Source organism: Heloderma suspectum, chromosome W (genome assembly GCF_057233095.1).
Source record: "Heloderma suspectum isolate Gila_16-S chromosome W, 16-S_ref, whole genome shotgun sequence".
Taxonomy (NCBI): domain Eukaryota; kingdom Metazoa; phylum Chordata; class Lepidosauria; order Squamata; family Helodermatidae; genus Heloderma; species Heloderma suspectum.
The window spans coordinates 63,522,364-63,593,353 of NC_139475.1; the positions used below are offsets into that span (position 1 = coordinate 63,522,364).

General features: G+C 48.7%; 1 protein-coding gene across 2 annotated transcripts; it reads left to right on the top strand.

Moving 5' to 3' along the window:
• Positions 1-18,392: 18,392 nt before the first annotated feature.
• LOC146334081 (pyroglutamyl-peptidase 1-like) lies at positions 18,393-54,657 on the top strand. 2 transcript variants are annotated; one of them, XM_084825400.1, is made up of 5 exons: positions 18,393-18,577; positions 27,484-27,536; positions 48,360-48,476; positions 50,687-50,919; positions 52,677-54,657. In XM_084825400.1, exons 1-5 carry the CDS (start codon positions 18,544-18,546, stop codon positions 52,867-52,869), a joined length of 630 nt encoding a protein of 209 aa, XP_084681526.1. In that variant the 5' UTR covers positions 18,393-18,543; the 3' UTR covers positions 52,870-54,657. The 2 variants fall into 2 exon arrangements, with proteins under 2 accessions (XP_084681526.1, XP_084681527.1); XM_084825401.1 differs by lacking the exon at positions 27,484-27,536.
• Positions 54,658-70,990: the final 16,333 nt, after the last annotated feature.

The following is a 70,990-nucleotide window of genomic DNA, read 5'->3' on the forward strand; positions in this document are numbered from 1 at the left end:
GTGATCAGCTCAGTGTACAGTTTGATTTGTGATTTCAAACACTCAGATAAAAAGCTGCATTTGACTGAAAGAACTGGGTATATTTAGCCTTGAAAAGAAAAGACTGAGAGGAGATCTGATAGCACTCTTCAAGTACTTAAAAGGTTGTCCCAGAGAGGAAGGCCAGGATCTCTTCTCGATCATCCCAGAGTGCAGGACACGGAATAATGGGCTCAAGTGACAGGAAGCTGGATTCCAGCTGAACATCAGGAGAAACGTCCTAACTGTTAGAGCAATACGACAATGGAACCCATTACCTGGGGAGGTGGTGGGCTCTCCCACCCTGGAGGCATTCAAGACGAGGCTGGACAGCCATCTGTCAGGGATGCTCTGATTTAGATTCCTGCACTGGGCAAGGGGTTGGACTCGATGGCCTTGTAAGCCCCTTCCAACCCTACTATTCTATGATTCTATGATTTCCAAGGCTTTGATTTCATTTACCCTAATGAAGCATACAGATACAAATTTCTAGAGATTCATAGACTACAAAGGAAACAGCCTTCAAAAAGTTCAAAGAGAAACTACGAAAGTTGGTTTCCCTTTAAAAAGGGGGCAGCAAATTCTCTTAACTTAAGAGGTGAGAGAGAGAGAGTCCCCCACTCTCCCGTGATACTTCTAAGCCCAGCTGTGTTTCTGAAGCCTAAGAAAGTTCCTGCCCCATGTGTTCCAGCTCTTTCTCAAAATCTGAACTGTTCTGACGTTCCATTTGCTCAGAGGCAAACCTGACACTCTGCCAAAACTCATGCAGTGTGGAGTTGCCGATGCAAAAATGGTGGCTTGGAACTCTTTCCACATATGAGAACGCCCTTCCCTTGATTTTGATGGGCCCTGACCATGCAGTCAGAGGAGCAGTATAATGGGTAGATCTGCTCCACCATGCCCTACTATACAAAACAAATGTTTTCCAGTCATGGTGTTAGATTTTAATGATATGAAAAAGGTATAAAAGAAGGCAGAAGAAAGTAGCAGACAAAAAGGCTTAAAAAAAAAAAAGAAAGCTTATCCCAAATGTGTGTCGTTGAAGATCTAAGCAAGCGAGTCTCTGTCGAAGCAATGGCAAACAGCCTAACTTGCAGAGAAAACAAAGAGTTAAAACTGGTGCATGGCACAGAGAATTTGAAACATGATCTGCAGAACAGGCAAGCCAAAAGATAAGTGTGCCTGTTACAAGAGGGAGGCTACAGTAGCCATAAAAAGGGGCGAAGCCCCCGTATGAAGCTTTAACAAAAATATTACCCACTAGAAGTGGACAATTAAAATAAAAAAGGCTTTTCTTAAATTGAAGCAAGCCTTAATATCACCGCCTGCTTTAGCCTTATCAGACCCCAGATCATGAAGTTTTTAGAGCTATGGTGCACATGAGAGCACATAAAAAAGTGCCATTCCTGGAAAAAGGAAAAGGCAATGCTGGCAGCCACCATGGGCGGAGATATAAACCGCGGCTTGAGAGCACAGAAGCGACCGGGGGGGGGCGGGGGGGGCAGAAAAGGAAAGGGCCGACCGGGGCTCAATAAATGTGCGTATTGCCGAGAGAAGAGACATTGGAAGAAAGGTTGTCCAGAGCTGAAAGAAAAGGGAGACTCACCCTGAAGGCTGCCAAATGCTGGCAGGGTCCTCCAGTGGGGGGGAGTCTAGCTGAAGGGCCACCACCCTACGAACAAACACTCGGGAGAATCCCAAGGTAAAAGTAAGGGTTGGTGGCGAGGACTGTAAAGCCCTAGTAGATACTGGAGCCACATTTTCTATGATCCCTGTGAAGCCTCCCGGCGAGAGAAAGTGGAAAGCATGTAACTATAAAAGAAATTAAAGGAAAAAAAAAAACAAAACTAAATTGCCCCTGTGTAAGCCCCTCCTCACGAAGACTGGAAATAACATACTGGAACATGCCTTTGTAGTTTCATCTGCATACCTGGTTGCCCTCATGGAGCGGGACTTGTTAACAAAACTGCAAGCTAAAATCTTCTTCCGTGATAATCAGATTGTAGTACAGCTGCCAGCAATGCAGGGCTCAAATTATCGAATGGCCCTTCAAGCAATCAAGATTGTGTCAGCGGCCAAAGGGACTGAGATTTTAGAGAATGTTGATCCATGTGTGTGGGCAGACAGAACCCCTGCCAGACCAAATGCATGACACAAATTAAAATCTTCTTTAAAAAGGGAGAGCCCTGTGTGCGTAAGGCAGTATCCTCTGAAAAAAGCCACCTGTGCAGGCTTGAAGCCGCTCATTGAGAAGTTCAAAAATTATGGTTAGCTAATAAAGGGATCATCCCCCTTTAGCACCCCGATTTTGAGTGCGCCCGAGGCAAATAGCACCTCCTTCAGGTTGGACCAAGACCTGAGAACAGTGGCTGACTGCCCTTTGTGCCTCAAAAATGATGCAAAGATGCTTGAGCCCCCAGCTCAAATGAGAAGTCGCCCATGCGCTTACTATCCTTTTCAGAGATTTCAAATTGACTTTTCAGAGTTGCCCCAGACTCATGGCTATCGGTACCTGCTAGTAATGATAAAAGCAATTGACTGCACCGCTCAGACAGTAGCCAAGATCCTGTTAAAAAGTAATCCCTAAGCTCTTGTTACCTAAAGAGAGTGAATCAAATCGGGGGGCCCCATTTTGTTGGACAAGTGACGCAAGCAGTGGCCCAGGCATAACAAACTAACTAGAAGCTACACCCCCCTTGGAAACCTCAATCTACAAGTCAAGTTGAGAAGATGAACCGCACCTTAAAGACAATGCTCATTAGAATTTGTTGAAAGATTAAGTTGAAAGGCCACAGGCCTTGCCAATCACCTTGACTCGAGTACGGTGCGCCCCCAAGGGAAGTATTAAATTGACACCCTTTAAACGTTCCATAAGCGCCCACCTCGGATATTACCTATGGCTGATAGCTTAAATGTGAATTTAAAAGTAAAAGTTTTAAGATTCAAGGTTATGTTACTGCTTTGCAGTCTGTTTTGTTTTCACAGGTTTGCGACACCGCACCAATCCTGGCCTTTAGATGCTCCAGTGCATAATCTCAATCCCAGCGATTGGGTGCTAATCCAGTCCTAGAAAGATGAACCACCTACCAAGAAGCAGAAGGGTCTGTTTCAGATCCTACTTACCACTCCCATTGCTATGAAAGTCGCCAAAGAAAAGAAGTGGATTCATCACACTGAATAAAGGCATCACCCGCACCAGAGAGGGTCACACCGGAAGCTGACCCACCTGAAGGGCACCGTTGGAATAATGAACCCCTGAAAGGACTCAAGTAGCTCTACAGAAAGAGGGTGCTCTCGTTTCAAGGGTTCCTGATGAACGGAACAAAACTGAGTTCCAAAAGTTCAAAAAAAAAGTGTTTTTGTTGTCAGCATTCTAGTAGCTAGAACAAGGGCGTCCCAGGCCTCACTTGCTGTTTAGAGAAAACCGTCAATGCCACAGCGATAATAGTTTGCGCCTTTAAGTGCATAGTCCACCGCGAGACCAAAGAGAGTATAAATTTGAGAAAAGCCTTTTGAGGGGGGAATTGTAGTAAAAATGTAACCTAAAAGCCATTGTATGTGTCTCAAGCAGCACATAGTACTGTAAGAGCTGCGCATGCCTGGAATGAGCAGACAGTAACCCTAAGATAAGGTTGCTAAGCAAACCGCTGGCAACCAATCAAAAATAACACGCTGGCTGAGGAATGCAAGCTAAGTGATAAAACTGTAGCGCGGAGGTCGCCCAGGGTCGACTCTGCTTTGAGCGTGAGCTCCTTTGTCGAACTGTTTGCAAACAATAAAATCGAGTTGGACCCAGCCTGAAGTTGACTCTCCTCTTTGGGGCAAATTGGACTAGCCTCCAGGGGGCGAAACTAGCATTTTGTGCAACATTACGGTGCAGCCAAAGAGTTTGTCCTGAACTTCCAGCCAAATCTTGGCCTCGAGGCAAGCTGGGCTGGCATCTTCAGGAAGAAGCCCGGTAGCCCCATCTAGTGAGCAGCAGGCAACCAGCAACCAAGCAAGCAAGCAAGGCCAGATGGACGGCAGCAAAGTTGGGCTTGTTTACAAGGCCGAACATCAGAGGTTATGACCACCCTGGGTTACACAATCCAAGCAGTTCCAGGTTGCAACAGGAGGGCGCTTTGGGCTACTTTTCCAGCACAGCTTCCTTTCAGAAGTACGCTTGCTGCAGTCTTGTTGTGTCAACACTGGAAAGCACCCACAGTGCCCAAGAAGGATGGGCAGCCCTTACCCTAGATGTACAAATGACTTCTCGGAGGTTGATGTTCATCCAGTTGTCACAGCTCACCAGGTGACCATTGTGAGTTTCACCATTTTTGAGCTCCACCAGCTGGAAAGACAAGACAGACATTTCTCATGAAGGAATCAGTGGCTAGATAGCTAGTCCAGTAACACCTTGGAAGAGAAGGATGGAGGCCTAGCCCTCAAAGAGCAGGGCATTTGCTTTCCTCTTCCCTCCTTGTTCCTTTTTCCTTTTGTGTTGTGGCTATTAGATTGTGAGCCTGCCTTACCTTTTAATATCTGTACAGTGCTTAGAAATGTTGAGGCACTTTTTGGACTAGCCTTCCCCTGAGAAGCTAGTTTTCTGTGTGCAGGGAATTTTTATTTTTTGGAATGGGGGAGCCTTCCCTCATGTGAGCCCCCACCTACAGCATGAAATGGTACAGCACTGACACAGGGTGCTGTTTTCTGAGGACCAGGCCTGACTCAATGGCATTTCAGTGATCGAGAGAGACAGATATAAACATACACAGTGATGTCTGGTGCCCAAAACAAGGCCTGCCACTTCAGTTATGTTGACCACATAACAACATTTGCTACCACAATGTAAAGCAGGGACTATGCACCTGGTCCTCTTTCAGTCTGAGGGGGCTGCATTCCAGTGGTGTGTGGAGCCGAAGGCATAAGAAGAGCCCTGCTGGATCAGACCAAGGGTCCATCTAGTCCAGCATCCTGTTCACTCAAATGGGCCAAAAATACCATTTTGGCTTCAAGCTCCTACTGCCAATAGCTCAGCCTTAGGAGAGGCATTTCAACTTTTTAGAACAGGGGAAAGACTGCACAGAAGCCAGGAGACTATCAAAGGATGGGTCTGAGCTTCAACACCCCAATGTAAATACAGAATTTTAATTCTCTGGAAGCCTCGTTCTTTATGCTGTCGCACGAGAGCGAGCATGAGAGGCAGGGCCTTCTCAGTACTTCCCCATCTATGTCTGTCACGCTCCCTCTCTGCCCTTCTTTTCATTGTAAGCTGAAAACTTTTCTTTTTAGAAAGGCTTTTGATGTTTAAAGTTTGACTAATGCTGGTTTTGCATTATATTTTAAGACTACCCTAAATCGCAGGTCAGCAACCTGGTGCCCTCCAGATGTTTGGGGCTATAGCTCCCATAATTCTTGACTGTCAGTCATTATGGATGGGCCTTAGGGGAATTGTAGTCCAAAACTTCTGCAGGGCCCCAGATTGCTTATCTCTGCCCTAAATAAACTTTAAAGACAAGCAGGGCTTTAAAAAAAACTATTTGGTGTTGAAGCTCACTGGGTGACTGTGGGCCAGTCACTGACTCGCAGCCTAACTTATCTCACAGTGTTGTTGTGAGGATAAAATGGAGAGGGGCAAAGGAGGATTGTGTAGGCTGCCTTGGGTTCTTCGCAAGAGGGAAAACAGTCGGGATATAAATTCAGTTGGGTATATCTTCCCCTTTCTCCCTTGCTTTTCGCTTCCCTTCTTTCGTGAGCTACTTGTAAAGCCTCATCAGACAGCCACTTGGCTTTCTTGCATTTCTTTTTCTTTGGGATGGATTTCGTTGCTGCCTCCTGAACAATGTTACGGACCTCCGTCCATAGTTCCTCAGGCACTCTGTCTATCAGGTCTAATCTCTGAAATCTATTCCTCACCTCCACTGTATATTCATCAGGGATATGATTTAGGTCATACCTGAACGGTTTAGTGGTTTTCCCGACGTTCTTCAATTTAAGCCGAAATTTTGCAAGAAGCAGCTCATGATCTGAGCCACAGTCAGCTCCAGGTCTTGTTTTTACTGACTGTATGGAGCTTCTCCATCTTTGGCTGCAAAGGACATAATCAATCTGATTTCGATATTGACCATCTGGTGACGTCCATGTGTAGAGTCGCCTCTTGTGCTGTTGGAAAAGAGTGTTTGCTATGATCAGCGTGTTCTCTTGGCAAAACTCGATTAGCTTTTGTCCTGCTTCATTGTGTACACCAAGGCCATGCCTGCCTGTTATCCCGGTGATTTCTTGACTTCCTACTTTAGCATTCCAATCCCCTATGATGAAGAGGACATCTTTTTTTGGTGTTAGTTCTAGAAGGTGTTGTAGGTCTTCATAGAACCGATCAACCTCAGCTTCTTCGGCCTCAGTGGTTGGGGCACAGACTTGAATTACTGTGATGTTGAATGGTTTGCCTTGGATTCGTACTGAGATCATTCTGTCGTTTTTAAGATTGTACCCCAGTACTGCTTTTCCCACCCTTTTGTTGACTATGAGTCTCCATTTCTTCTAAGGGATTCTTGCCCACAATAGTAGATATGATGGTCACCTGAATTAAATTCGCCCATGCCTGTCCATTTTAGTTCGCTGATTCCCAAGATGTCGATGTTCAATCTTGCCATCTCATGTTTGACCACCTCCAGCTTACCTTGATTCATTGATCTGACATTCCAGGTTCCGAAACAATATTGTTCTTTACAGCATTGGATTTTCTTTTCACCACCGGACACATCCACAGCTGAGTGTCCTTTCGGGTTTGGCCCAGCCGCTTCACTCTTTCTGGCGCTACTTGGAAATACCCTCTGCTCTTCCCCAGTAGCATATTGGACACCTTCCGACCTGAGGGGCTCATCTTCCGGCGTCATCTCTTTTAGCCTTGTGATACGTTCCATGGGGTTTTCTTGGCAAGAATACTGGAGTGGGTTGCCATTTCCTTCTCCAGTGGACCACATTTTGTCAGAACTCTCTGCCATGACCTGTCCGTCTTGGGTGGCCCTGCACGGCATAGCTTATGGCTTCACTGAGTTACGCAAGCCCCTTCGCCACAACAAGGCAGTGATCCATGAAGGGGAATATAACAATACAACCAGAATAAAACCTAGCAGCAATGCAGAGATTTAAAATATGGATTTAAAACACCAGAGCTAAAAGATTAGGAAGCTAAAATACTAGAATGCTGAGAGAATAAAATGGTCTTCACCTGGTGCTGGAAGGAGTACAACATAGGTGCCAGGCAAACATCTCTAGGGAGCTCATTCCACAGCTGGGGTGCCACAGCAGAAAAGGCCCTCCTCCTGGTAGCCACCCCCTTCACTTCCTTTGGCAGGGGCTCCTGGAGAAGGACCACTCATGTGGGCAGGGAGGGGATTAGGGAGGCCGGCTTTGGAGGAATCTTTGGATCCCAGTTGAAGGCTGTATATCTCACAAGGTTGTATAATCTTAGAAGGGGGTGTGACTGTGAGGGGCGTGGCTGTGACTTTCTGGAAGGGACCCTGCACTCCTGAATTTGCCACTACACTACTGCCTGTGTAGTAAAAATGTAACCTAAAAGCCATTGTATGTGTCTTAAGCAGCACATACTACTGTAAGAGCTGCGCATGCCTGGAATGAGCAGACAGTAACCCTAAGATAAGGTTGCTAAGCAAACCGCTGGCAACCAATCAAAAGTAACACGCTGGCTGAGGAATGCAAGCTAAGTGATAAAACTGTAGCGCGGAGGTCGCCCAGGGTCGACTCTGCTTTGAGCGTGAGCTCCTTTGTCGAACTGTTTGCAAACAATAAAATCGAGTTGGACCCAGCCTGAAGTTGACTCTCCTCTTTGGGGCAAATTGGACTAGCCTCCAGGGGGCGAAACTAGCATTTTGTGCAACAAACTGGCGAGCAGTCAGGAGTCCCTTGGACCACCCTGGGGTCAAACGACAGAACCGGCAAAGGTGCCTGTGGGGCGCGCCGGACCGCCTTTGAGGTCTGCCACGGCACCAGAGAACGGGGGTCGGGACACCCAGGAGGTTAAAGGCGTGGACTCCATTGATTGAGTCAACCAGGCTGAACGGGTCTGAAGAGACGGCACTAGGGTGCTGGGCAGAGTAAGTACTTGATTTCCCTTCTGTCTTTCTGTTTGAGTTGCCTTCGCAACTAGTTTTCTCCAGGGGGCGAAACTAGCATTTTGTGCAACACCTGCGACTATCCCATAAGAACGTGCCCTAAATAAATATATTTGAAAACTCAGAGCAGTGGTTAGCGGCCTCCATTTCAGCACTGATCCAGTGGAAACCCATGAACTGGAGCATCAAAAGCTCCCAGACAATTCCCTGGCACCAGCTTGGAATATTTTGGTGTGCGCATATGTACTGGGAACCTACTGGAAGGTGAATTGTGCCTCGAGGAGTTAGGTGTGACCTGTCACAGCCTCCCTTCATGCCTTTACTCCCACGGGAAAAAGCTTGGACACGGCAGCTCCTAGAAGCTGCCAAGCTATAGGGCTGCTTGCTATGAGCAGCCATGGCAATATCCCTTTCAGCAGAGACTGCTAGGACTGGGTGGTGATGCTGTATTTCCCACACGTGTAGGCAATTGGCACAGGTGGGATGGACTAAGCCTACAGGACAGCCTGCTGAAAGGCCCTGCTAATGGACTACAAAAGACAGCTGGAGAAACAGGAAGGGAGGTGGTCAGCAGAGGCCTGGTGTGAGAGTCCATCACCAAAAGTTGCTGATCTCACTGCTGCCTTGCTCCTTCTTGCCTCTGGGATTCCAGACCACTGAAGCCAGAGAGGTGCTGTGACTACAACCTCGAAAGAGACCCAGTCCGCCAAGGGAAAGAAGGTATCATGCCTTTGCCCAGGGGACACACCATAATTTGGGACCAGTTGAGTGAATTGCTGGTGTTCACATATGCCATGGATAGAACCTAGTGGGTCTATTTTGTAATATTTATGTTGGCCAATAAAGCCTTAGGACAGCTGCCTGCCTTGATCTGCCTTATGTTGGGTAAAATCAAGAACCAAATCACTCTGGCAATACAGCATAGAACTGGTTTCCCCAACCTGGTGCCCCCCAGACATGATGGGCTGCCACACAACTGCAGGGTGCCAGGTTGTGGAAACTGATAGAGAAAAGAACAAACTGAGGGGCAGAGTAAAGGCAAAGAGCAGGGGGTTCCATCTTCCCAGCTCCCCAAGATTTGTTACCTCGGAGCACAAAGCCACAAAAGGTGTTGGGAAGACAAAGATGTGGCAGGCATTTTTGAGGCTGGGCCTTGCAGAAATTTGGGAGAAGGGGGAAATAGGTTCACTCACATGAACCTCCCCCTGCTTGCCAATTTTGGTGTTCCAGAGATCTAGCCCCAGTACTCACCGTAGGGTGGTTCTGTGCTGTCTTCAGCAAGGACAGAGGAAGCTGTAAGGGGAGGGGGGAATAGAAGAGATCGAGAAACACGTCAGATGTGCGTAAAGACGCCTGAGAGAGTCCCACCCAAATGATCACTTTCAATAGATACAAATAAAAGAAAGCTTCCACAGCCAAAGCAATGCTCACTGTTAGCGTGCTTCCTCCAGCGTGGGACAGGAGCCAGTGTCACTGTTGCCAGGATCCCACCTGAAACCCCAGCAAGTCTCAACTCAATGCCCACTACTCGAAGGTGGAAAGCTACCAGCACCTGGCCCCCAGCCCCATGCTCATAAAGCAAGCGCCCTGCTGAATCAGACCAAGGGCCCGTCAAGCCCAGCACCCCTGTTTCCCATCATTGCTGTGCTTTTAGAATTAGGTCTTGTTTTAGAATTTGCTATAAACTGCTTTACTTAGTGGCTTAGTGGTTAAGATGCTGAACTGCAGACTGGAAGGTCGGCAGGTCAGCAGTTCGAGACCCAAGTGCTGCGTGACGGAGTGAGCTCCCGTCTTCAGTCCCAGCTTCTGCCAACCTAGCAGTTCGAAAGCAAGAAATTGCAAGTCGATAAATAGGTACCGCCTCGGCGGGAAAGGCAACCGCGTTCCATGCACCTCGGTGTTCAGTCATGCCGGCCACATGACCACGGAAGCGTCTTCGGACAGCGCTGGCTCTTCGGCTTAGAAATGGGGATGAGCACCACACCCTAGAGTCGGACACGACTGGTTGGGGACACCTTTTATAAACTGCTTTGGGGGGTTTTAGAATGGGAAGTGGCATATAAATAGGCTGAAATAAGTAATGGTGGCCCATGAGATGGCTCCAAAGGGAGAGGGAAGGCAAGGTATTGTGGTACCCAAGTGGCTGGCATGCAGGAGTACCTCTGAATTTGAAGACTCTTCATGGGCAGGTAGCCACCAGCAGGCTGATGCTCATAATGCCAAACTTATTACCCGGGAGGCCACAGCACCTGAAACTCCAGCCGGGCCTCAATATATTGTGCTGGCTTCTGGAAGCATCCTTCCACCTCCTCCCTTTGTAAGCAGAGAGCCTGAGGAAGAACTCTGTGCAACCCAGAAGCTTGCACTTTGCATAACAAACCTTAGTCCCAATGATTAAAAAAGGGGGTTCTCTGAATATCCCTTCTTGCATTTTGTTTTTAATCATTCCAGTAGCCTCATCCCTCAAACGATGGGTTTCCCTGACCTGGTGCCCCCCAAACGTGTGGGAGTGCAACTTCTCTCACCCCTTTTCACCCATCCTCTGTACCAGCCTCAAACGTCACCCGTCTTCTCCACCCATGAGGACTAGAAACTCCTTTTTGGTTCTAAATGAAATGATGCTCACTGGGGATGATGGGAGCTGGAGTCCATTGACCCTGCTGGCTGGGGACGATGGAAACTGCAGTCCAGCACATCTGGAAGGTCACCAGAGTGGGGGAGGCAGCTCCAGTTGCTCTCTTGCCTAGGCGTGCGCCCCACCGGGCTCAACTGGGCTTACTTCCTAGCGAAGGGGCCGCCCTGTCCATGCCTCACTATTTTCCCATCCAGGCGCTGCTAGGGTAACATCGCCTTCCGCTTCTGCCCGCAGGAGGCGCTCGCTGCAGCCAATCAGCACCCACCCCAGCGCGCCCAATGGGAAGGGGCCGTAAACCAGAACACGGGTGGGGGCGCCACCATAAACGCCCGCGCAGGGAGAGGCCCTTTACCCATCGTGCCTTGCGGGGAAACAGCATCCCTGGCCCACAATGCAGCGCGGCAGAGGGCCCAGTTGACTCAGGCCAAGCTGGGGAAGAATTAGCCGCCTCCTCGTGGCTGCCTTATTTTCCCCTGAGCTGGGCCGGGCCTTTGATCCCCCAGCAAAATCTGGGATGCCTTTTAAAATAACAATGAGCAAAATTAAAATGTATTAATTTAAATTATTTAAAATTATTTAAAATAAAATAAACACAATTTCACGTAATTCTTAGTGTATGGAAAATAAATAATATGGTAGACTCCAACCTGGCCATAGGTCCATGAGGAACCAACCAGGAGCAAGCCCTCCGATGATGTCAGTGACCGGGCAGGTTGGTAAGGGAGAAGGCGCTCTCTTGAGTATCCTGGTCCCAAGTTGTTTAGGGTTTCCTACCCTAGTACTAATACCTTAAACCTGGGCCTGTAGCGAATAGGCAGCCAGTGCAGTTCCCTCAGCAAAGGAGTTGCATGCTGGAAAGGGGCAACTCCCGGCAACAGCGGAGCTGCTGCATTCTGCACTCACTCCAGCTTCCGGAGCAGCCTCGAGGGCAGCCCCACAGAGAGTGCATTGCAGTAATCCAGCCTTGAGGTTACCAGCACCTGGACCACCATGGCCAAGCTCTCCCTATCCAGGAGAGGCCGTAGCTGGCGAGCCAGCCGAAACTGGTAAAAAGTATACTCAGTACATTTGTGAGTATGGTGAGTACTTTAAAAGAGAAAAGGGTAACTTAGGGTAGATATTTTTCCCTCTCTCTTAAATGATCTCTACATTTCTCCCTTTAGCAATAAACACCCAGTTCTGCTCTACTCATCAGAATAACCTGAATAAACAAAGCTGTTGCGCTCATGCTCTGCTTGTGGGTTCCTGCTTGACAGCTGGTTGGTCACTGTGGCTTTCTTCACATGGAGCTTTTATCCTGCCATTGAGATGGCTCCTTCACGGATGTTTGCAGGCTCTTTACATGACGCCATGAACCTCCAGGGCATCTCCTGCACCAAATGCCCTTTGTCCCGTTTTTAAATAGATCGCAGATAATGAGTTGTCAAATTACCCCGTTGTGCCCCACCCGAGTTCCCTCTGTGAAAAGAGGAAAAGCGGCAAGGAGAGGAGTGAGATCAATGAAAGAAAATGGAAGATTCAGGCCCCATCTACATGGCACTGCTTTCACCCCTCACCCCGTTGCAACTGCACAGCATTTCAGCTTAGAATTAGCTTCTGCTGGATACACTCACGATTTACTGTGCACTTCGCTAATAGACTCCGCCATGCTCTTTTTTGCCATTATACTTTAATGTGTAGCTGTGTAGCTCTGTGAGTGTGGGGGTGTGACACTGCAGTGTCTGTTTTGTATTTTAGGGGTTTCCTCTTCCTTCCCTCTCCTCCTTTCCTTTTGTGTCATGTCTTTTTAGATTGTAAGCCTGCAGTCCGGGACTGCCTATTTTACCGATTGCATGTAAGCCACTCGAGGCACCTTTTGGGCTGAGGATAAAAATACTTCAAATAAATAAATAAATACATAAATCAGTTTAGACACTCTGAGGTTCCCAGGCTGCATCTACACAAGCCTTTTACTCCAGGGTGGCTGCAAGTTGAGGTCCCTCGGGACAGATGACATAGTCGCCACTTCGCAGCCATCCGTGGTTTTCTCCTGGAAACTGCAGATTTGCGAGGAGGCATTTTGCGGCGGTGTTTTTCATTTACTGCGGGTTTCCACGCGGTTGCGAGCCATCTGCCCCTTCCCCAAACAGACTTCGCATTTTGCGGTGGACGTGTTGTAGGCGTGCGTAGTGTGCGCATTGCTCTGTGATGCCCCTTCACTCCCCCTGTTCCTTTTGCAGCTGTGCAGTTACCAAGGCATGGAGAGGCGTTTTCATTTCTTTACTCACGCTTCTGCACATTTTTGCAGCTTCGTATCTTTGCAGCGGTTGTTTTGGACTCAGTTCCCAAAGGCCGGGGGGGTCTTGGGGGAGGACCAACTTTGCTCCGGCCACCATTTTGGAGTGATAAGTAGGCACGTACCGCTCACGTGAACCATTGAGAGAGTCTCAGGCTGGGGAACTGACAAACAGATGGCGTGGAAATGAAGAGACACAGAACATGCACTTTTTACCTAAGGAGGGACAGAAAGATGCAACAGAACCCCTAAAATACAAAACAGACACTGACGTAGTGCACCCCCACACTCATGGGACTGCACAGCTGCGCATCAAAGTATAATGGCAAAAAAAGGGCACAGTGGAGTCTGTTAGGGGAGAGCGCAATAAATCATGAGTGTATGCCACCAGAACCAGAAAAGGTGCAGGGAATGCTTATCAGATTTGCAAATGTCACAAAATTGGGCAGGATAGCTAATACTTTGGAAGACAGAAACAAAATTCAAAGTGATTTTGATAGAATGGAGTGCTGGGCAGAAAACAACAGAATGACATTTAATAGGGATCAATGCCAAGTTCTGCACCTAAGGAAAAAGAAACCAAATGCACAGTTACAAGGTGGGGAATCCTTGGCTCGACAATACTACAAGCGAGAAGGATCTCGGAATTGTGGTAGATCGCAAGCTGAATATGAGCCAACAATGTGATGTGGCCACCAAAAAGGAAAATGCTATTTGGGGCTGCATTAATAGAAGCATAGCTTCCAAATCATGGGAAGTCCTAGTTACCCTCTACCCAGCACTGGTTTGGCCTCATCTGGAGTACTGTGCCCAGTTCTGGGCACCACACTTTAAAAAGGATGCAGGCAAATTGGAGAGGAGGAGGGCAACGAAGATGATCGGGGAGTGGAAACAAAGCCCTATGAAGAGAGACTGAAAGAACTGGGCATGTTTGGCCTTGAGAAGAGAAGACTGAAGGGAGATAGGATAGCACTCTTCAAGGACTTGAAAGGTTGTCACAGAGAGGAAGGCCAGGATCTCTTCTCGATCATCCCAGAGTGCAGGACACGGAATCATGGGCTCAAGTGATAGGAAGCCAGTTTCTGGCTGAACATCAGGAAAAACGTCCTGACTGTTAGAGCAATATGACAATGGAACCCATGAGCTAGGGGGGTGGGGGGCTCCCCCACACTGGAGGCATTCAAGATGAGGATGGATGGCCACCTGTCAGGGATGCTCTGACTTGGATTCCTGCATTGAGCAGGGGGTTGGACTCGATGACCTTGTAGGCCTCTCCCAACCTCACTGTTCTATTATTGTAACCTAACTCGAAGCTGCAATGCTGCACAGTTGCGACAGGGTGGGGAATGGAAGTGGTGCCATGTAGATGGGGCCCTGGAAAAAGGGGCCGGCTTGCTCAGCTGTGTCTGGCCGTCATTTCCATTTCAACCTTTGCTCATGCTATTAGTAGCAAGAAGGTGAGTTTTTTGTTTAGGTTTTTTTTTTTTTTTTTAACAAAGATGACTCAGGCCTAGTTATGGCTAGTCAGAAGTATGCAACTTTTGTTCTGTGTGCCATACCACCTGCTGGGTTTCATCTGCCCGGCTGACTCAGCTGCTGCAGCTAAGACAGAACACAGGCAGTGGCGGTCAGCTTTGGTTCCCAGCGCTCTGACTCATGCGCAAAATGGAGCAGAATGCCACAGCTCTCCGAATTTGGCTTGGGAATCGCTGAAGCTCAGTGGTAGAGAACCTCCTTGGCATGGCAAAGTTCTCAGGTTCAGTTGCTGGCATCTCCAAGTAAGGCTGGGAAAGACCTTTGTCTGAAACCCCAGAGAGCTGCTGCCAATCAGAGCAGAAGATACTGATGCATCAGATATTCCTGTTTCAAACAGCCCTTTATTCAGAACCATGAGGACTGGAACCTTACTTCCTTGGGGAAGGCTGCCTTACCGCGTCGTTGTAACGATTGCTGATCGAAGTGCTGCATTTGGGAAACTTGAAATGCGCATCTAAGCATGTATATGCATACATGCTTAGATCCCCTTAATCCACAGATCTTTCTAGCTAGCACATACTAAAACTCTCTGGATTGGAGGGGAGTTTTCGCGACAAGGGGACCCTGTCTTCCAATCCTCCGCATGTTGACTCCAGAGTAGACCTTGCTCATTTGAATGGGGCTCTTACCCCCATGTAAGTAGGAATGCAGCCTGAGGATACCTCTTAAGCACCAATCCACCAAAGTGTTAATCCTATTGAAACCTCATTTTCTGTGGGGTGGGAGGGATGGGATGGAGAAGACATCATTTTTACTCAGTGTGGTGGCCCAGTGCCCTACTTTACAGAGGATGTTCCTCTGTTTGAAGGGCTGCCCAGGTTAAAGAGGAAGAGCCATGTCTCAACGGGAGAGCAGTGCTGCCGCCTTGGAGACACACATCCACCATTGGTATCTGGACAGCAGATTGACTAGGCACACCAGTCACCTGGTCATGTTCTTCCCGCTATGGTGAGATGTATTGTTTGGTTTCTACGTCATTTCTGTGAAGACTTTCTAAAATTGCTTGTGTATAGCCGAATTAGCACATGCAGATTTTATGCACATCTCTCTCTTTTGGTGATTTCCGTTTTTAAAGTTGATATTTAAGGAGCTACTGTACTGCTGAGCCTGGGGCCTGCCACGAACTTTCTGCCTCACTACCTCACCGGGTTGTTGTGAATATAACACAGGGACCCTCCCTTACAGGAAAGGCAGGACGCAGTAGTAGCTGTAGCAGTAATACTTACTGTGGAGCAATGCATTTAACACAGCATCGCAGCACCCACAATGTGGAATGGTCTTCTCTCTGGGATGAGACATGTGTGAACACTTTATTTTTATGCACCTGTTGAAGGCATGTCTGTTTATGCCTCCCCTGTGTAGTTCAGCCTACCAACTTGTGAATCAGTAGATAGGATGTATTCTATGTAGTGCTTTATATTTTTTTTATGATTTGGGTCTGTAGATGTAAGCCGTTTAGAAATACTTGCAAATAATAAATTATACTAATCATATCATATCATCCCATTTCTATGGGTAGGAATACCGCACAACCTATGCCACAGGTGAGGAGTGTACGGCATTCCAGATGGTGATGGGAGTTGGAGTCTAACAAAAACTCCAACTCCCATCACCTCAGCCAATGTGCCCAATGGTCAGCCTTCCCAACATAGTACCCTCCAGGTGTTTTGGACTACAGCTCCCAGCATTCCTCACAACTGGCTGGGGGCTGATGGGAGCTGGAGTCCAACAACATCTGGTTGGGGGAAGTAAACTACGACTCCCAGAGGTCCTTGGGGTTGAGGGCCATGACAGGGAGGGAGACGCAGCTCAATCCATCCCAAAGAAAAAGAAATGCAAGAAAGCAAAGTGGCTGTCTGATGAGGCTTTAGAAGTAGCTGAGGAAAGAAGGGAAGCGAAAAGCGAGGGAGAAAGGGGAAGATATATCCAACTGAATGCAGATTTCCAGAGAATAGCAAGGAGAGACAAGAAGGCCTTCTTAAACGAACAATGCAAAGAAATCGAGGAAAACAACGGAATGGGAAAGACTAGAGAACTCTTCAAGAAAATCGCAGATCTCAAGGGAATGTTTTGTGCAAAGACGGGTATGATAAAGGACAAAGAAGGCAGGGACCTAACAGTAGCAGATGAGATTAAGAAGAGGTGGAAAGAATACACAGAAGAACTATCCAGGAAAGATCTGAATGTCCCTGACAGCCATGATAGCGTGGTCACTGAACTTGAGCCGGACATCCTAGAGAGTGAAGTCAAGTGGGCCTTAGGAAGCATTACTAACAACAAAGCTAGCGGAGATGACAGTATTCCAGCTGAGCTCTTTAAGATCCTAAAAGATGATGCTGTTGAAGTGCTGCACTCAATATGCCAACAAATTTGGAACACTCAACAGTGGCCACAAGACAGGAAAAGGTCAGTTTACATTCCAATTCCAAAGAAGGGCAATGCCAAAGAGTGTTCAAACTACCGTACAATTGCGCTCAAGCTAGGCTTCAGCAGTATGCGAACTGAGAACTACCGGAAGTACAAGCTGGGTTTCGAAGAGGCAGAGGAACTAGAGATCAAATCGCCAACATTCGCTGCATCATGGAGAAAGCAAGAGAATTCCAGAAAAACGTCTATTTCTGCTTCATTGACTACACTAAAGCCTTTGATTGTGTGGATCACAACAAACTGTGGCAAATTCTGAAAGAGATGGGAGTACCAGACCACCTTACCTGTCTCCTGAGAAACCTGTACGAGCATCAAGAAGCACCAGTAAGAACCAGACATGGAACAACCGAGTGGTTCAAAATTGGGAAAGGAGTACGACAAGGCTGCATATTGTCACCCTGCTTATTTAACTTATATGCAGAGTACATCATGAGAAATGCCGGGTTGGATGAATCAGAGGTCGGAATTAAGATTGCCGGGAGAATTATCAACAACCTCAGATACGCAGACTATACCACCCTAATGGCCGAAAGCGAAGAGGATCTAAAGAGCCTCTTGTTGAGGGTGAAAGTGGAGAGTGCAAAAGCTGGTTTGAAACTCAACATTAAAAAAACTAAGATCATGGCATCTGGCCCCATCACTTCCTGGCATATGGAAGGGGAAGAAATGGAAGCAGTGACAGATTTTATTTTCTTGGGCTCCAAGATCACCGCAGGCGGTGACTGTAGCCATGAAATAAAAAGACGCTTGCTCCTGGGGAGGAAAGCTATGGCAAACCTAGGCAGCATAGTAAGAAGTAGAGACATCACCTTGCCGACAAAGGTCCGTCTAATCAAAGCTATGGTTTTCCCAGTAGTAATGTATGGCTGTGAGAGCTGGACTATAAGGAAGGCTGAGCGCCGAAGAATTGATGCTTTCGAAGTGTGGTGCTGGAGAAGACTCTTACGCGTCCCCTGGACTGCAAGGAGGTCCAATCAGTCCATCCTAAAGGAAATCAACCCTGACTGCTCATTGGAAGGAGAGATAATGAAGCTGAAGCTCCAATATTTTGGCCACCTAATGCGAAGAGAAAACTCCCTGGAAAAGACCCTGATGCTGGGAAAGACTGAAGGCAAAAGGAGAAGGGGACGGCAGAGGATGAGATGGCTGGATAGCATCCCCGATGCAATGAATATGAACTTGAGCACGCTCCGGGAGAGAGCGGAGGACAGGAAGGCCTGGCGTGCTCTGGTCCGTGGGGTCACGAAGAGTCGGACACACGACTGAACAACAACTCTGTGGTAGCGGAGGAGCGTGTGGGAGAGGGAGCCCTTAGAGGGGGCGTTGCGCCGCTCTAGCCCTCCGGGCTCCCTTTCTGTGGCTCATCCCTCCCGCTCCCAAAGCGGGCGGGGCTGGGGCGCAGTCACGGGGTCTCCCTCGGCCCGCCTAGTGGGCGGTGCTGGGGCCCTGAGGGGGCGTGCGTGCTGCTCGCTCCCTCGCTCAGTCAGTTGCTTCAAGTTGGTCGGGCAGGAGGGAGGCGAGGTTGGGGAAGTAGCGCCATGGAGAAGACTCGGCGGTCCGTGGTGGTGACGGGTAAGGGCGGAGGAGGAGGAGAGGAAGGCCATGGGGGGGGCGCAGAGTGGGGAGGATTTAAGGGCGGAACCTCGTCTCTTCTCAAAACTCTCCCCCGGGTCCGGCACCCCCCCTAGCAATAGTTCCCCCCTCCTTTTGGTCCTCCCGTCCAAAATAAAGCGCTCGCTCGTCATTTTTTTATTTTTTGTTGTTGTTCAGTCATTCAGTCGTGTCCGACTCTTCGTGACCCCATGGACCATAGCACGCCATTAGGGTGGTATCGTCTGCATATCGGAGGTTGTTGATAATTCTCCCAGCAATCTTAATTCCGACCTCTGATTCATCCAACCCGGCGTTTCTCATGATGTGCTCTGCATATAAGTTAAATAAGCAGGGTGACAATATGCAGCCTTGTCGTACTCCTTTCCCAATTTGGAACCACTCGGATGTTCCATGTCTGGTTCTTCCTGTTGCTTCTTGACCCTCGTACAGGTTTCTCAGGAGACAGGTAAGGTGGTCTGGTACTCCCATCTCTTTCAGAATTTGCCACAGTTTGCTGTGATCCACACAATCAAAGGCTTTAGCGTAGTCAGTGAAGCAGAAATAGACATTTTTCTGGAATTCTCTTGCTTTCTCCATGATGCAGCGAATGTTGGCGATTTGATCTCTAGTTCCTCTGCCTCTTCGAAACCCAGCTTGTACTTCCGGTAGTTCTCGGTTCGCATACTGCTGAAGCCTAGCTTGTAGGATTTTATTTTTTAGTTATGAGCATAAAAAGGTCAGATAGCCCCTCCCACCGATAATATCCTCCTATTCCACCCATAAAACTTTCAGTTGATGAATACTAGTTAACGCCCCCATCAATTCGTCCTTTAACACCCCCCCTTCGAACCTTTCCACTTTTGAGTATGTTCCGCTACCCAGTTTTCCCCTCCACATATACACCTATCTCTTCTTCATTATTTTAATGAATAGGAACTAAGTGTTCATTAGCCCCACCCAGCAGAGTCCTGCTTGTACGCTGCACTCTGTTTGACCCACCTCTACGTTCTGATAACTTCCCATTCCTTAATGTGCTCCACCCATGAGTTGTTTCCCAGAATATTCCTCCCACACACACCTTTCTTTCCTTCTCTTTTAATTTGTCTTGCCTTTGCTCATTTGCCTTGTTCTCGTTATCACTTTATTATTTATTGACTGTACTAACGGCCCAGTAACCTGTTCCAGCCAGTGGATGGCCCCTCTGTCTGGTTTGCCCTGAATAACCGCCCCACCCTTCATGCTTTTTCTTAATCCTTGTTTTGTTTCCTACTAGAACTTCTTGGAAGAGTTTATGGGAAAGTGGAGTGTGTCTTCTGTGTGTGTGTGGGGGGGGCAGTGGCGCTTCATCAAAGTTACCCTGGGTGGGTTTAAACTACTGTGCATATCGTGTGGATGTGTGTGAGAGAGTCTTTTGGTGAGGGGTGTGGTTGGTGGTAGCTCTTGTGTAAAGTTACTTGTAAGTGGGTGACGTCAAAGGTGTGTGCTTGCCACCATTTTAGCATGGTGCTGTTGATGTCAGTAGCACATCAGGGTGTGGGTTTTTTCATTTCCAAATTCAGTTAGAGTTTGCTTTGTTTTGTAAAGGGAAGGTGACTCGTCTTCCTGGAAAAGTCCCATTGAATTTGGAGCGTGGCATCTGTGTTGGAGATGCAGGATCTCCATAGAGGGTGTGTTTTTTTGTGGGGGAGGCTTGCTTCGCCGCCGCAGCCCCCCTCCCTTAGTTTCTGCGGCCTCCTTCTGTTCTCTGTAGAAAGTCTGACAGCAGCTGGAAAACCTGAAGTCAGACAAGAGGCCCTAAAGTCACATTTCCCTCTGTTGTATGTGCTAACATTTTCAAATACCCCAAATCGGTGCGGCCCTGGGAACTGTGGCACTTGCCTTGCAAGGAAATGGTCATTGCTCTTCGACGTTTGTTCAAGTTGTGCCCGAGAGGAAGGGGTGCCGGGAAGTTGTGGGAATGAGAGGCTCTTCTCTAAAAGGCTTGCCAGGACACAGAAGGGGGCAACGGATGGCGGCGGGGGAGGGTGGGACAGGACTGTACGGGAACAATCTCTGGATTGAGGGATGGGGGACTCAGAAGCGACACCGTTCTCACCTGCCCTGCCCCATCAATGGCTGGAGCTGTAGCAGTCGAAAGCCATCCTCTGGATCTACTGGTGTTGCTTAACTGGCACCAGCAGAACGCTGTTAGCTGTTGGCAGGGGAAGAGGTGCCAGGCATGGGTGCCCTGCTGCCCAGGCTGAAACAGGAGATCTCTGCAAGCTGTGGGAGGCACCCTCTGTAATAGTTCCTGCACACCTGTGGTGTGTAGCTCCGTGACTCCTTAAACACATCTGTGTACTTGTTAACAACCAAGTATTCTGAAGGTAAGTTCATCCTCTTTGGACCAACATTGCTGGCATGGGCCCATGCGTAGGAGGCGCACCAAGTATGACATGTAACGTGCGCTTGTGCGCATAACTGCTCTCAGTGTCAAGCTAATCCCATAAAAATCAGGCAGCTGGGAGCAGCTGGCTTCCTGCTAATTAGCCTTGGAGGCTGCTGGTGAGAGAGCGCCCAGAAAGACTCCAAAATGCTCTATTGAATTCTTATCTGATGGCAACAGCTCTGGTCGTGCAAGAAAAAGAAGGGAGCACAAAGGACTCCGCTGCTTTATTCCACCACCACCACCACCACCACCCTTTCTTGGGTGTCTCAGCTATATAGCAGCACCTGTAGGATTTAATCTCCTGAAATTCTGCCCTGGGAATTATTCATCGCTTTTACAGACTGTCTTTTTTTGTTTTAAGTGAAGGCAAAGACTTGTGAAATGTCCTTTAGGTGAAAAAGAAATTAAAATCTTGGATCTGTTGGAACAAATACCCCTGGTTTATACATCTCTGGTTGCCTGTGGTGAAGCAACAAGTGGTGAAGCTCAGAAAGCTTGACAAAGTGGGTTGTATTTTTCTTCTAGCCAACAGAGGATGACAAGAAATACCTGTGGACAAGCTAGCAAAAGATTTGCCACTTTTGTGGACTTATTTACAGGGCTGAAGTTCTGTGTTGATGCCATTTGTCCTGCAGGCCTATGTTCATTTTGTCTCTTCACCCATGTCTAAATGTTTCTTGCTTTTACCTGGAAGTTCCAGTCTTGGAAATCTGTACTCTTCCTACCAGCTGGCATCCCTTTTCGCTAAAGGTGGCAAAATCCAGATAAACGCCTCTTGCAAGTATGCAGGCTGGTTTTCCTTAAATATGGTTAGGCACAAAGGAGCTTAGCAAGGTTTTCCATGTAAGTAGAACCCTGCTGCCCTGTTTGTGCAAGTAAGCCAACCTTGTAAATAGCTGGTCACCTATGGTGGGTAAGAACACACCTCTAGGCGACCAAGTGCTTGTTTCTGTCTTTTGTCAACTGGAGAAATGCTGGATATTTTCTTGCTCTCAGGCCATCTAACAGAGGCATTTATGAGATCAAATGCTCTAATAATAATTTCTTCTTGTTCAGTCATGTCCGACTCTTCGTGACCCCATGGACCAACAGAGGACAGACTTCTGCCAGCCCTCCAAATATTGGACACCTGGCCACTCTATATTATGATCCGTTATCTTTAAACCAAACTCAAGCTGGACACCCCCTCGAAGAGAGAAAGCCTTCAAAGAGAGGAGCCCCCTCTGTAAGATGGGACACCTTGGCTACACTATCTTATGACTCCTTATCTTTAAAGCAGGGGATGGCTCTCGGTAAAGTAGGCCACCTGGCTACCCAATCCCTCCGCTGCTGCCAGGTCTCTTTGTCTCTGTCTGTCTTAGTGCCGTGCCAGAAATTGTTGTTGTTCAGTCGTACAGTCGTGTCCGACTCTTCGTGACCCCATGGACCATAGCACGCCAGGCCTTCCTGTCCTCCGCTCTCCTCCGGAGTGTGCTCAAGTCCATATTCATTGCATCGGTGATGCTATCCAGCCATCTCATCCTCTGCCGTCCCCTTCTCCTTTTGCCTTCAGTCTTTCCCAGCATCAGGGTCTTTTCCAGGGAGTTTTCTCTTTGCATTAGGTGGCCAAAATATTTGAGCTTCAGCTTCAGTATCTGTCTTTCCAATGAGCACTCAGGGTTGATTTCCTTTAGGATGGACTGATTGGACCTCCTTGCAGTCCAGGGGACGCGTAAGAGTCTTCTCCAGCACCACAGTGCGAAAGCATCAATTCTTAGGCACTCAGCCTTCCTTATAGTCCAGCTGTCACAGTCATACGTTACTACTGGGAACACCATAGCTTTGATCATACGAACCTTTGTCGGCAAGGTGATGTCTCTGCTTCTTACTATGCCGTCTAGGTTTGCCATAGCTTTCCTCCCAAGGAGCAAGCGTCTTTTAATTTCATGGCTGCAGTCACCGTCTGCGGTGATCTTGGAGCCCAAGAAAATAAAATCTGATGATGTACATCTCATGATGTACTCTGCATATAAGTTAAATAAGCAGGGCGACAATATGCAGCCTTGGCGTACTCCTTTCCCAATTTTGAACCAATCGGTTGTTCCATGTGTGGTTCTTACTGTTGCTTCTTGGCCCTCGTACAGGTTTCTCAGGAGACAGGTAAGGTGGTCTGGTACTCCCATCTCTTTAACAGTTTGCCACAGTTTGTTGTGATCCACACAATCAAAGGCTTTAGCGTAGTCAATGAAGCAGAAATAGACGTTTTTCTGGAATTCTCTTGCTTTCTCCATGATGCAGCGAATGTTGGCGATTTGATCTCTAGTTCCTCTGCCTCTTTGAAACCCAGCTTGTATTTCCAGCAGTTCTCGGTTCACGTACTGCTGAAGCCAAGCTTGTAGGATTTGGAGCATAACCTTGCTGGCGTGTGAAATGAGCGCAATTGTACAGTAGTTTGAACACTCTTTGGCATTGCCCTTCTTTGGAATTGGAATGTAAACTGACCTTTTCCTGTCTTGTGGCCACTGTTGAGCGTTCCAACTGTGTTGGCATATTGAGTGCAGCACTTCAACAGCATCATCTTTTAGGATCTTAAAGAACTCAGCTGGAATACTGTCATCTCCACTAGCTTTGTTGTTAGTAATGCTTCCTAAGGCCCACTTGACTTCACTCTCGAGGATGTCTGGCTCAAGTTCAGTGACCGCGCTATCATGGCCGTCAGGGACATTCAGATCTTTCCTGTATAGTTCTTCTGTGTATTCTTTCCACCTCTTCTTAATCTCATCTGCTTCTGTTAGGTCCCTGCCTTCTTTGTCCTTTATTATGCCCGTCTTTGCACAAAACGTTCCCTTGAGATCTCCGATTTTCTTGAAGAGTTCTCTAGTCTTTCCCATTCCGTTGTTTTCCTTGATTTCTTTGCATTGTTCGTTTAAGAAGGCCTTCTTGTCTCTCCTTGCTATTCTCTGGAAATCTGCATTCAGTTGGATATATCTTCCCCTTTCTCCCTCGCTTTTCGCTTCCCTTCTTTCCTCAGCTACTTGTAAAGCCTCATCAGACAGCCACTTTGCTTTCTTGCATTTCTTTTTCTTTGGGATGGATTGAGCTGCTGCTTCCTGAACAGTGTTACGGACCTCCGTCCATAGTTCCTCAGGCACTCTGTCTATCAGGTCTAATCCCTTAGTGGTTTTCCCTACGTTCTTCAATTTAAGCCGAAATTTTGCGATAAGAAGCTCATGGTCTGAGCTACAATTTTGAGATTGTACCCCAGTACTGCTTTTCCCACCCTTTTGTTGACTATGAGTTCTACTCCATTTCTTCTAAGGGATTCTTGCCCACAGTAGTAGATATGATGGTCGCCTGAATTAAATTTGCCCATGCTTGTCCGTTTTAGTTCGCTGATTCCCAAGATGTCGATGTTCAATCTTGCCATCTCATGTTTGACCACCTCCAGCTTACCTTGATTCATTGATCTGACATTCCAGGTTCCTAAACAATATTGTTCCTTACAGCATCGGACTTTCTGTTCACCACCAGACACATCCACAGCTGAGTGTCCTGTCGGGTTTGGCCCAGCCGCTTCACTCTTTGTGGCACTACTTGGAAATTCCCTCTGCTCTTCCCCAGTAGTATATTGGACACCTTCCGACCTGAGGGGCTCATCTTCCGGCATCATCTATTTTAGCCTTGGGATACGTTCCATGGGGTTTTCTTGGCAAGAATACTGGAGTGGGTTGCCATTTCCTTCTCCAGTGGACCACGTTTTGTCAGAACTCTCCGCCATGACGTGTCCGTCTTGGGTGGCCCTGCACGGCATAGCTTATGGCTTCACTGAGTTGCGCAAGCCCCTTTGCCACAACAAGGCAGTGATCCATGAAGGGGAATTTCTTGTAGGCCGAGTTAAATGGTTCTTGGTTTGCTCCACACCCCTTGGAACAATAGGGCAACCAGTGTAGCGCATTAATGAAAAATCTGGTATCTCACGTGCTTTGAACTGCTTAACCTCCAGTCAGGGTACAAAACCTGAGATGTCCTTATTCAGTCATAGCAACTATGGCTTGCTAGTTAAGAGAAAGTTGTTCATTAGAGAACCAAAGCCCTAATGTGAGTGTTTTTGTTGGGATGCTGTCGTAACCTTTGTGTCTTAGGCATGTTCTTTTGTAATTCTTTGTCTGAGCAAATGTTTGCTGAGTAAAACCTGGTATCAAGGAAATAGTGGCGGACTCGGGATCAGGTAGTTTTGGGTTCAGGCTTCTTATTTATTTTCTTCATTCACGATGTAAGGGGTACTGAACCTCTTTTGGCCCGAAGGCAAATTCCGTTTCATAGAATCTCCTCGGGGCGCATTCCAGTGGTGGGTGGGGTCAAAGGCAAAAGGGGCATGACCAGAAATACAAAAAATAGCCTATTTTAACTTAAATCTCTTAGTACCAGTACCTAAGCCTTAAGTGAGGCATTTTAACCTTTAAGACTGGGTGCAGAAAAACCAGCAATCCACCAAACGATCGGTGGTTGGCGGAAAGGGGGCGTGGCCAGGGAAAGGGGGCGTGGTCATCTGGTGGACCCCAGGAGGGCTGAATCTGCACCCCGGGCCTCGGCTTCTGCACCCCTGTGCAATATGTACAGGCTGCCCTATAATGACAGCCCTTTGGACGGCTAATTGTCAGAGCCAAACAGCTGCACAAGAAGTTAAGATAGTGACACCTATTGGAGCGTAAAACAGCAGCAGAAAATCGGACGGATGAAGCCAAGCAAATGGCAGCAAGAAGCATTTCCACAGCTTTTAAAACTCCGGAAATATTGAAAGCTCTCTAGGTCCCTGGGAAGTATTAAAATAAAGGAGGCTGGGAAATAAAAAGGTTTTCAGCTGGTGCCAAAAAGATCGAGGCGTAGATGCCCCAGGTGAGCCTCTCTGGGGAGGGTGACCCACAGCTCGGTGTGCCATCACCGAGAAGACCCTGTCTTTAGCAATCACCCGGTGGAGGGCATCCAAAGAATATCTTAAGGTCTGGGTAGGTGTGTGGGAGAAGTGTTCCTTTAGGATACATGGCCCCAAGCCATGAAGCTTGCAGGGCATGTATCTCTGTATTGGATTTTTCTACCCCGCAGAGTTGTTGTGAAGCCGAAAGGGGATTACCCCCACCACCCCCTCCCCAAACCAAACGGGAGGGATACATATAAATACACACTCCCTTCTCGGGTGGGGAATGATGCTTTGTTATGGGGAGACCCAAGAAGGAAAGGCTGGAAGGCGCCAGATGTGGACAGGAGACCTCGAAGGTGCACCAGGGCGGCCCCAATCCGTGCGCTTACTTTGGCGTATGTCCCACCGAACCCGGTGGTGCGCTGAGTCAAAACTGTGCAGAGCGGTCGCTCATTGGTCCAGCTCCTTTTCAAGGCTGTTGCGTCTTCCTCGGCGGGGGGTGGGGGACTGAGCTCTTTCACCCAAATAAGGGATCCAAATACCTTCCACGTCGGCCCTCCCCAACCTGGTGCCCCCCAGTTGTTTTATATTTCAACTCCAATCAGCTCTGGTTTACATGGCCAATGGCCAGGAAAGCTGGGCCCTTCCAATCCTACTATTCTATGATTTGCAGGCAGGACGTCCCTGGTTCAATCCCCAGCTTCTTCAGGTAGGACTAGGAAGAAACGCTGCCTGAAACCTTGGAGAGCCACTGCTGCCAGTCAGTGTCAACAGTACAGGGCCAGATGGATATAAGAGCACCAGCTTCTGGAAGGCTTGTTTCCCCACCATCTCACATCACTTTGAGCTGACTTACTTTGGAAGCTGCCTGATACCGGGCCAGACCCTGGGTCCATCTCGGCCAGTATCGCCTGCTCTGACTGGCAGCAGATCCCCATAGTCTCAGGCTGAGAGAGAGGTTGCTTTTCCCCCCATCTCTGCCTGCTACGCAAAAGCTTTCCTTCGGTGGAACTGCCCAGCATTGATTCCGGGACCTTCTGTGTGGGCTGTTGTTTTTTCCTAGCCATTCTTTAATTCGAATAATTGACCATTGGCTAAATAGGTTAATGGATGGTGCAAAATCGGGGGGCTCAAGTTCTTCTTAGCTACATCTGCGGCCCCCAAGGAAGCAACAACTGTCTAGGAAAAGCCTTGGGCTGATAACGACCCCCCCCCCCTTTCTTAGGAGGAGACCTCTGTGTGTGTTCTTGAGGATGGATTTGAACGGGACTCTTCTCGCATTAGGGGCAAAGATCTTTTAGCGCAGGCTTTTCTGGCCTGGTGCCTTCCAGATGTTTTGGACTGCCACTCCCACAGTCCCTGACAATCGGCCACACTGGCTTGGGCAGATGGGAGTTGTAGTCCAAAACATCTAGAGGGCACCAGGTTAAGGAAGGCTGGTCTATTTTATTGTTAGCTGCTTGGAGAAATATTTCAGCTCAACAAATGCATGAGCATTTCAGATCAACATATCCATGAGTGCAGCGCCACCCCTGTGAAATTCTGCTTCTGTCGTTCTAGGGTTTGGTCCATTTGGGGAACATTCCGTCAACGCCAGTTGGAAAGCAGTTCAGGTAAAAGACATAGACTTTTGAGCATTTTGTGCTAAACACTGCTGTTTTGTGATAACTACCACCTCCCCCTCTCCGCACGACTTACTTTGGCCCACCTCCGCAGCCACGATTGGTCACATTTTAATATAGGACTTGTTAATTGCTACTTGGCTTGGTCTCCTGGGGTGAATCGGGATCAGCTCCTGGCGACCAGGGCAAAAAGTTGGATTTTCTTCCCCTTTTGGGGCCACAAATATGAACGCTGCTATTTTCAGACATGAAGATTCTTACCTGGTAAAGATTCTTCTGGGCTAATAGGGCTTTTGCAACCAGTTCTAGCAATCTTAGTCAGTTGGTCATATCAGTATCTTCACATAACAAAACAGCAGTTCTGAAGGGGAGAAACACACTTCCTCTGTTTAGATCAGGCACAGATCTCGCTGTAGGCACCATCTTAGAAAGGCATCCCCTTTGTGTAAGATGGTGTCTGCCCTGCACAATTTTTCCATAAGTCTTTGTATTAAAATAAATTTACAGAGAAATAATCTGCTGGCCGGTCAATTGATGCCAGTGCTTCAGCTCAACAAAAAAGTGTTTAGTATGGCCCTTCTGGGCTTTCTGGAAATTGTAAGACTTTTTTTCTGGGTAAACATGAATAGGATTTCACCCTTCAACATTGTCCCAGGCTGTGGGGTTGAGGGAAACAGTCTGCCTCGAGCAAGTAAAACCAGGCGAGTTTCCAGACAGGACAAAATTACTAGCACGTGGTGGTGGTCATCGGCAACTGGGTTTGCTCATGGGCCAAGGATCGATTTAGGGGCCGAGGACATCTGTCTCCTCCCCGCACCCCCATTGCTCTTTGCAGTTAACGTACTTGTTGGTCAGGAGCTGTTGAACCTGTTTCCACCCAAGGGCGGAATTCCATTTTGGGGAAGCTTTCGGGGGCCACCTTCCAGTGCTGGGCAAGGCCCCAAATGCCAACCTATTTTAACTTCAACCTCTTCCTGTCAGTAACTTCGGAGAAGCATTTCAGCCTTTCAGAATAGGGGAAAAACAGACAAAAACAGCTCCCAAGCCAGGAAACCACCAAATGATTTGGCAGGGGAAAGGGTGGGGAAGGGTCAGGGGTTCAGACTTCTGGGGAAGTCCAGAGAGCCAGATTGTGACCCCAACCCTGCAGTTCTGCTCCCTGTTGAAGCTCATTGGCAACTGCTCTTTAGCAATCATTGTATTGCAAGGAGCAAGGGGCCAGCAAGCAATCTCTCTTCCTGCCAACTTTCTCCCACCCCTAATATGACCTGTGAAATGGGCAACCGTCTCCCCTTAACCCCTTCCTGCCTCATCGAGGTGACCACGCTGAAGGAACTGGCTTGTGGAACTCACCTCCGCAAGACACGGTGGCTGCTAGCTTAGCCAGAAGCGGATCAGGCCTCCTTCCTTCTTTTGTCACCGGCTGTCAAACGGGATAGTTCCGTAGAACCTCCAGCCATGGGGCCAGTCTGTCTTTGATTACAAAATGCTGGTGGCCAAACAGCATTGGGCATGTGGGGGGGGGGGGGGTTGTTGACTGTATGGGCTGTATTTGGAAGGAGAAAAATCAGCCAGAACAGACCAAGATATTTTTGTGGCAGGGCTCTATCAGAGTTGTTAGTGTGGGGACATCTTAAAAGTCGTTTATTGGGAGGCAGGAACGTCCAGTTGGAACTGATGTCACTCTGGCAGCTTCCCATGGGTTCTCCCGTGGGAGCTTTCTCAAACAGCTTTTTAAAAGGTTGGAAAACCTTTTCATCTCCCCCCTAGAATTAAAGGGGGGGCAAGGCGGAATCTGGACAACATCTTGGAGAAAAGTACCCCCCTCGAGATAGTGGGGGGGGAGGGCTGGATTTCAGGATTATCTCCCCAGAGCTTTACCAATGGAAAAAGCTGTGATGAGACTCCTATTTCATAGGAGAGAACAGGGCTGACGTGTTCCATAATAATATATGCTTCAAGAAATATCAACAACTCCTGTGGGATGATTTAAGAAATATTAACAACATCTGAGAACATCTGAGGACCTGTAAGATTTGTTTGAGAGAAACATGAATGCACCGAGGAGAAGAAAGGCTTCACCGCCAACTCCCCCCGTACCTCCTGTGTCAAAAGTTTCGAAAACAGAAGATATAGGGGAATAAGTTACTCTGATAAAGACTTTATCTTCGCAATTTACGGAGCAAGCCAGAAGGTTGGATTTAATCCAAAATTCTATCACCGCCTTGCAAGGAGCCGTCCATTTAATTAATGCGTCATGGCAAAAAATGGAGATGGGAATTAACGAGCTAGAAGACTTAGTAGCAGCGAATGAAACTTCGACACAAATTTGTTTTAAAAATACCTCTGACAGAATTTCTCAACTGGAGGCCTTCACGAGAAGATCCAATGTACGTATTATTGGGGTTAAAAATCTGTCTAATGATGTAAAATTGCCTATTTTTGTGGATAAACTTTTGCATGAGATACTCCCTATCCCATCTGATTATTTACTGGATATTGAGCAAGCATTTCGTGTGCCAAATGCAAAAGGGACAATACCATCAGAGTCCAGTTTGCAATAGTCACCACAAAGAATTATATTCTGCGTTTTGCAAGAGGGGGTGGAAGCCTTTCCTGGAAACAACGTAACTTTATCTTATTTCCAGATTACATCAAAGAGGTGGTGAATAAAAGAAGGCAATTATCAAAGCAAAAAATATGGCAAAACAAATTAACTTACAATATTACTTAAAATATCCTGCTACACTTTGTATCGTGTCTGAAGGTCAGATGAAGAAGTGTATAAATCATGAAACGGCGGAGGCATGGTTGAAGGTAAAAATGTGTGAGATTCCTGTTACAATCCAATGAACTGGAATCTTTAAACAAGCTTTGTTAACTGTTTGTGTTTAGTCTACATGATCCAGGCTAGGTCAGAAGATAAATGATTATATATATATTCATTTAGTCTTTCAGCTTTTGTTTTTTCTTGCTTTTCTTTATATTTATTTCAAAATAGATATGGTATGCTGTATTTAAATTAATTGTTTGTGGATCACAACAAACTGTGGCAAATTCTGAAAGTGATGGGAGTACCAGACCACCTTACCTGTCTCCTGAGAAACCTGTACGAGGGTCAAGAAGCAACAGGAAGAACCAGACATGGAACATCCGAGTGGTTCAAAATTTGGAAAGGAGTACGACAAGGCTGCATATTGTCACCCTGCTTATTTAACTTATATGCAGAGTACATCATGAGAAATGCCGGATTGGATGAATCAGAGGTCGGAATTAAGATTGCTGGGAGAATTATCAACAACCTCCGATATGCAGACGATACCACCCTAATGGCAGAAAGCGAAGAGGATCTCAAGAGCCTCTTGTTGAGGGTGAAAGAGGAGAGTGCAAAAGCTGGTTTGAAACTCAACATTAAAAAAACGAAGATCATGTCATCTGGCCCCATCACTTCCTGGCATATAGAAGGGGAAGAAATGGAAGCAGTGACAGATTTTACTTTCTTGGGCTCCAAGATCACCGCAGACGGTGACTGTAGCCATGAAATTAAAAGACGCTTGCTCCTTGGGAGGAAAGCTATGGCAAACCTAGACAGCATAGTAAGAAGCAGAGACATCACCTTGCCGACAAAGGTCCGTCTAATCAAAGCTATGGTTTTCCCAGTAGTAATGTATGGCTGTGAGAGCTGGACTATAAGGAAGGCTGAGCGCCGAAGAATTGATGCTTTCGAAGTGTGGTGCTGGAGAAGACTCTTACGCGTCCCCTGGACTGCAAGGAGGTCCAATCAGTCCATCCTAAAGGAAATCAACCCTGACTGCTCATTGGAAGGAGAGATAATGAAGCTGAAGCTCCAATATTTTGGCCACCTAATGCGAAGAGAAAACTCCCTGGAAAAGACCCTGATGCTGGGAAAGACTGAAGGCAAAAGGAGAAGGGGACGGCAGAGGATGAGATGGCTGGATAGCATCCCCGATGCAATGAATATGAACTTGAGCACGCTCCGGGAGAGAGCGGAGGACAGGAAGGCCTGGCGTGCTCTGGTCCGTGGGGTCACGAAGAGTTGGACACGACTGAACAACACAATGTGTACTTATATATCTAATATATAATATAAAATATATTACTGACTGTTGAAGGTTTATTTTAAGTTTTATTGTTATACTAGCTGATATACCTGGCGTTGCCCAGGATGTACAGTCAGGGCCAGAAATATTGGAACAAGGATAACTGTTTTGGCAGTTGGCCTCTACACCACCACATTGAAGTTGAAAGGAAACACACCCAGATGGGAGCGAAGTCAGGACTTTCAACTGTAATTCAAGGGGCTCGACAAAAGTGGGGCACTAGCCATTCAGGAAGGACAGCCAGTGGCATGCACACTCCCCCATCGTTGGTGGCTCATAAGTAATGGAACGAATGGCTGACAAGCAAGTGAAGGAGGCCATCATTAGGCTGAGGAAACAAAATAAACCCATCAGAGAGATAGCAGAAACAGTGGAGTGGCCAACACAACAGTGTGGAACATCCTGAAAAAGAAGGGATTAACTGGCAAGCTCAGCAACAGCAAAAGGGGTGGGTTAGGGTATTTTAGAAAATGTTTTTATTGTGGAATTTTATTGTTTTAAACTGTTTTATTGTATGTTGTACATCGCCCAGAGTGGCTGGGTGACCAGCCAGATGGGCGATTAATAAATTTAATAATAAAATAATAAATACATAATAAATACATAATAAATACATAATAAATACATAAATAAAAAGGCCTGGCAGACCACGGAAGACAACTAAAGCGGATGACCGCAGAATGCTGCTCATGGTGAAGAGGAAACCTGTCACAACATCTAGCCAGGTCAAGAACGCTCTTGCGGAGGTAGGCATGTCATTGTCAACACCTACAGTCAAGAGACGGCTTTATGAATGTAAATACAGAGGCTTCACAACAAGGTGCAAACCGCTGGTAATGCTCAAGAACAGACAGGCCAGATTAGCCTTTGCCAGCAAACACCTAAAAAAGCCTGCCCAGTTCTGGAATAAGATTCTTCGGACTGCTGAGACCAAGATTAACTTGTACCAGAATGATGGGAAGAGAAAAGTATGGAGAAGGAAAGGAACAGCTCATGATCCAAGCATAGCACATCATCTGTCAACCATGGTGGAGGCAGCGTTATGGCCTGGGCATGTATGGCTGCCAATGGAACCGGGTCACTGGTGTTTATTAAGGACCTGACTGCTGATACAAGCAGCAGGATGAATTCTGTAGCGTATAGGGCTATACTTGCTGCTCAGATTCAGCCAAATGCTGCCAAACTGATAGGATGCCGCTTCATATTGAGATGGATGATGACCCAGAACATACAGCAAAAGCTACCCAAGAGTTTCTGAAGGCAAAGAAGTGGGATGTTCTTCAGTGGCCAAGTCAGTCACCTGATCTCCACCCAGTAGAGCATGCTTTTCACTTACTGAAGGCAAGACTGAAGGCAGAAAGACCCACAAACAAGCAGCAGCTGAAGGCAGCTGCAGTGAAGGCCTGGCAAAGCGTCTTGAGGGAGGAAACTCAGCATTTGGCCATGTCCATGGGTTCCAGACTTCAGGCACTCATTGACTGCAAAGGATTTTCCTCCAGGTATTAAAAGGCGATCCTTAAGTTTGAAATGATGTTGGCTTGTTCCATTACTTATGAGCCACCAACGATGGGGGTGTGTGCATGCCACTGGCTGTACTTCCTGAATGGTTAGTGCCCCACTTTTGTCAAACCCTTTGAATTACAGCTGAAAGTCTTGACTTCGCTCCCTCCTGGGTGTGTCTCCTTTCAGCTTCGATGTGGTGGTGTACAGAGGCCAACTGCCAAAACAGTTATCCTTGTTCCAGTATTTCTGGCCCTAACTGTAATTTTGTCATAGGCACTATTTGTTAGAAACACATTAAGGTAGGTTTACGCTTCTCGGAAAGGCCCCATGAGAAGGTGAAAAGTTGAATCCACCAGACTTGATTAAAAAAGCACAACAATTATAATGAGCAGATTGAATAAAAAACACTACTACAAATGCAAGAGACTGAATCTGTAAGCACTACTACAATATAATCCACACTGAATCTCATACCACTATTAAAATGTTCAACAGAGGCTCCCTTGCTGGATATTGCAGGAACAGGGGAGAGAAACTAAACGCTCTCCACAGTCAGAAAAGAAACCACGAGTAAAGGGGAGGGAGCAAACGGCAGCCAGCCAATCCAAGGTGAAGGAAGTCAGAGTGAATGGGAGAGAGACCAATAGAAAGAAAGATGGCCAATAGGGTGACTGGTAGCTGAAATCAGAAACCTGGCCTGCACCAGGACTGAGAGGGCGTACTTTTTAGCAAGGGGAAGTATACACAGAGCAATAATGCAGCCCAGTGACTCCTGTCATAGACTCCGGCAAGTGAGAATGTGAACTAAAAGCAGCAGCAACTCTAGCGCCCAGATGGCAGGCTCAGTGGCCCCTGCAGTGTGATTAGGCCCAGGGCAGCTCCCCTTTATGCCCTGCGTTACAGACGGCCCTGCAGCCAGCCACAAACCCACACACAATTTTTGACTTCTTTTATATATATATATATATAAAAACACTATATTCCTTTAAAAAATAGTAGTAGTAGTAGTAGAAGTAATAATCTAGATATAGTTATAGATATCTAGTTATAGATATAGGTTGTAAAATAGAATGGCATCGGAGGCTGGGGGGTATTGGAGTTTAAATTTAATTCTTTGAGGGAGGGGGGAAGGGTAAAGAATCTTCTTTTTCTTCATCTCCTTTCCTCCTCCCTTTGCCTTTTTTCTTTCTTTTTCCTTCTCTTTTTGTTATCATGGTGTCCTCATCAGAATATTGTGTTGTTGGGAAATTCTAGTATTGATCAGGTTGTTGGTATGTTTGGTATCGTATATTTCTTTTATGAAGGTAAAATAAAAAAATATTTTTTAAAAAAGTCATTTATTGGCTGGCTGGGAGTGCTCCAGAGGGAAGTGGTGGCCTCCAGCCTTCCTGCCGTCTTCCTTCTCATGAAGGGACCCGGAGATGTTGTTAGGAAGCAAAGATGGTGGGTGGTTGGAGGCTTCCGGCCACCCAGAAAAAGAAGGAAAGGACAGACAGACCCCTTTACTGTGGCTTGGTGAAGGGGGAGGCTTGGGGATTGCAGGAAAGCAGGAGCCTAGAACCTAGTCCAGCCTGCCCAGGTCCCCCAGAGTTCTCCGCCCCCTTTCCCACACCCTGGTCCCATTTGGGGATGTCCTGGCATTGCGCCTGCAGGCGGAAAGAGGTTCAGTTACCCGGGTGGAGAAAGGTGGGGAAGGCCGTGCATGAAAGCGCAAGGGCGTTTGGGGGTGTTCCTGAGAGAGAGAAATGTGTGACTGTGGGGGTGGGGGGAATGGAGAGGGAGAGACTGACATGGGTGGGTGGGGGCTGATGAGAGGGAACTATGGGTTTCCAAGGGGCGTGTTTGCATTTTGGGGCTCAGAGCACATCCCTGCCTTGTGTTCTGGTTCTCGGGTGAGCTCTTTCCAACCTTGCCAGTTTGCCTTCTGTGAAATGGATGTATCAGGACCGGCTGCCCCTCCTGGCGCAGGCATTTTGGGCGTGCCCCCCATCAGCCGCCCCCATGGCAGCCATTTTGTGACAGCACTTCATGGAAATGTTTTATAGGCTAGGCACCCCTGCCTTGGCGGAACCTCCGTGCTCAGGCGCAGTCTACCGCAGTAGTGCCAGTTGCTTTGGGGGAAGCAGCTGGAGGGGCCTTTTGCCCTCTTGTAGGTCTCGTAGAGGTCCCTGTTGATCACACAGACTTGATTAGAATATGCTCTGATCCAGCTGGCCTCCTCCTCCCCAGTTTGCTTCCAGTTTGTCTTGTATGGGGAGGGGACCAAGTGCCTGGAGAGCCCCCCCAATTTCATTATCCAACCCCCTTGTAGGCTCCAGACAAGTGCTGAGCTCCTCTTGCCAGGGCTGGCAGGAAGCGCGTCTGTCAGTTAAGCTGTGGTTGGGGCCGATCTGTGAGAGTCACTGTGCGTGTGGCGAGATGAGTGGGGTGGGAATTGAGGGTTCTGTTCCCATGTGACTGGTCAATTCAGGAGCCATCTGCGGATGTGTTGGACTGCACCCTCCATTGTCCCCGGCCAGTGTGGCCAACAGCAGTTTGACTCATCTGGAGAGTGCCCAGTTGGCAGAGCCTGCTTTGCTGTGTCGTGAGCATTGGCAGCCCCTGCGAACCTTGTTCTTACCAAGATTCATGCTCGGCACTCCCAGGTCTCGGCCTTCCTGGGGCGCCCGGGAGGGCCGCTTCAGTGTGCTCAGGTGAGCCCGGTGTGCATTCTCCCTCTGGTTGGGCCTTGCTTTGAGGCAGGCAACCTCTGGCTTTCTGCAAGTTGCAGCCCCAGGTTACCTTCCGTGCAGGATCAGAATGACCAGGTGCTTGCCAAGGGCCCCCTGACCAAGGCCCCCTGGATTCGCCACTCCTCTTCCCCATGGCAGCCTGCTTGTTCCCCTGCCTCAGGCTCTGGCCCAGACAACGGTGGCAGTGAGAAGGAGGAGCAGGAGACGTCAGGGCCTGCTCGTTCCCTGGATCTCTGCCTGTCCAGGAGCCAAGTGGGAGCAATGAGGAAGTAAAGCAGCCCATGACAAGGGCACTGAGAAGGGACTCCGTGAGGGAGGGAGCCCCTCTGGGGGTGTCTTCCCCATGGGCCCTACAAAACCTGGAGCTGGTACTGCTTTCAGGGCAATTCTCCATGTTTGGGTCTCGCCTGACCTGAAGTTTCCCGGTATGCTATGTCGTCAACCCCCAAACTCACACGGTAATGTTTCTTTCTTGATGACCAGTGAAATCTTTTCACAACATGTGACCCTACAAGCACGTTGCCTGCATTCTAACCTTGTCCCTGTCCTTTTAGAGTTGGGGATCTTTTTCCTGGTCTTCTCTTCTGTTCCCTTCCAGCTGATGTGCTCAAGAGGGTGTGTGTATTTTTGTGCATCGCCCTCCCTGCCCCGTGAAATCCTGTGCCAAAGTACCAGAATAAACTGCAACCTATGTACCATTTTTCCAATTCGCCAAATCTACTTGATTCTGCCCTTTATTTTATGATATACATGAATCGCTGACATTAAAGACATTTCGAAGTGAGCAACTGTTGCCCCAGCCGTGGGCGTTGAACTCTTGGGTTAAAGGTGCCAAGATAGTGATAAATCAGATTCAAAGGTTTACTTACAAGGAGTACTTTATTGGGTAACTTCCAGCACACCGGCATACCCAATGGCTGGATCAAACAGCTTCTCTCAACCCAGAGCCGTGGGCTGAAATGGGTCTGATACCATACATGTTAGCAATAGGCAGCATAACAGCAGCACAGCCCCTAGCGTTCATTCTCAGCATAGGCTGGAAGTGTTTGGTTCTCAGCACGGCCACCTGTAAACAGACTTTGCTTCCCCCAGGCACATCAGAGATGAAGACTCTCCTCATTAGCAAGGAATGCACCAAGAAGGCTGTTATCGGCCTTTTGACTCATCTGCACATGCTCAGAGGCTTACCAGCATGGGAATTGCACCAATAATGAACTTAAGCAAGCATTATGGATCTCTAGGCCCCTCCAACACTACAAATGACTTGGCTATGCTCCTGGGGCCAATACAGAAACAAAAACTATTCTTCCTAGAGAGGACAAGATTACCCGATTACCTTTTGCTGTTCTTCCAGCTGCTACGATTCCAAGCAGACGTTTCCTGAACGTGTCCACTGCCATGAGGACTGGGAGCTTACGGGCTCCTTCACACTGAGCTTTTATCCTGCAATTGAGATGGCTCCTTTACCACAGAAGTTTGTAGGCTCTTTACATCATTCAAGGCATCTTCTGCGCTAAATGCCCTTTGTTCCATTTTTAAATAGATTGCAGATAATGAGCTATCAAATTACCCAGTTGTGTTCTGCTTCAGTTTCTTCTGTGAAAAGAGGGAAAGCGAGGCAAGAAGAGGAGCGAGATCAACGAAAGATAATGGAAGACTCAGATACAGGGAGAAGGGGGGGGAAGGACGCACATGAAAAAGGGAGTCATTGTGATCCTGCATTTAAAACAGAAGCAGAAAGCCCCATTTTAAATGCAGGATTTTAGACTGGTGTAGAGATGCCCTATGTCTGTCTTGTCACGAAAGCAGAGAAGCTTCAGGGTCTGAATTCTCTGCCCATCACACCCTCTGCCCCCATTCAGACTTTTTTTTTTTGTATCCGTAAGGGCTAGGAACTTGGATGTTGTGAGGTTTTTTTTAGACACAAAAGCTGAGAAAGGGAATTATGGCACAGATATAGCCCTGAATTGAAGGGTTCCTTTTCAGCACAGCTGATGAAGTGAATCTTCCTCTCTCTTTTCACCCAGCCTGGGTACAAGCCGGTTGCCCTTTCCGTGTTGGGAGCTCTGGGAATACTCTACTCAAATGCTTTTAAATTAAACCCCCAGCCATAATCAATTGCAGTCAACTAATGGATAGCCAGCTGGTTGTCTGTGCGGCTGTGTGTCTCTTAGTCAGAGACATCTAGTCGTGTTTGACAAAGCCTTGGGTAAAAGTCAGCCTTCTCTGGGAGAATCTGGGCACCCATTGCAGAACAGCTGGGGGGAGAGGGGGGCTGTGTCTGATGCCTTTCCCAGCCTGGTGCCCTCCAGTTGTTTTGGACTTCATCTTCCATCAGCCCCTGTCAACATGACCAGTGGTCAGAAATCCTGAGACTTGTAGTCCAAAATGGCTAGAAAGCCCTCAAAAGTGAGGTCTTACCTTGTGAGTTACATCTCCCACACCAGGCAAAGTGAACACTTGGGGGGGGGGGGGCAGGCCCTATGGACATTTTGAATCTCTTCCCTGTATCAGCTGAGCGCATTTTCTTTAAAGGAAAATGGGCTGACAATACGGTTAGCTTCTAGTTGTGTGAATCTCATAAGCCAGAGGTGAGTTGCCAGATGCCTGCCAGATGTCAGACTCCAACTCCCATCTGCCCCAGCCGACATGGTCTGTGGTTGGGGGTGATGGGAGTTTGAGTCTGACAACATCTGGATTGGCCTGTCAGCTTGAACCCTGAGCTCTGTGATATTTTGTTTGCTGGTCTGGTGATGCGGCTGTGGTCCTACGGGGCAATTGATGCTTTCTGCTGTTTTTAAATAAGTCTTACAGTACGGCCCTAAGGAGGTTTCCTCAGAAATCCATCCCTCTAAGTTCAGTGTCACTTGCTTTCTAGTAAGTGTGTTTAGGATTGGAGCCTTACGTCAATTAACCATATGGGTCTTCTAAAGGGACTAAATAACTCCATTCCAAACTTGCCTAAAATTTGCACAGGGGTGAAGGTAATACTTCCAAGGAAGAAAGAGCACGTGCCTTTCTAAGGTGGCGCATGCCCATTTTACAGCGGGAACCATTGTGGAAGAAGCGGGTAACCCTTCTTTTCCTGTCAGCGAACTTGGAAAGATCTGTGATTCAGGAGCTTTCTATTTTTAAAAAAAGATTTATATTGCATTTGTGTGTTAAATTGTGTATCACCCTGAGAGCCCTGTTACTAAAGGGCGGTTCATAAGTTGACGAAAAAAATAGTCGTCTTGGATTTCGATCCTCGAAGATGTTGACTTGGCATGTGGCAGCAGTGAAAGGGGGCAAATTCATATGGGGAGTTAATAGGAATGGGGGCAAAATTCAGCCCTTATTATTATTTTGTTATTTTGGCCTTCCCCTGTGGCCGTACTGGCTGGGGATGATGGCGCTTGCAGTCCAACCCCTCTGGAGGGTGCCCAGTGGGGGGAAGCTGCTTTACACAAATCTATGGTGCAGCCACGCTACAAATACCGTGTCCGGTTCTCAAAAAGGATGCCATATAGCTGGGAAGGGGGCAGAAATGGGCACCCAGAACATTCAGGTGGCCTCAGTGACTCTTGCGAGAGAAGGAGCTTTTCTTTGGAGCTTTTCAGTTTGGGGAAAGCAACTTCCAGGCGGTGTTTGTGACAGAGGTTTATAAAACCAAGCGGTGTGCCTAGGGAGAGTTCCCCCCGCCTTCTAATATTAGAACTTGGCAGTCACCTGATGAAATGGATGGGTGAGGTGTCCCTTCTGGACAGATGCAGAAGTTTCACTTCACTCAAGTTAGCCAGTGGATTCCTGCCACAAAGCGGGCGCTAGATGGCTGTAAAGGGTGGAGAAAGGAAATCCCTGAAGGACGGGAGGTCTATAGCAATTGGTCTTGAAGAGGAGGTGGAACCTGTAAGGTCAGAGGCAATCTACCTTAAAGCAATAGCTGATGGGGAGGAAATGACGGGAAGGCCAGTGCACTCTTCTTGTAGACTTCCTGGGGGCACCTGGCTGTCCCCTTTCAGAACCAGGGTACTTAGGCTAGACAGCTTCGCTTCCTTCTCATTCAGAAGGACTCTTCCCTTTTGGCCCAGCCTTCCTGAACTGGGTGCCCCCCAGATGCATTGGACTACAACCCCTATCGTCCTGGCTGGGGGTTATGGGGATTGTAGTCTGACACATTTGCAGGGCCTGGCTGGGGGGTTATGAGGATTGTAGTCTGACATACCTACAGGGCCTGGCTGGGGGATTGTTGGAATTGTAGTCCCAACAAATTTGGAGGGTCTAGCTCCAAATTGGGGGGTCTAGCTGGGGATTATGGGCATTGTAGTCTGACACATCTGGAGCACTAGAGGTTTGAGGAAGACTGTTTTAGTTTTTTCCTCCTCCTGTGTGATAGAAGGAGTGGTACTCATTCAAAGGGAAGGCCTGCCTCCTAAATATGATTTTGGATTAAAATTTTAAAAATTAGAAATATTTAATTTTTTAAAAAATTGGGAGCACCTTCTTAATCCCTCAAGGTTTTTTTTAAAAATCTCCTTGGTTGATGAAGGCTCCAGTCGTCTACACCCTTTCCTGGGAGTCAGCCCCATTGAACGTAGTGGGACTTCCTTCAGAGTAAATGTGTGTCAGATTGTGACCTTCATGTGGTAGCCATTGGCTTCTGTTCAAATTAAAACAGGAGCCCTGGGCCGTTAAAAATCTCCTGTCTCACCCCAGTTGAAAGTTTCCCCTGAGCAGTGTGTGCGTGTGCAAGGAATAGCAACTTGCTTTCGCCTCCACTCTGTTCCAGTCCGGAGAGGCCCAGACAAGAAGAAAGGGACAAGCTGCCTTTGAACATGTGTGAGTACAGTATTGTGCCCGTCTCAGACAGGATTTCATGGAGCTGGCTGGACACAAAGCCCTGTGTCTGAGTTTCTGGAGTTCCAGACGGTGTGATCTGCATTTTAATAAATGGAAAAATCAATTAAACAATCTTTGTCAATGCTCCCCCCATCCCACCCTGGCTTGCAGGAGACTAAGTGGACTCTTGGTTTATTACATCTCGGGCATTATCCAACATCCTAAAGCTTTTAAGGAAGAGAAAAATAACCACCTTCTTTCCCATTCCTTTCTCTCGTTCGAGGATTTATTCTCGGCTGCCTCCTGGGTTGAATAAGTACCCCGGCCTACGACCGTCTGACTTGGAAGGGATTGGTGCGACTTTGGGGAAAAAATCACGGCTTTGTTTTGGACAAAGCAGACCCTTTAGTGCAGCCGTTCCCAGTCTGGAGGGTGGCCTGTTGGAGGGGGCTGCCTTAGCAGAATTATTCGAAAGCTCTGGGTCATTTTGGAGGGCAGAAAATGCCGCAAAAATATTTGCGCACCCTCTTTTGCTTCTCCTTCAATAAGTGGCTAGAAGTCCAATTTTACATCTCCCACTCTTAAAACAACGCACGTGTGCACACAATCATGTTTGCAAAAGCGCAAACGCGTGCTCTGCTTGGCTCCTCCAGCATGCCAAAGCCCAAACACACTTGCTTTTGGGGAAAGTGGCCGATGTTTTTCCGCCGGCATTCTAGCAGGTCAGCGGAGACCCAGGTGTGCCCTCCAGACTGTGAAGTTAATTGGCTCCTGTCCCCGATTATTCTAACCCCCACCTCCACCTCTCCAGAGGCCAGCGAGGAGTGAGGTCAGAGCGCGTCCCAACATCCATGCGTACAATCGCTGTCAGGGTGTCTAGACAAAGCAGATAAGGATATTACAAACTCACAAAGCCGCCCATTGTGGCGGGGTCAGGGAATCGGTCACGTGCGTTTGTTTTTTTCCCCCTCTATTTGTCAGGTACACAAGGCGGCAGATAAGAAGTTTGTCTGGGGGCAAGGACCTGGTTTTCTCTCCCCTCCCCCCCCCCCCAATAGTTGAACAGCATCTCTGTGCTTGGTTAAAAAAAAATGTTAGTTGCACACTGGTAAAACAGGGTTTTTTTGGACAGGCAGGTACACTTTTTAAACCGTGAAGCATGCTTTCCTTTTTAATTTTTTTAAAACTTGCTTTGTGCACTTGGGTTTGGTGTGTCCCTCCCCTTTCTTGTCGCCTTCGCAGATTTGGCTTCCTTTTTTAAAGGGTTTGAGGACAAAATGTGTGTGCTGCAATCCCACACATCTTGGGGAAGGCTGATCCACCCTCATTTGCAGTTTAGGGTGCGTTGTCACTGTGAATTGCATTAGGTCTTTGGGTCTCTGGACGACTGTTCCCTGGAGGTTTTATTTATTTGTTACATTTTTTCCCTGCCTTTTCCTCCAAGGAACCCAAAGTGGCGTACAGGATCCTCTCCATTTCATCCTCGCAACAACCCTGGGGAGGGCGTTACGCCTTTTGGGCTGTTCGCCGTAATGGCTGTGCAACACCTCCATGTTCAGATGTAGTCTACCTCTGAAACCTAATGCTGAGGACAGTCGAGGAAGGCTGATGAACTCCCAGCAGTATCCATCCACCCTCCGTCAGAAACAGACCTTTGGTCTGATCCAGCTAGGCTCTTCTTACAAAGGTCTGTTATGACAACAAGGAACCTCCAGGCATAATGGCAGTTTAGCTCAGATTGCTAATGCAAGTAAGAGGGCTAATGTATTTATTAGTTACATTTATATCCTGCCTTTTCCTCCCGGGAGCCCAAGGTGGTATATATGATCCTCTTCCTCTCCCTTTTGGCCCTTGCAGCACCCCTGTGAGGTAGTTTAGGCTGAGAGTCAGGGACCAGCCCAAAGTCACCCAGCGAGCTTTATGGCCGAGTGAGGACTTGAACTGGGTTGTCCCAGTCCAGTGGGCTTAACCAATACACCACACTGTCTCTCCTCCTCCAACAATATCTTCCAGCCCTGTCTTTCTGTGATAGTTATAACAGGCAGCAGTGCTGTCTGCGTGGCGTACCTCCCTGGAGGCGCAGAGAGCACACATGTAACGGGAGAGCAGGTGGGGTAATAGAATTCCACTCCGGAAGAATCTTTTTATTTTTAGGGAAGAAGGAAGTCTCTAGTCCTCGTGGCTGGGAAGGTGAGCTTTAGAGGGCCTGGTGGGATTGCTGACGCCAAAGGGTGGCAAAATGTACGGGTTCCACCCTGAAAGGTAGCCTAAAAATAATTTTGCATATTCCTAGAAGTTAGACACTTTTCTGGCAGAGACGGGCTGCGTTGGGGGACACTTGAGGATATGACCTTTCTGTGCAGTGTGGTGGTATTATAGTGTACAGGCAGTGCAGGGGTGCTCCATGGGACCCCCATCCCAATCCCCCATGTGGATTTCAAATCGAAGCTGGTAAGGTTGCAGTAGACCCTAGCTTGTTACAGCAAAGCCATCGAACAAAGTTATGGAGCTGTGAGCACTGGACATCTTGTGCCCGCCCTCTCTGAGTGAAGCCACACCCATGGGCACCCCAGGCACAGCCCCTACCGCAGTGCATCCCTGTACCCCATAAGGAAGGGGTCTGTGCACCCCATTCCTCCAAAGGGCAGGCATATAACTCTTTCCCTCAGCCTGCTAATCTCCCCTGGCTGCAAAGTTATGTGCTGGTTTGGGAGTTCTGCCACCTAGTGGGCAAATATCTTCCTGCAAGCTTCAACCACATTTGTTGTTGTTGTTCAGTCGTTGAGTCGTGTCCGACTCTTCGTGACCCCATGGACCATAGCACGCCGGGCCTTCCTGTCCTGCGCTCTCTCCCGGAGCGTGCTCAAGTCCATATTCATTGCATCGGGGATGCTATCCAGCCATCTCATCCTCTGCCGTCCCCTTCTCCTTTTGCCTTCAGTCTTTCCCAGCATCAGGGTCTTTTCCAGAGAGTTTTCTCTTCGCATTACGTGGCCAAAATATTTGAGCTTCAGCTTCACTATCTGTCCTTCCAATAAGCACTCAGGGTTGATTTCCTTTAGGATGGACTGATTTGACCTCCTTGCAGTCCAGGGGACGCGTAAGAGTCTTCTCCAGCACCACAGTTAGAAAGCATCGATTCTTCGGCGCTCAGCCTTCCTAAGGCCCACTTGACTTCACTCTCGAGGATGTCCGGCTCAAGTTGAGTGGCCGCACTATCATGGCTATCAGGGACATTAAGATCTTTCCTGTATAGTTCTTCTGTGTATTCTTTCCACCTCTTCTTAATCTCATCTGCTTCTGTTAGGTCCCTGCCTTCTTTGTCCATTATCATGCCCATCTTTGTACAAAACGTTCCCTTGAGATCTCCAATTTTCTTGAAGAGATCTCTAGTCTTTCCCATTCTATTGTTTTCCTCAATTTCTTTGCATTGTTCGTTTAAGAAGGCCTTCTTGTCTCTCCTTGCTATTCTCTGGAACTCTGCATTCAGTTGGATATATCTTCCCCTTTCTCCCTTGCTTTTCGCTTCCCTTCTTTCCTCAGCGACTTGTAAAGCCTCATCAGACAGCCACTTGGCTTTCTTGCATTTCTTTTTCTTTGGGTTGGATTGAGTTGCTGCCTCCTGAACAATGTTACAGACCTTCGTCCATAGTTCCTCAGGCACTCTGTCTATCAGGTCTAATCCCTGAAATCTATTCCTCACCTCCACTGTATATTCATAAGGGATATGATTTAGGTCATACCTGAATGGTTTAGTGGTTTTCCCTATGTTCTGTAATTTAAGCTGAAATTTTGTGATAAGAAGCTCCTGATCTGAGCCACAGTCAGCTCCAGGTCTTGTTTTGACTGACTGTATGGAGCTTCTCCATCTTTGGCTGCAAAGGACATAATCAATCTGATTTCGATATTGACCATCTGGTGATGTCCATGCGTAGAGTCGCCTCCTGTGCTGTTGGAAAAGAGTGTTTGCTATGATCAGCATGTTCTCTTGGCAAAACTCTATTAGCCTTTGTCCTGCTTCATTCTGTACACCAAGGCCATGCTTGCCTGTTATCCCGGTGATTTCTTGACTTCCTACTTTGGCATTCCAATCCCCTATGATGAAGAGGACATCTTTTTTGTGTGTTAGTTCTAGAAGGTGTTGTAGGTCTTCATAGAACCGATCAACCTCAGCTTCTTCAGCCTCAGTGGTTGGGGCATAGACTTGAATTACTGTGATGTTGAATGGTTTGCCTTGGATTCGTACTGAGATCATTCTGTCGTTTTTGAGATTGTACCCCAGTACTGCTTTTCCCACCCTTTTGTTGACTATGAGTGCTACTCCATTTCTTCTAAGGGATTCTTGCCCACAGTAGTAGATATGATGGTCAGCTGAATTAAATTCGCCCATGCATGTCCATTTTAGTTCGCTGATTCCCAAGATGTCGATGTTCAATCTTGCCATCTCATGTTTGACCACCTCCAGCTTACCTTGATTCATTGATCTGACATTCCAGGTTCCTAGACAATATTGTTCTTTACAGCATCGGACTTTCTTTTCACCACCAGACACATCCACAGCTGAGTGTCCTGTCGGCTTTGGCCCAGCCGCTTCGCTCTTTCTGACGCTACTTGAAAATTCCCTCTGCTCTTCCCCAGTAGGATAGTGGACACCTTCCGACCTGAGGGGCTCATCTTCCGGCGTCATCTCTTTTAGCCTTGGGATACGTTCCATGGGGTTTTCTTGGCAAGAATACTGGAGTGGGTTGCCATTTCCTTCTCCAGTGGACCACATTTTGTCAGAACTCTCCGCCATGACCCGTCCGTCTTGGGTGGCCCTGCACGGCATAGCTTATGGCTTCACTGAGTTACGCAAGCCCCTTCGCCACAACAAGGCAGTGATCCTTAATATAATAAAATTCCTAAGTGGCTTACATATAAATATTTGAAATCACATTTAAAATACCCGATTAAAAACACTTTCAACTACGATAATAAAAAGCAGGAAAAAGAACTGTAAGATGCAGCAGCATACGATTAATTGCAATTCGTTCTGAGCTAGGGGAATTTTGCCTGGATGAAGCAGTGCGTTTTCCGGAGGCATTTAAAATGCACCATGTTTTCTGCCTCCCACACTGCCTGGCGGAGGGGTGTCCCGGAAGGCGGGCGCCGCCTTCCCACCCCAAAATGGTGCTCGAGGCTGTGTTGAGTTAGGGAAACTTGGTGCAGAGGGAAAGGGCTAACGGTCCTTCCTCTCTGCTGCAGTCCCAGCCAGATTTCCATGTGTACATGTGGCTATTAATGAATGTTAAAACAAAGAAATAAAGGGGAGGATTCTAAATATGCATTATTTCCCCCCCCAACCCTTCCACATCAATCTGCCTCTGATGGCATGTGCCCAGCCCCCCTTTCCTGACCATGGTGCCAGTTGTGGGCAATTTCTGTTCTTCCAGAAAGTCACCAGATAGCCCCGGGCAAGATGCTGCCTCTTGGCTTCTCTCTGCCATGTCCGTAAAATGGGCATAATAGTAAACCCTGTGCAAAGGCAGTTGGGAAGATAAGCACAACAATATTAAAGCATTTGTGCTGTGCAGGAGCAGGGGGTGTTGGCTGGGGATTATGGGAGTTGGAGGGCGCAAGGCAGGGAGATGCTGAATGAAGCTTGCTGTTTGCTGAGCAGTTGATGCAAGGGGCTCAACCCCGCGGCCCCAATTTTAAGCTCTTTTCACGCCAGTGCCTTGGGTTTAGCGTTGCTCCGAAGGCTCCGGCACCCAAAAGCTTTTTTTTCTCTTACCTTCCAGGGGAAAGCTCGGGGGGGCGGGGGGGAGACACACAACAAGCCCAGTTTCTTCAACATACTCCGGGGAGGAGGGGTCTGGGGTCCCCCCCCCCCGCACCACTCCGCCCTTTCGTGTGAGAATCCTCTTTGTGAGTTTTCTATTGGCAGTTACAAAAGGTGGTCGTCTTGGCTGGCCTCTTTGCATGCAAGCAAGCATGAAGGGTCCCCCCCACCTTTCTTATAGATTTCCATATGTAATGCAAGCCACACCAGAGGAAGCTGGCCATCTCTGGGGCACCCGGTGCTTACAGAGTCTGTGTGAGGGTTGGGGCCTCAAAGATGGTGGGTGTTTTTTTTCTTATCCTTTCCAGATCTAACCGTATAAGTGGCAAATGATACGTTCTGTTAAATCCGTAGTGTGGAGCTGACTATCTTACTTACTCTCAAGGAAGCATGCACAGGGCTTCAAAAAAGAGCAGTCTCTCCATTGGTGCCAGCTGAGGCCTTTTTTCTTTTTTAACTGGTGTGGGGAGGCGGGGGCCAAATTTCCGAAAGGAAGCATCTAGGGGAAGATTTGTTTCTTTGTTACGTTTAGATCTTGCCTTCCAAGGAGCCCAAGCTGGCAGACATGGTCCTCTTCCTCTCCGTTTTTATCGTCAACAACAACCCTGTGAGGTAGGTTAGGCGGAGAGTCAGTGACCAGCCCAAAGTCCCACAGCGAACTTTACGGACGCATGGGGACTCGAACCCGGGTCTCCCCAGGCCAACACTCTCGCCACTACATCACACTGGTTCTCCAGACCCTCTCTACATGTGGTGGCCGTGATCTGGATCAGGGCCTCACATGGCTCACCTTAGAGTAAGTAAGAAAGAAAGGGTCAGCAGCAGGTGAAGTATTTAATGTAATGCACCGTTCAGCTTTTTCTCAACTTGGATGGTCTGGACTCCAGTTCCCATCAGCCTCAGCCAGCATTGCCAGTGATTGGGCATGATGGGAGTTGTAGTTCAGAAACATCTAGAGGGACCTGGTGTCGGTGAAGCCTGAACTAATGCTTTCTTTAAGAAAAGGACTGCAAGATCAGTGGATGGGTGGTGCATGTGACGGCTTCCTGTGTGTTTTCCCAGGTTTTATAATCTCTTGGGCATTGTGAACTTGCCCTGGGATCATTGTGTGATGAAAGGCAGGATACATTATTTTTATACATAAAAAGGCAAAAGAATCCATCTGGATTCGAATCCTTTTCCTAACGTTGGCCAGGCAGGTGTCTCCAGAAATTCCACGGACCACAGCCTCTCCCGTTCTTTGGTCTTCAACATCTGGTATGCGAAGGTAGACAGCACCTCTCTGTGGAAGCTCCGTTGACCTGTTGCGCCCGGTACCCATGGATAGACCCGAGCAGAGGTCCCATTTAACTGATGTGGCTAATCTGTTGTTTACCTTTGTGGAAAGCGGTATATAAATTTTATTTATTGTATTTATATCCCGCCTTTATTCTTCCAAGGAATCCAGGGCGGCATACATAATCCTCCTCTCCGTTTTATCCTCACAACAACAACCCTGTGAGGTAGGCTGGGCTGAGAGTCTGTGACTGGCCCAAAGTTACCCAGTGAGCTTCCATGGCCGAGTGGGGACTTGAACCCGGATCTCCCGGCTCCCAGTCCAACACTCAGACCACTACACCACACTGGCTCTCAATTTGGGTCATGCCGATTGAGGTTTGAGTTTATTGGGCACAAAGTGGCTTCCTCTGGTGTCCTGGATGTTGGCAACTTTGGGTGAACTTTTTGTCTCCTTGCTCACACGCTCGCTCGCTCGCTCTCTCTCTCCCTGCCCCACCCCCACCCTGCTGCCTCTTTTGGACCCTTTCCCCCTTCTGTTCAGGAGCTGGAAAAAATGGGCCTCGGAGACGACGTGGATCTACACGTCTACGAAATCCCGGTGGAGTACCAGGCGGTGCAGAGACTGATTCCCGCCCTGTGGAAGAAGCACAGCCCACAAGTGAGTGAGTAAAAAGGCAACCAGAGCCAGCATCAGAAACTGGGGGCCACGAATGCGTTTGGAGAGGATTTGGGCCCTGACTCGGAACAGCCCCCCCAACCTGTTTCCCTCCAGATGTGTTAGGCTGCAACTGAACTTATGGGAGTTGTAGTCTAGCACATCTGGAAAGCGCCAGGTTGGGAAAGGCAGGATTAGAACAATGTGTCTAGTGGCTGTGTGTGTGTGTGTGTGTGTGTGTGTTGCTAAAAAAGATAAAGACCAATTTTCTATGCTCAGGTGATCCAGACGAGTTAAAAACAGGGTTCTGCAACCTGTGTCCACATTTCTACTTGCAAAACCGCTCCTTGCCTGTGGTCACTACAAGCTCGTTTGCACATAACATCAGCCCATGGTTTATTTAATTGAATTATTAAATTAGTTGAATTCCTGGTTGTTGTGAGGTGTGAACGTGGCTGCAGTGATAAACCATGGTTTGTTAACCACGGACAACCCAGAAAGAGAAGCCTTGGTTTGTCTTGGGGGTGTGAACTCTGGGTTGTTTCAACCATGGGTTGTTGTGATGTGAGTAACCATAGTTTGTTAATGGCGAACAGCCCAGATAGAGAGGCTGTGGATTGTTTCTCCATTGTTTCAACCATGGGTTGTTGAATTCTGGGTTGCTGTGATGTGACCATGGTTGGTTAACCACGAACAACACAGAAGGAGAAGCCGTGGTTCTTTGTTGGGCTGTGAACTCTGGCTTGTTTAAACCATGGGTTCTCATTATGTATGGACCCAGAACTGTGAGTTGTTTTGCCAGGCTGCAGAGGTGATAGGCAAGAACAGTGAGAAAAACAAAAACCCACCCCTCTTTATAGCAATACTACAGACCGCAAAGGCATTTGGCACACAGGGAGGGAGCAGGTGAAGGAGGAGGGAAACAAACAACCCAGGGATTGAGAAAACAAACAATGGTTTCTTTGATCGTCTGCCAGACAAACCCTGCATAGGACAACAAACTATAGGTGAAATAAACCATTGGTTAGCGTTATGTGAAAACCAGGTTTGTGTCTTAACTACATACCCGTTGCGCACGTATACCTGAATATTACCTGTGTTTGGGTCTTTAGCCTTCCTGCGCCTAGTACCTTCCAGATATGCTGGACTTCAGTTCCCATCAGACCTCAGGGCAAGAAGAAGTCAGAGTAAACCCAACTGCAATATAACACTAACATCAGACGAGTAATAGGCAAATGTTGATTCAGTGGTACTAAAAGATCTTCATAAATTTAAAACATCTGGGAAAACAAAATGGCTCTCACCTTGCGCCCAAGGGTCTACAATGTGGGCACCGGCTGAACTTCTCGGGGAGGGAGTGAGCATCGCATACCTGGGCACCACCCCAGAAAAGCCCCGCTCTACGGTAGCCATCTGTTGCAACCAGTGGCAGCTGGTGCCCCTTGGGGCTGGTGAGGTGGAGGATGGGGCAGGCACTCAGTATTCTACTGAGATTGCCAGAGGAGTCCAGCAGAAGTCCAGCCTGGCGCTTGGAAGCAGTGGAGCAAATGTACCTGGTTGTGGGGGATCTCTCTGCCACTAGTGGGTTGGGGACACGCAGGGGGTCACTGCCCCATTTGCCCTGAAGACAGAGCTGCCTCTGGTCACAACTCGCTTGGCGGGGGTTACCTGCAGAACAGCCTCCAGAGATGATCTTATGGTCCAGGTGGGTGATACATGGATGGAGGCAATAATCCGAGTCATCCCCCCTCAACCAATTTAGGGCTTTAAGGGTCCACCCCAGCATTCTGAGGGGGGCCTCAATTCAGAGCCAGCACAGATGGAAAAGAATATGGTTTAATATGGTCGCATCGGCCACCACATGCCGGGCCTCTTTTAAGACAGGGGTGTTGAACCTCAAAATCCAGCCAGCCTGGGGTCCCGCTGCTCGTTTGGTGGCTTCCCGGCTTTTCTGCTGTTTCTTCCCATTCTAGAAAGTGGAAATGCCTCTCCAAAGGTGTTGTGATGGGCAGCGGAAACTTTAAGCGAAGATGCTCCTGTAATTTTGGTCCCGGCGCTTTTGCTGCCAGCCCTGTATCACCCCTGCAGGAGCTTCTCCTCCCCTTGGGCAAAAAGCGGTTCAACACCCCTGTTTTGAGATGTGCTGGTTTCCAAGGCTGCCTTGCATTACTGGGGCAGCGGATTGCCTCTGACACTGTCTCCTTTTTGAACAGCTCGTGGTTCACGTGGGCCTGTCCGGCATGGCGACAACGGTGACGCTGGAGAAATGTGGCCACAATGTGGGCTACCGGGGCTTGGACAACTGCCGCTTCTGCCCGGGCTCGCACTGCTGCGTCGAAGGGGGGCCAGAGTGCATTGACTCGATTATCGACATGGACGCCGTGTGCAGGAGGGTCTCGGCCTTGGGGCTGGAAGTCGCCGTCACAATATCAAAGGATGCTGGCAGGTATGGGACAAGGCAAGGGGGCCAAGAGAGCCACGGATGGGCCAGAGCTCGGGGGCAGAGCCCCTGGCTGGTACGCAGACGGTCCCGGGTTCAATCCCCAGCAGTGACTCTAGGTAGGGCTAGGAAAGAATCTGGGAACCCTGGAGGGCCACTGCTCTGGGTCAGTGCCAACAGTAGTGGGTGAAATGGACGCCGAGTCTGACTCTGTAGAAGGCAGCTTCTGATGTTTGTATTTAAGGCAGCCCTTTATTCAGAACCATGAGGACTAGAACCTCGCTTTGCCTTTAGGGTAAAGACCGTAGGTCAGTGGCCGAGCTCCTGCTTTGCAATGCAGAAGGTCCCGGGTACAATCTCCAGCAGCATGTTCAGGGAGGGCTGGAAAAACCCTTGCCTGAAACGCTGGAGACCCGCTACTGCCGGTCAGTGTCGACAATACTGGGCAAGGTGGTCTTGGCATAAAGCGACAGCTGATGTTCCCGTGAAGTGCGGATATATAATGGTGCCCCTGAACATGTTCACAGTGCAGTTATCTCACCACTGGAGATGTAGGGGGAGTGCTCCCCAGTCCAAAGGTGTGTTCCCAGACTGCTTTGAGCCTCTGGAGCGTGGTTTCCTAGAAAACAAGCCCTGGATCGGAACAGATGCAGTTGGGTGTTCCTTAGGGTTGGAACAAGTAAAGGTCACCTCTAAGAATTATTATTATTTGTTTATTTCTATACTGCCCAATAGCCAAAGCTCTTGGCTAAGAAAGCGGCATAAATCAGGGGTGTTGATGTGTTGATCCCCTTTCCGCCTGAGGGCCAAATTCCATTATGGAGATGATCTTGGAGGCTGCATCCCCATGATGGGTGGGACCCAGAGCTCCTACTCAGCCAGCAACTCAGCCCTTAGCAGAGGCATGTTTAGAACTGGGGGCAAACTTCACTGAAGCCATTAAACCATTACATGATCAGTACCCAGGGGGGTGGGGGTGGGGCCAGTGGAAGGGGCATGGCCCTCTAGGGAAGCTTGGAGGGCTGAATTGGGTGCACGAGCCTGAGGTCCAGCACCCCTGGGGTAAAGCAACCACCCTGGCTGCAGATTCGTAATTTGAAGCTTACCATGGTTAGAGATGACATTGGTTCAGGCGTAATTCTGCTCCGTGGCTAGTGGTGGAGAGAGAGGGAAGTGGGAAGGAGAAGGACTCTGGGAGGGATGCTCTTGATCTCCCATCCCTCATTAGAAGATTGGGAGTGCTATGTCTGCAATGTGAGGTTGAGAATGGGTGACTTGACCCCTTTGTTTTGCCTCTCTTCCCCTGCCCTCTCCCTCCCTCCCTCCCTTTCCTTTCTCTCTCTTTCCCTCCCTCCCTTTCCTTTCTCTCTCTTTCCCTCTCTCCCTTTCCTTTCTCTCTTTCTCTCCCCCTCGTTTCTCTCTCTCCCCCCTCGTTTCGCTCTCTCTCCATTTCTCTCTCTCCCCCCATCCGTTCTGTCTCCTTCTCTGTCTCTCTTTCCCCCTCCTTTCTCTCCCTGTCCCTCCTTTCTCTCTCTCCCTCCTCCTTACTCTCTCTGTCTCCTTCCCCCTTTCTCTCCCTCTCCCCCTCCTTTCTCTTCCCCCCTCCTTTCTCTCTCTCCCTGTCCCTTTTCTCTCCCTACCCTTTCTTTCTCTCTTTCTCCCCCCTCCTTTCTCTCTGCCCCCTCCCTTTCTCTCCCCTTTCACTCATGCGTGCGCATGCACACACTGCTTGAACCCCAATTTCTCTTCTTGCCGCCTGGCAGGTACCTCTGCGACTTCACCTACTACACTTCCCTCTACCAGAGCCATGGCCGGTCAGCCTTTGTCCACGTGCCTCCCCTGGGCAAGCCTTACAGCGCCGAGCAGCTGGGCCGGGCGCTCCAGGCTGTCATAGCGGAGATGCTCTGCCTCCTGGAACGCTCCGAGAGCAACATCAGCTGTCACCACGAGCACTGAGCCTGGGCGAGGCCTGCACCCCTTTGTTTTCCTCACTGTTGCACTTCTGAAAAGCACCATGCCGCCCTCGCAGACCCCTGGCTGGTGGCGGGGAAGCAACTTGACCCTGCTCCAAGGGTCAGGGACAGAAACTAATCCTGCCTCGGCACTTGAGGAAACGACTTTGCGCCCTTAATCCTTTCCCCTTCCTCTTCCAGAAAAAATGCTGCTAGCTCCCTCATGTTGCAGACGCAGCCATCCCTCTGTCGGATTCCCACAGAGGCTGCCTGGGGAAGTGGGAGTTCCTACAAGCGAGGACGTCACTCCAGCGGCCCAGTTATGCGAATCCTGAGCAGGTTTCCTGGTTCCAAGCAGAACAGCTTGGCCATTTCACGCCACTGTGCTGCGTAAAGCAGGAGGTGGTGTATTTGTTCCAGAATGTGGGCATGGGCTGGGGGGTCTCCCTTTTTACCGGGAAAACCAACAACTCTCCCAAAGGGTTCAAAGCCTACTGCGTCAGCAGTCATCACGGCAGCGTCTTTGTAAAGGGCTGTCCTGTTCTTGGTGATAGGAAAGGGGCGGGAGGGGCGAAACCCCCCTTGACTCTCCACTTCGTGCCAAATACCTCGGAGGCCATTTTTTTGCTTTTCTTAAAAGAACCGCTCGCCTTGATCACTGCCTTTTCCAAATTTGGCAACCGCATACCTCCTTGTCTGAAATGCATAGCTTCTGTCCTGTTTGTGAGACCCTTCCGGGAAGCCAGAGGAGCTGGCTCGGGACCCAGGAGCTGGGGGTGCTCTCCCTCTCCCGCCACTGCCCTGCACACACCTCAGCCCACTTTCCCAGCACCTCTAAAGTTCAGTGCTGCTGGTTTGTCCCATTGTCCCTTCGAAAATGACGTGGTACACCTTCTCTGCAAACCTTTTTCGGCTCTGCTGGGACACAAGATACTGTGGACGCAAGCCAGGGTTATGCAACTGCTGGGAGCAAAGACTTATTTGGACCCTTTCCTCCCTGGCCAAACCTTCCTCAGTTGAACTCTCAGGGCGGAGGACCTCTGGAGGCCTTACTGGCACCCCTCGCCAGCTCAGCAGAACACGACACTGCACTTTTTCTACCCCGGGCGTGACGATCCATCGGGAGATGAAAAGGTTGGCCTTTAAAATCAGCAGTGTGCGAACTTCACGCTAAAGGAAGTCCAGGACTTGGGAGACGAAGATGCGGCAGGGAGCAGTTTCTGCCGCAGGGTGCAGAACGAGCCATGTTCAACTCCCAGGACTGCGGACTTTTGTTTGGGGGGCTTCTCCGTCAAAACAGAACTCTCTGCGAATCACTTGTGTCTTTGCTCAGACAAAAACAGCACACTGTTCTGTTCAATTGAACCTCTTTGGGGCCTGCCCTTCTTCCTCTCGTCTATTGCAAAACAAAAGTCTCTTGCTCTTTGAATCGTTCAGTTCTTCTTAAAACTAGGATTGGTTCTACTCTTATAGTAACTCTCAGTGAGAGTGCCCCCTTGCCCCCCCGTGCATCTGTCTGCTTGCAAAACCCAGTGGAATTCTAGTTGCAACAGAGAGACCCGCAGGGGATTCGAATCGCCCCGTAACATTTGTGGCTGGTTTTATTGGGGAAATTGCCCATACGGCTTCCTGGGCTGCTAACATTTCTCCCAAAATTTGCCCGTATGCAAGCCCCCCTGCGTGCATTCAAACTCCTAGCCCCCTAGAGTGAGGTTAAGCCTGCAAACTTTTTTCTGTTTCCTTGAGTATTTAATGTTTTTGTCCAAACATTGATGGCTTCTGCACTCTTCTTTTTTTTTAGCCATGGGGGCGATGGCATATCAGATACCGCCCGTCGTTCATTTTTTTAGTTTGGTGAGCTGTTTGTCAGCAGGACGCAATGCAAGAGTGTTCTTGTGCTTTGTTTTTAATAATTTCCAGAGGGGTGGCCATGCAGCAAGAACAACTGAGAGGCTTGTGGCCCCTTAAAGACTCACAGTTTTATTGTGGCAGAATCTTTCATGGACCGTAGCCCATTTCCTCAGATGCTTGGAGTATTATGAAGAGTTTCAGGTGGTTAATAACAGTTTTATTAACGTAACTTTTTTAAAAAATAAAAAATAACAATGTTAATCGGTGGTGTAGTGGAACCAAGGCTCAGAGGGTCAAAGTGCCGGGACGTCTTTATTAGCAGAGACACAGACATCATCTGTCACCCCGCTCCGACTTTCCTGCTCTCTCTAAGCTTAGCTGCTGTCCTCCCAGTAGCGGGAGGCAGGGTGAATTTTCCCAGCAATCATACATTGTTCGTTTATGTAATGTAAAGTATTTTGGGGTGTCTCAATCTTGAACGGGCAATTAAGACCACTTCGCTTTGCACGAGACCCACTCCTAGTGGACGCAAACTCATTGAACTGGCTTCTTGATACGGATCGACACAGCAGACTGAATTTTTGGACTCCCTGTGGGGGTGTGGCTCTGGGCACTGTAATGAGGAGCGCCTGGACTTCAAAATTTGCCACCATATCACTGTTGTGAATAATATCAACACTAGAATTCCCACTGTTAATAATGTGATTGTCACATTCTGCATTGAATTTCCTCCTGACCTCACTGTTTACAAATTCCCACCCACCCCCACCCAACATATACACCTGAAACTTCCCATAATACCTCCATTTATCTGATGAAGTTTGTCTATAGGCCACGTAAGCATCTGCGAGAATAAAAATGTTTATCTTTAAGGTGCCAGAAGGCTCTTAATTTTTTTTTTTGGTTAATTATGTGGATGCAGTATGCGAAGCCAGCCATTTTGAATTCTCACGAGGACATGTGGCTACGAAATCCGGATCTCCCACCTTTCAGCCCTGATTCTCTGAACACTTGTCATGCCAGGCGCCAGTATCCGTATCAGGGCCAATCACTGGTCACACTTTTTGGCCATGGATGAAATGTCACATCTATGAGGCTGTTGGGGTTTGTCTGGCCCATTGCGATCTTCTGAAATATTTAAAAAATGGTAGGTCTAGTTAGAGATGTGAAGACCTGGAGAAAAACCCAGAAAAGTTCAGGGCTTGGGAACAGGTTTTTCCAAATTGTCTACAAATCTCTGGAGGAACAAAGACTTTTCCCCATTTTTTTCTGGCTGTTCTCAAGCCTTCTGATCTCTAGGTACAGAGATTCGAAAGACATCTGAAGCGCCTTCTTTTTTAGAGACCCCTCCCTCTCAGTTGCCAGACTGCTTTGGAGGCAGAGATTACTGGAGAGTTCTCCCTTTTGGGTTCATTTTTTTAAAAAATGAAATTTCCTTCCGCCGTGGGGACAAGAGCCCTCAAACTGAGCCGAGAAAAAGGCCTATGCTCTCCTGAGACAGTGGCAGTGGGTGGCTTTGCGAAGACAGACCTTTCTGGGGGGTGAGCATGGCGGATTGCCAAATAGCACGATTTCTCCCAGACTCACTCGCACTTCGATTTGAGCCAGGAGGCGAAAGGGCCAACACAGTTGCCCTCCTCTACTTAACAGTGCAATACTAGTGGTTTGTTGTCGACGTTCCTGTGATGAGCAGGATGGGCCTTTCCAGGTCCCCAACCTGGTCCCCTCCAGCTATTTTTGGACTGCAGTGCCCAGCATTCCTATCCTTCAGCCGCGCCGGCTGGGGCTTTTGATGTGGGCCTTCCAGAAAGCCTTGAATCGGAAACGTTCCTGATTTTTCGTGGAGCCCTAAATTGATTCCAATCTGATTTTAGTATGTTGGACTGACTTATATATATATTTAGTAAACAAAACTTTAAAAAGCCCACGGTTGATTTGATGTCTGCTCTCAGTAGCTGAACTGTGTCTCGACCACAATACAGAAATATTTGGTTAGGAAAAGGAGAATTCAATGGCACGTGCTTAAAAGTGGCATGAAGACAATTTCAGAGCTGTACTTGGACATTTTTTTTTTATTGGAAGGCTTGTCTGAGCGAAGACATGATAATTCAGTAGCACAGTGCCCTTAGCTGCTAGCTCTGATGGCTGTATGCTGCATCCAGTAGCATATAGCCATCCAGGTCTACTTCCCTGGTGTGGGGTTGGTTAATCCTTCCCTCCCCCACCCAAAAAATTACCTGCAGATGGGGAAGCAGGGGAGGAGGGTTGGCTCAACCTTATCCTACAGGGGGTCACCTGAAGAAAAGTCCCCGCCCCAATTACAACATTTGCAACTGTCCAGTCTGAATAACACCGTTACCCTTTCCTTCTGTCGCTAATTTAATTTTCCAAAACAATACATTTCTATCAGAAACTAGACTTTTTGTGCAGGAAAAGGTAACCGCAGAGGCCACACCCTTGCACTATCCTGCTTTATCACGTTGGCCGATGCAACGCCGTCCATGGAGTTTCAGACACACACGCTCCTTGATGGGCTTGGTTGGGTCACCTGTTGGTTGCTGCTTCCCCCTCTGGAACTGTGAACTCAGGTGGGAGTGATACCCCTGTTGGTTAGTCTCCCTGGTCACTGCCCTTTCCTTCCCGGATGTCAGGATTCCCTTAGCCCCCACTTTACTTCAGTGCCTAAACATATACAGACGAAAGGCTTCAGTCTGCAGCTTTTAATCCATTACTTCATAGGGTCACAGAATCATAGAACAGTAGGGTTGGAAGGGGCCATCGAGTCCAACCCCCTGCTCAATGTAGGAATCCAGGTCAGAGCATCCCTGACAGGTGGCTGTCCAGCCTCATCTTGAATGCATACAGATGCAAATATTCTCAGTGACTCTCCGTCTACAAGGAAATGCTTCTTCAGGGGATCCAAATGGAATTTACGAGAGTTGCCCGCCGTTTGAAGAGGGAGGCGGTCTCGCTAGCCTAACTTAAGGGGGGGAGGTCCCTCTCTTCCCCTGAGGCCTCTAAGCGCAGCTTCTCACGCAAGGCCAATCTGGTAGACCGTCTAAAGTTCCGCCCCTGCCTTCTCTCTCCTTGCTCTGCACCTGGCGTCTATTAGGTCAGACTCCCCAGACCCCGCCACCTCCTGTTTGCTGCCTCTCATGGGGCGGGGGTGAGGAGGGACCCTCATGCTCAGCCATGTGGACGTTTGTAACCTGAGAAGACTAGCCTGGGAAAGCACCTCACCCGTGTCTGATGGTTCTTCAGAATCTGAACAGCTATCCCACTCCCTGTGCTCAGAAACACTGGCTCTCGGATTAACCTCCTTAAACCTCTTCCCCATCTCATGTCTGCGGTTGCTTTCAGACAGAACCTCTTCCCTCCACCACTGCAGGTGGACCACAACCAGAAGTGGGAGTGATACCCCTGTTGGTTAGTCTCCCCGGTCACTGCCCTTCCCGGCTCAGATTACCCTCCTTAAATCCATCCTGAACAGATGTGGCTTTGGAGAAAAACCTCTTCCCCATCTCATGTCCGCAGTTGCTTTTGTACAGAACCTCTTCCCTCCGTCACTGCAGGTGGGACGCAGCCAGGAATCGTGAGCTCTGGAACCCACCCTTCCCATGAACACCTTTTTAATTTTCGTTGCAAGCGTTTGCCTTTGTTTTGACGGTGTTCCCATCTCTCAGGAATCTGCTTCCATTAAAACACGGGTGCAGAACCTCGAAGCTGACCTTCCTGGCCATGCCCTGTCTGATAACTCCGCCCCCTGACCACTGATCATTGGGTGGCTTCCCAACTTTTGTAGAGCTCCCCCCCCCCTCATTCTATACAGTTGAAATGCCTCCCCAGAGGTTGAGTTTACCGGCAGTGAGATATAATGAGCTGGTATTTTTGACTCCTTTTGCCTTGGGCTCTGCCCACCACTGGGATACAGCCCCCAAGAGCTTCTCTGAAACGGAATTAGGCCCACAGGCTGAAAGAGCTTCTGCATTCAGGCCTTTGCAGTTTCCCCCCCTTACATTGCTAGCTAGAAAATGTGACTCATCTATCCTTCCCCAGTTTGGGCAAACCCATTTGTTTTAGGGGACAGCGCTTTTCTCCAAAGAGCCCATGTCTTCAGTAGCAAGCACATTTATATTTATATGTTGCATTAAGCTCATTTTATTTAATCTTTTCTTTTCCTTCCCCCTTTTTGTCCCATTCAGCTCACCCACTCACAATGTCTCATTGAATGAATGATCTTTTATTGCTAAAAGTGAGAAGCCCTCACAATTTGATATATTTAAAACAGAATAAAATACAAATAGGGCAATAAGCTAAAATGGAATACCATAAAAATAGTAAGATAAAATACAGTCAAACTGGTAAACAGAAATACAAGAGTAAAAAGTGTATAAAAATGCAAGATTAGAATCATAGAAGAGTAGGGTCGGAAGGGGCCTACAAGGCCATCGAGTCCAACCCCCTGCTCAATGCAGGAATCCAAGTCGGAGCATCCCCGACAGATGGCTGTCCAGCCTCGTCTTGAATGCCTCCAGGGTGGGAGAGCCCACCACCTCCCCAGGTAATGGGTTCCATTGTTGTATTGCTCTCACAGGACGTTTTCCCTGATGTTCAGCCGGAACCTGGCTTCCTGTCACTTGAGCCCATTATTCCGTGTCCTGCACTCTGGGATTATTGAGAAGAGATCCTGGCCTTCCTCTCTGGGACAACCTTCCAAGGACTTGAAGAGCGCCATCCTATCTCCCCTCGGTCTTCTCAATCACATCTTTGAGGGTGCAGTCCTCTATTGAAGATCTTCCAGAAGTCATGATCCGGACGTTTTGTGCCCCAGGGAGAAGGAGGAGACCATTTTGACCTGATTCCACCTTTATCCAACCTGGTGCCTTCCAGATGTTTTGGACTTCAACTCCCATCAGCCCCAGCCAGCATGGCCTATAGCCAAGAATGCTGGGAGTTGTAGCCCAAAACGTCTGAATGGCATCAGGTTGGGGAAGGGTGTAAGCAGAGCCTATATACCCCAGGCTTGGCCCTCTTCCACGCCAAGGGCTTAATTCAATACCCCAGAAGCTCTCAGGGGCTGTGCTCCAGCGGTGGGCGGGGCCAAGGCAGAAGGGGCGGGGCAGCTTGGCGCTTCAAGCTCTTCCCGCCAGTACCTCCGCCTCGGAGAGGCGTTTCCATCCTTTATTTAGGGCAAGCAAGAAACTGCACGAGAGCTGGGGAGCCGCCAAAGGTCGGCAGCCCGGGGAAAGTGGGCGGCCTTCTGGGCGTCTGGATTCGGCCCCCTGGAGTGGCCGAGATTCCGCATTCCTGAAAGACCAGTGGCGTATGGGGGGGTGGGTGCCGCGGCTGAGTGCCCACCAATGGCCTGGCTTGCCCCGCTCCCCGCAGCTGCCACGACATCAGCTGCAGGGCCGGCTGCTGGAAATGCGGAGTGTTCATAGAATCGTCGAGTGAGAGGGGCCTCGGAGGTCACCTAGCCCACCCTGCCGCTGCTAATGGCAGACTCCGCGATGCACGACGCAGCGGCCCCGACAGATGGTCTCCCACCTGCTGCAATCCTTCCGGCGGCGGAGAGCCGGTCGCCTCCCTCGCAGCAGCGTCTCCGCCGCCGAACGCGCCCCCCCCCCCCCGTTACGATGTTCTCCCTAAGACCCAGCCCAAGCCCGCTGCCGCCGCTGGGCCTAGCCCCGCCCTCTGGGTTCCGCCGCCTGGGTGCAGAGCTTTGCCTCCGAGCCGCGCCCCTCCCCGGAGAGGAGCGACGGCTTTCCTGGCGCGGCGGCCGGCCGTGCGCCCCGGCTGCGCGCGGACCTCTCGCCGGGCCTGGTGGCTTCGCGTGCACGTGCCGGCAGAGGCTGCGGCACTCCTGGCCTCGGGCCGGCCCGGCGTGGCTCGGCTCCTGGTTTTTAAGCCTGCTAAAAGTGCGGGCTCCCGGGGAGGCCCGCGAGCATCAGCGGGCAAGGCAGCCCCCGACCTCAGAGGGGCGCCCGAAAGGGGTTCGGCTCGAAAGGGAAAAGGGAGGCGAGGGGAGCGGGCGACCCGGCCCGACACGTCTGCGCGGTGTGCTGGGAGGACGGCCCCGGCCCCGGCCCGCATCCGCAGGGCGACTCTGCGCCCGCCCGGCCGCCTGTGCCCCACCCGATGCCTGCCGCGTCGGGCCCCGTCGCGCGATTTATGATCAGATCCTGTTTATCCCCCCCGCCCCCCAGGCATTTTTTCGCATCCTCACGGCCTTCAGAACGTGATTTTTTTCACTTTTTGAGGGGCGGGGGAGGCACCGCTGCATTTTCTCCGGTTTTGTGCCGGGGAGCTTTCCGGCACCCCGCTGCAGCGGCACAAAGGCGCAGCTTCGATGGCGCCCTCGACGCAAAGGCGCGTGCTGCCTTCTCCCTGGCCCCTTGTTCTAAAGGTTTTTTCTTAAGGAACGTGTGGCCTCCTAAATGTTGCTGGACTCCAAGCGCCATCATCCCTGGCCATCCTGGCTGAAACTGATGGGAGCTGGAATCCGGCAACGTCTGAAGGGGCAGCAGTTCCCCATTCATGCCTTCAAGCAGGGCTGGGCAGAAGCTAGATTTCCCGCTGTTTCGGACTTCGAGTCCCAAAAGATCAAACGATCTCTTTTCTGCCCACCCCTGCGCCGCACATCTTTCCCGATCTCCATCCAACTTGGCGGCATCCAGGGGTCCCCATGAATGGCTGTGCTGGCAGGGGATGATGGGGGTTGTAGTCCAGAGCTCATCTGGAAAGCGCCAGGCGGCCCATCCCAGCACTGCATCTGCCTTGGCCCGACCTGTTGCCCTCCGGCTGTTTTCGACGGTGATTCGTATTCTTGAGCGTTGGCCAAGCGAGCTGAGGCTGATGGGGCTTGGAGTCCAATGGGGAAGGCTGGACTAGCTCTTTCGGGAGGCGTCTGTGATGCATTTTAAGGCCACCAGGTGGTGCTGTGGGACAGGTAACCCCAATGTGTGGATTTCGGTGATTGCAGGATGTTTTCTCCCACTGCTCCTGTGTATCCTTTAAAAGGGAGGGCGGCTGTCTACAGTTACTCCATGGTAGACGGGCACACAACAAACATGTCTCCTCCCCTCCCCTCCATGCTTCACAGCTGGTTCCACATCCGTGATGTGTTAGAGCAACCCGAAAGAAACAAACAGCGTGTTTGTGAACCCTGGCAACGGCAGCAGAATACTTATTTATCTATTACATATTTCATTTCTATACCACCCAATAGCCGAAGCTCTCTGGGCGGTTCACAAAAATTAAAATCACAAAGCACAGGACAAAACAATATAAAATATAAAAGCATTAAAACCACAATATAACAATACAGCCAGAATAAAACCTAGCAGCAGTGCAGGAGTTTAAAATATGGATTTAAAACACCAGAGTTAGTCTAGAAAGCTAAAATGCCTGGGAGAATAAAAAGGTCTTCACCTGGCACCAGAAGGAATACAGTGTAGGTGCCAGGCGAACCTCACTAGGGAGCTCATTCCAGAGCCGGGGTGCCACAGCAGAAAAAGCCCTCCTCCTAGTAGCCCCCCCGCCTCACTTCCTTTGGCAGGGGCTCGCGGAGGAGGGCCACTGAGGATGATCTTAGGGTCTGGGCAGGCACATACAGGAATACTCTGAGCATGTGCAGTTTTGCCATTTGAGCTCACTGAAGTCCTTGCACCATCATGACAACAGGAAGGAACCAAACTGGGCTCCTGCTGCCCTGATCCTCAGTAGATTTACTGGGGAATAAGTACCATATTGTTGCAGAAAAGGATACGATACTTTTCAAAGTCAACCTAACACCATGAGCATCTGTAACCATGAGTATGCCTGGTTGGCTGATCCCTCATTTTCAACTGTTGAAAAATGAGCAGGGTGCTGTGGCGGGCAGCGTCTGCCCCAGTGGGCCCCTGGTGCTGATGCAGGGCCTGTTTGCTGCAGGCCCCAGCACCTGTTCCTCTCTGAGTGGTTATTTGGGGGGGAGGGGCCTGGGCTGTGGGGAACTCCACCCTAGGTGCATCACTGAAACTGCAGCTGTTCCAGAGCAGGCTTTTCTCAGTGTGCGTTCCAGGGCTGTCTCAGCAGGGAAAGCAGATGCCAACAAGGCTGAGCGATAGCGTGCAGAGCGAGGCCTGTGGTGCTTTTCCTCAAAAGGGAGATGTTGCTGGCCTAGCAATGGGGGCTTAGTTCTGCCAGAATGGCCCAGGCAAATCACACTTGGAAAGCCAACCATTTAGAAAAATGTCATTGCCAATCGGGCTGCTGAACTGAATGCTCCTTTCCCTGTCTGCCTTTGATTCCATTCCGTGGTGGACCTGAGCACCACCACTCTCCTGCTGTCCTGTGCACTGCCAGTTCAAACAACCTCTCCAGAAGGATACCGTGGCTGGAAGCCACCATGAAGCATTTTCCACACCACAGGGATGTTGGAGGAATCCACAACAGATTCAAATGTGTTCAAATTTCAATGAATCCAATCCGAATTCTGCAGCAGACCAGCTTTTTCTGAGTCACACCGCCCTGCAGACTTTTTTTTATGTTTTGGAGGAGACTTGGGCTAATTCCCGTTAGTGCTCATGTGCATTAATGAAGACATATCCACCAGAGTGCAAGTGTGCATTAGCGCTAATGCACAGTAGCGCTGATGTGAATTGGCGCAAGTCAAACAGAATTCTGGTTTAAAAAATCCGATTCTGTTAGTGAGCAGAGGACGTAATGAAAGAATCCTAACCACAAAACACAGACAGAAGGGATTTAACAAAAACTGGGGATCTCTCCTGCTGCATCCCTGACCTTTCGCATGGGATGACGTGGGATTTTGGAATGTAAGGCATTCGCTTTCTCTGTTGCTCCTGGAGCTTATCTTTTGGCCAGAGCCAAACAAAATTTCCCCGCTGTGGAATCTCAGTGGCTTTTTCCGGTGCTGAAGGAACACCTTGCTGAGTGTGTGTGTGTGTTCTTTAAAAATTGTCTGCTTCTGCTGCCCTTTAGAAGATGTAAACACTCAGAAGTGACCTCATCCTTTACACTTCACACGTCCCCCACGTCCCCTCAATTCCTTGGCCCTTGTTCATCTCTGACTCTTAGGTTTTTAGAATGGGGAAACAAAACAGGCCTGCAGAGAATGGGAAAGCGAGTGAAGCACCCTGCAAAGACTCATGAAATTATGTCTTGACAGTGATGCATAATAATTTGGGATGTTGCTGAAAACTGGACTTGGTCCGTAGGTCAAATCCGTTGGGTTTATAATTCCCAAGCATGTAATATAATTCCCAAGCCTGTGACACAGCCAGGACCTCAATCTGACACATGTAATTTTCGTAGCTGATGATTTCATTTATAGCAGGTGTGTTGAACCTCATTCCTTTTGAAGAAGCTATCTGAGGCCACATTCCAGTGGTGGGCGGGGAGAAGGGATAAGAGGTGGGGCTATATATATATATATATATATATATATATATATATATATATTTCGGCTTGATGATCTTACTACCAACAATTAACCCTTTTTCCCCCTTCACGCATGGTTTGCCCTTCGTGTATGATCAAATTGTTTGAGTTGCAGCCAAGATTTCTCTTAATTATCACACAGAAAATCTCCTTTGGGGGGCAGGGTAACTAAATGTTTAGGCCTGAGTGCTGGATGGCACTAGAAGAGATAGTGGAAAGGGGAAAAAATCTCTAGGTGTTCAACAGCAACACACAGCGTGCAAGAAGGTGGACAGCATGGTGAGAGATCCCAAGCCATGAAGCAGGTTAGAAGGAAAGAAATGGCAGCTGTTTAAACTTCTACTTACTCAGAAAGTCTCCCCTTTTTGGTGAGAATCAAGAGAAATCTTTTAGCTACAGGGCAAGTAGCCAGATCATAAATGAACACCCAGCTGTGAGTGGGAAAGCAATTGACCAAGGAGTGATTACTAACCGATGTATGCAAGAATGCGGAAATTTAACAAGATCTCGGATTAATGGAGAACTTTCGTCTGTACTACTAATGCTGGATTTCTAACCCGACGAGCAAATCACAATATCCGACGGGGTTCACTCCTTGCTTGCTAATAATAATTGCTTTATTTGAAGAATTCGTTGGTATGTGGCAACTTCAAGGCAGCAAACAGGATTTCTTTTGAAATGCTTTCTAAAGTGTTTTTTAAAGTGAGTCTGTGCCCGCCGAAACTGCCAGAAACGGTAAAACGAGTAAAAAAACCTCGGCAAGGATAAAATCACGCCTCCGCTACCGATTCAGAAATCTGAAAGGCCTGGGCAAATCAAGTGTTATCCATATTTAGGAAGTGCCTTGAGGCCACGCTGGCTGGGCCATGATGGGAGTTGCAGTTCGACACATCTTGTAGGGGCACCAGGTTGGCTTATAACAGCGACTGAAGATCTCTTGGTGGTGCAGCTGATTTTTAAAGAAGAATTTCAACCAGCTGTTCCCAACGTGGCTGAATTAGACCAATTCATGGTGGAGAAACCAATAACTTACCAGCCGTGCCAGCTAAATGAAGCCTCCGTGGCTAGAGATGGTCCATCTGTGAATGTGGGCCGTTGGGTAGTTGGAAGAACGTTGCGTTGGAAGAACGCTGCTATTGCGTTCCGTTTGTGGGCTTCCCAGAAGCATCTGGCTGACCATTGTTGGAGTCAAGACACTGGGTTAGATGGGCCCTGGGTCTGTCCCAGTGGGGAGTTGTGACGTGATGGGTGACACTTGCAACAGTCAGTGATTATCATAGGATCATAAAATAGTAGGGTTGGAAGGGGCCTATAAGACCATCGAGTCCATCCCCCAGCTCAGTGCAGGAGTCCATTACTTGGTTCTATGGAAAGGTTTGTTTGGCACTTAGCTGGGATGATTGAAGGGGAAAACTTCCATGTTCAGGGGTTGTCCACATCTAAATATTGGATGCTAGGAGTAAGCAGTGAGCTAACACACATCATCTCCGGCTTGTGGTCTTCCTGTGCCTGGCCATTGTCAGGAACAGGATTTTTGGCCAGCCTTTTGATGTTCTGACGTTAAGCTGCAATCCATGACAGTTTGACATGATCCAGGCGTTTTGAAAAGTGCACATTTTCCTTCTGTTTAGTCACAGGGAAAGACAAGCATTGAGAGACCCCCCTCCCCTTCTGGGTTTCTTCTCTTTGCTGTAATACCTCCCCTGCCCCCATGTGCATACACACCAGCATACACCGGATTTGCACTGGGTGATTGTATTGCCCCGGCCGTGGGCGTTGAACTCTTAGGTTAGAGGTGCCAAGACAGTGATACATCAGACTCAAAGGTATGCTTACAAGGAGACTTCATTGGGTAACTTCCAGCACACGGGCGTACCCAATGGCTGGATCAGACAGCTTCTCTGAACCCCGAGCCACTGGGCACAATGGGTCTTAGACTCTACAGGTTAGCGATAAGCAGCGCTTCAGCAGCACGCGCCCCGACGTTCATTCCCAGCGTAGGCTGACAGCGCTTGGTTCTCAGCACGGCCACCTGCAGCTTTGAGGTAAACGAACTCTGCTGCTCAGGCGTGGCCTGATAAGGCTTCCTCCTCATTAGCGAGGACTGTTCTTGGAGCTGCTTCTCACCCTTTTGACTCATCTGGCTACATCAGGAGGCCGGCTAAGGGAAAACAGCAGCCCTCCGACCAAAGGCAGAGAGCATTATGGATCTAAGCCACTCTGATACTACTAATAAGTTGGTTCAGGCCTGGGGCCTTACATTCCACCCCCCCCTCCCGATGATCAAAGGGTGACTAAACTTTTGCTTACAATCTCTTCTTGCCCAGAGGGCCGGATCTTCTTTGCCCTGTCGTTTGATCACCAGGGGATTGATAACTACTTTACTGTATATTTTAAAATACGACAGCCATATGAGCAAGCACACAAGCGATAAAGCTGCCAATAGCAGTCAGAATTATTGCAACCCTATTGAAGATAGGGACAACATTAGCCCTCCTCCAGTCATCTGGCACTTCCCCCGTCCTCCATGATTTCTCAAAGAGGATAGACAGCGGTTCTGAGAGTTCTTCTGCCAGTTCCTTTATTACTCTAGGATGCAGTTCATCTGGCCCTGGAGATTTGAACTCATTCAAGGTAATTAGGTGTTCCTTGACCATACGCCTATCGATCTCAAGCTGCAATCCTGCCCCTTCAGCCTGTACTTTGCCTTTGCCAGGGGGGTCATAGACCCTTTTTTGGGAGAAGACTGAGCCAAAGTAGGAATTGAGCACCTCTGCCTTTTCTTTGTCATCTGTTATCATTTTGCCATCCTTATTTAATAGCCGAACCACCATTTCTTTCCTCTGCCTTTGACTATGCACGTAGCTGAAGAAAGCCTTTTTGTTGTTTTTAGCATCCCTCGCCAACCTCAGCTCGTTCTCAGCTTTAGCCTTCCTGACACCTTCCCTGCAATTCTGTGCTACCTGCCTGTACTCTTCCTTTGTTACTTGGCCTTCTTTCCACTTCCTATATGTGTCCTTTTTTGTTTTCAGGTCATCCCTAAGCTTTTTGTGAAGCCACATAGGCTTCTTCTGTTGTCTTCCACCTTTTCTTCTTGCTGGAATTGTTTGTGATTGTCCCTTGAGAATTTCCTTTTTTAAAAGCTCCCACCCACCTTGGACTCCTTTTCTTGTTAGCGTCGCTTGCCATGGGACCTTACTGATCATTGCTCTGAGTTTATTAAAATCAGCTTTCCTAAAATCCAGGGTACGCGTTTGACTACAGTTGGCTTTTGCTTCCCTTAGAACCAAGAACTCAAGTCAAGTGCAACATGGTCGCTTTCCCCTAGAGTTCCTGTAACTGCTACTTTATCCACTAAGTCATCTCGGTTAGGATCAAGTCAAGGATAGCCGATCCTCTAGTTTCCTCCTCCACTTTCTGTAGGAGGAAGTTATCCGCCACACAAGTCAGGAATGTCCTGGAGGGGCCATGTTTTGCAGAATTTGTCTCCCAACAAATATCGGGGAAATTGAAGTCCCCCATTACTACTACATCATGCTTACTTAAAACATTGGCTATTTGCTTTTCAAAAGTTTCATCCTCATCTTCTCCTTGGTTGGGTGGCCGGTAGTAGACTCCGACCATCAGGTTCCTTTTCTTCTTTGCTCCATTTATTTTGATCCAGATGCTCTCGATGGGGCTACCAAGCTCATCCTCCTGTATTTCTCTGCAGAGATATGTATTTTTCACATACAGTGCAACCCCACCACCCTTTCTGTTCCTCCGGTTCTTTTTGAACAAGTTATATCCTTCAATTGCTGTATTCCAGTCATGAGAGTCATCCCACCAAGTCTCAGTTATACCTACCAGGTCATAATTTCCCTCTTGTATTAAGAGTTCAAGTTTGTTCGAAGACCAGGTGCTTCATAGTCTGGCTGTCTTCCTACATGTTTTCGAAGACTATTATTGGGCGCTCTCAGAGCTGTTCTCTCCGTTGCGGTGCATGAGCCTTCGTCCACTGTTACCCCCAACTTTACGTCTCCCTTCCCCGTAGGATTCAGTTTAAAGCCCTACTGATGAAGTTCTTCATGCTGTGGCCAAACACATCCTTCCCAGCCCTTGTGAGGTGCAACCCGTCCCTTGCCAACAGCCCATCTTCCAGGAAGCATAGCCTGTGGTCCCAGAATCCAGATCTCTCGCACCAGCACCACCTTCGTAGCCAGTCATTCACCCGGAGTATTTTTCTTTCCCTTTCTCTCCCTCTTCTAACTACGGGAAGGATGGATGAGAAAACTATCTGGCCCCAAAGTTCTTGAGTTTCCTTCCCAGAGCTTCTATTTATATTTATTTGTGACACTTACATACCACTGAATATAGTAAAATCCCTCAGCAGTTCACAATAAAAAATATGTTAAAAACACCGCATTAAAAACATTAAAAACACTCCCAAACACAGTTTGCTCAAGCGGCCTAAAAATCTCTTAAGGTTAAGAATTTGACCCCAAAAATGACTACCTGGTTTTGCCCCAAAAAATCAACACTCCAGGAAAATAATCAGAGGGACAAAACACTTTTCTTTTGAGGGAAGGTTAAAACCAGACTTCCCCACCCTGTGGCCTGCCCTATGTGTTGGACTACAATGCCAGTCCTTCTTGTCATTGGCCATGCTGGCCGAGGATGGTGGGAGTTGTAGTCCCACCCATCTGATTTAGGTCTATAAAATTATATATGGTACGGAGGAAGTGGGCCAGAACTTGGCTCTCTCCCTTGCAAGGCTAGGAACATGCCTTCTGCCGAGTCAGACCTGTGGTCCATCTATCCCAATATTGTCGAAACTGGCAGCAGGGTTTCAGGCAGGAATTTTTACTTGCAAGCACCAGGGATTGAACCCGGTACCTTCTGCATGCAAAGCATACCATTGAGCTCCGGTCTTTTCACTTAAAGGCCAAGTGCGATATAAGTCCTCATGGTTTTGAATTGAGGGCTGATTTGAAGAGGAACATTGGAAGCGGCCTTATACAGAGTCAGACCCTGGGTCCATCCAGCCCAGTATTGTCGACACTGACTGGTGGCAGCAGCTCTCCGGGGTTTCAGGCAGGAGTTTCCTCCAGCCCTACCTGTAGACGCCAGAGATTGAACCCAGGACCTTCTGCATGCAAAGCAGGGGCTCTACCACTGAGCTACGGCTGCAGGACTCAAGCAGCCAAGATAGCCACACAGGAGGCCTTTTGCCCCAAACAGAATTAATCTATGACATTGCTGCTGCAAGATACAGTGATGCTGTAGAGCCCTTTCTGCCTGAGGCCCCAACTGAGTTTCAGTGACGATCCCGGGAGCCACATTCCAGTCATGGGTGGGCTCAAGGCAAAAGGAGCGGAACAAAAGCATATTTTTAAATGAACCCCCCCCCCCCGCATATTGTAGCATAAAGCTTCTACTGCCTGTAAGTAAACCTTCGGAGAGGCCTTTTAGAACAGAGTCCTCCTGAGGTCCAAATCCAGCCCTCCCAGGTTCCCCAGATGGCCACCCCCCCTTCCTTTACCACCCCCCGCCCTCCATCCCCTTTCTCCCCATTGTCAATTGGTTGATGGTTTCCCAGCTTTTGCGTAGTTCCCCCCCCCCCCATTCTAAAAGGTTGAAATGCCTCTCTGAAGGCTGAATTTCCGGCAGCCAGATCTTTAAGAGAAAATATGTTGGGGGGGTTGCTCCACCTCTTTTTCCCTTTGGCCCTGCCCACTGCTGGAATGTGCCTCCCCCCCCCCCCAAGATCCACTCCAGAACGGAATTTGGCCCCAGGGCGGAAAGAGGCTCCGTACCTCAGCTCAGTGGAGATTTTGGGCGTTTCTGTGATATGAAGTTGACTCAGAGAAGCCAGAGCCCTGCAGGATTTCTCACAGTGATCCGAGTCAGCTCACTGTCTCCTTTTCAGATCCAGTTCCTGAGACAAAACTTGATCCTGTGGTTCTCGCCCCAGCATCCATTTGCACATGCCTTGGGGAGTGCCAAGAGAAAGGGAAGCCCCCTCCCAGAATATTCTAGCTGAGCAGAGCAGAGGAAGCTCAGCTAGAACTTGTATTGTAAGTTGTGGTTTTAATGTTCTGTATATTTTATATTGTTTTATTGTGTGCTGTTTGGTTTTAATTTTTGTGAACCACCTAGACAGCTTCAGCTATTGGGTGGTATAGAAATTAAATAAATAAATACAAGCGAGAAGGATCTTGGAATTGTTGTAGATCACAAGCTGAATATGAGCCAACAATGTGATGTGGCTGCAAAAAAGGCAAACACTATTTGGGGCTGCATTAATAGAAGTATAGCTTCCAAGTCACGTGAAGTACTAGTTCCCCTCTACCCAGCACTGGTTAGGCCTCATCTCGAGTACTGTGTCTAGTTATGGGTGCCACACTTTAAGAAGGATGCAGACAAGCTGGAGAGGGTTCAGAGGAGGGCAACAAAGATGATCAGGGGACTGGAAACAAAGCCCTATGAGGAGAGACTGAAAGAACTGGGCATGTTTAGCCTTGAGAAGAGAAGACTGGGGGGAGATAGGATAGCGCTCTTCAAGGACTTGAAAGGTTGTCCCAGAGAGGAAGGCCAGGATCTCTTCTCGATCACCCCAGAGCGCAGGACACAGAATCATGGGCCCAAGTGACAGGAAACCAGATTCCGGCTGAACATCAGGAGAAACGTCCTGACTGTCAGAGCAATGCAACAATGGAACCCATGACCTAGGGAGGTGGTGGTCTCTCCCACACTGGAGGCATTCAAGATGAGGCTGGACAGCCACCTGTCAGGGCTGCTCTGACTTGGATTCCTGCAATGAGCAGAAGGGGGTGGACTCGATGGTCTTACAG

Coding starts and splice junctions, on each gene's coding strand:
- LOC146334081 (XM_084825400.1), top strand. CDS start 18,544: ATGGAGAAGACTCGGCGGTCCGTGGTGGTGACGG. Junction 18,578..27,483: donor GCGGTCCGTGGTGGTGACGG/GTAAGGGCGGAG, acceptor CTGTCGTTCTAG/GGTTTGGTCCATTTGGGGAA. Junction 50,920..52,676: donor ATATCAAAGGATGCTGGCAG/GTATGGGACAAG, acceptor GCCGCCTGGCAG/GTACCTCTGCGACTTCACCT.